Source organism: Ovis canadensis, chromosome 2, assembly GCF_042477335.2.
Source record: "Ovis canadensis isolate MfBH-ARS-UI-01 breed Bighorn chromosome 2, ARS-UI_OviCan_v2, whole genome shotgun sequence".
NCBI lineage: Eukaryota > Metazoa > Chordata > Mammalia > Artiodactyla > Bovidae > Ovis > Ovis canadensis.
Genome location: NC_091246.1, coordinates 43,097,330 through 43,168,332, shown reverse-complemented (window position 1 = coordinate 43,168,332; position 71,003 = coordinate 43,097,330). Strand labels below are relative to the sequence as shown.

General features: G+C 47.3%; 1 protein-coding gene and 1 long non-coding RNA gene across 3 annotated transcripts; one reads left to right on the top strand and one right to left on the bottom strand.

Annotated features, from left to right (window-relative positions):
• Positions 1 to 33,449: 33,449 nt before the first annotated feature.
• LOC138433393 (uncharacterized) lies at positions 33,450 to 38,636 on the bottom strand. Its single transcript, XR_011254288.1, has 2 exons — positions 38,567 to 38,636; positions 33,450 to 33,827 (listed from the first exon to the last, which is right to left on the bottom strand). It is a non-coding gene; the product is annotated as an uncharacterized lncRNA (long non-coding RNA).
• An 11,740-nt stretch (positions 38,637 to 50,376) lies between these two features.
• Positions 50,377 to 70,698, top strand: LOC138433391 (rho-related BTB domain-containing protein 2). Of its 2 annotated transcripts, XR_011254287.1 has the most exons (11): positions 50,377 to 51,029; positions 55,343 to 55,544; positions 56,177 to 56,280; positions 56,828 to 57,013; positions 57,666 to 58,690; positions 58,991 to 59,109; positions 60,636 to 60,786; positions 60,881 to 60,933; positions 65,088 to 65,176; positions 66,162 to 66,267; positions 67,572 to 70,698. XR_011254287.1 is itself a non-coding variant. In XM_069575969.1 (10 exons), exons 2-10 carry the CDS (start codon positions 55,353 to 55,355, stop codon positions 67,787 to 67,789), a joined length of 2,190 nt encoding a protein of 729 aa, XP_069432070.1. In that variant the 5' UTR covers positions 50,414 to 51,029; positions 55,343 to 55,352; the 3' UTR covers positions 67,790 to 70,698. The 2 variants fall into 2 exon arrangements, 1 of the variants encoding a protein (XP_069432070.1); XM_069575969.1 differs by lacking the exon at positions 60,881 to 60,933 and having other exon boundaries at positions 50,414 to 51,029.
• The last annotated feature ends 305 nt before the right edge of the window (positions 70,699 to 71,003 follow it).

The following is a 71,003-nucleotide window of genomic DNA, read 5'->3' as shown; positions in this document are numbered from 1 at the left end:
TTTTCCTCCCCCCAGAGACAGACTCTCATGTTTCCCTTCCCTCCTCAACTTTTCCACCTCTGCCTTCTGGAGTCTCTGTACTGCAGTGACCAAATTCCCCCTCAGTCATTTCTTTCCTTCCTCATTTTTAAAAACATTGAAATATATTCACATACCATAAAATTCACTCGTTTAACATGTGCAGTTCAGTGGGGATTTTAGTATAAAAGTCACTAAAGGATGTGCAGCTATCTTCATTATATAATTCCAGAATATGTCCATCACCCCCCAAAGAAGCCTAGAGAATCCATTAGCAGTGACTCCTTATTCCTTCCTCTCTCAGAACCTGGGAACTACTAATCTTTCTCTCTTCATAGGTGTGCTTATTCTGGACATTTCATACAGGTGGAATTATACTGTATGTGTTGTTTTGTGGGACTTCCCAGGTGCCTCATGGTAAAGAATCCTCCAGCCAATGAAGGAGACATAGGAGATATGTTCGATCCCTGGGTCAGGAAGTTCCCTGGGGGAGGAAATAGCAACCCACTTCAGTATTCTTGCCTGGAGAATTCCAAGGACAGAGGAGCCTGGCGGGCCGAATTAAATTATGAGTAAATACCCATAAAGGGCTTCCCAGGTGGCTCAGCTGGTAAAGAATCCACCTGCAACCTGTGACCAATCCCTGGGTTGGGAAGATCCCCTGGAGAAGGGATCAGATACCCACTCCAGTATTCTGGCCTGGAGAATTCCATGGACTGTATAGTCCGTGGGGTCGCAAAGAGTCAGACATGAATGAGCAACTTTCACTTCACTTCACACCCATAAAGGACAATCTAAAGTCCTAAGCAGAAACTAGGGTGAGACTCTCGGGGAAATTAAGACATTCAAAAGTAGCTGTATAAGTGGAAGAATTGAAAAAGCCATATGCAGGTCCAGACAAGACACATGCTCAGAAAATACCCAAGAAGACTATAACCTTTCACCTTGAATTCTAGTTCTCAGGATCATCCTGAGATCCTTCTTTCTCTGGAAGGGGAAATCAGGACTCCACATAGAAAGGAAACTTCCTGAGTCTGTTACTTCCTTCCTTGGTAAGGCCTGTCTGAACCAAATCAGTAATGCTAATCCCATTAGTAATGCCAATTCTCAGCACAGAACTCCAGCAGTGATATATGTACCCAAGAGCCATTTCTGGGAAAGTTAAAGAAATGTTTGATGCTCAGAAACAAGCATAGAAAAGCCACGAATAACAGCCTCAAATCATACTAGAGTGAAGAAATCGAAGATACCACCCTAAACACGAATTTCCTTAAGGCCTCCAGGCCACAGTTCTTATTCTTGAGGTTTCTCTGCCTCTTTGGCTGATCCTTATGGAAAGTCCTGGCCTCACATCTCATACTCCATGCCAAGGAGTAGAGTCCAGCCACTTACCCAGAGCAGTGTGGGAGCTGTGGGGAGGAGGCTGCAGGGAGATGAGAAATCTTGGCAGGTTTCAGGGCTGGAGAAGGTGGGGAGAAAGTTCCCTCCAGGATGCCCCAGAGTCTGGGCCCTTAAGGCCCGATCAGAGTCTGGCAGTGTTGAGCAACGGAGAGTATAGGGAAGGCTCCTGGAGTTGCCAGCAGAGGAGGCAACGGTTGGTCGTTGGGGAGGCAGTTGGAGAAAGTTCTAGGGAGTTCCAGGGAGGAGCTAATATGTAGAGTGGGTGAGAATAGGAAAGAAGACTGGGTGGGTTTTCTGGCATTCCTCCTTCCAAGGGCTCTACAGAAAGCTGCGGGAATCACATAGGCGATTCTCTTACCTTTATACTATAAAGCCTACTGAAGACGCACTATGAATGTGCGAGAGAGCTGCAGAGGAATGGAGGGAAACCATAGAGACCTGAGTTCCTGAGAGAGACAAATAGCGCCTGACTGCTTTAGAGCAAAAGGCTCATAGACACAGATGGGAGAGAGGTGGGGTCGGGACCCTTGGTTGGGGTGGAGTAAGTGCCCCCTTCCCCAGCAAGCGTGGCCTGGAGCCACAGAAGAACAACACTGGTTCAAGGTCAAGTGCTGCCAGGCCTACCAACTGTGTCCAGCAGGTAATGTTCTACCAAAATGGGCAGTGGATGCTCCTATAACAGGCCAAGTCCCTGGCTTGCAGGACCTGGATTTCTTTCTGTGCTTTAAATGACCACATCTGGGTGGACAGCCTCAGTTTCCTTCTGGAAAATTTCTTCCAGGAAATTCAAGGAATCAGTAGACATTTAAACACTCCAGATGAATTAAGTCAGAATCTTTGAGAGTACATTTTTAAGTGCTGCTTATGGGATTTTAAAGAGCAGCCAGGCACCTGACTGGGGGCAGGTACCCTACAGATGCTAAAGGTACAAAGATGCATGAGATGCAGAGCCTTAACTTGATAAACTCACAGTTGAACAAGGACAATAAACCTCCAAATAAATAACAATCACAAAATTGTCAACAGTGTGATGAATTCAGCCATAGAAGCATCGCTAGGGTAAAGAGGCAGCTATTAATTATATATTTTGTTATAGGCATTTAAAGATGGTTTGACATCTTATCGGTCTTGCTGGCTGAGGAGAGGTGGATTTGAAGTCAGCCTTGTTGACTCTAGGCCTCTGTTCTTTCCCTTCACAAGCTCCTAACCCATTCTTTCCAAACCTAGGGCCTGGGATTTGGTGTTTTTGTTTGTTAGGTTCTCCTAGACAGCATGTGAGGACAGCTGTGCAGAAGTTCATTGCTTCACCTCCCCTGGCTGAGCTCTGTGTCCCACTTTCAAAGTCCCCTCCAGGGACTCCACTCTCCTCTCTGCTGGGAATGTCTTCCCTTCACCCTACTCTCAAATCTGACCTCCCTTTGATGCCCATTGGCCCTTTCCTTCTTTAAGCTTTTCTCAAGTACTCTTTCAGACCTACAAAACTCAAGCTGACATATTTGTTTGATTTTCATTGGTATGATGCCAATGATTTTTTTATGATTTTCATTGGTATGATGCTATAACCAACCTGTCCAGGGGATTTTCCAGGCAAAAAGACTGGAATGGGTTACCATTTCCTACTCCAGAGGATCTCCTCAACTCAGTGATCAAACCCACATCTTTTGTGTCTCCTGAATTGGCAGGTGGGTTCTTTACCACTAGTGCCACCTGGGAAGCCCCTCAGTATCTGCAAAACAGCTCAAAGAGACTGTTGTGTGTATCTGTTGATGGAAAATGCCCCAAGGACCTTGCTCCAAAGCTGCTCTTGACAGTTTCTCCCTGGTCTCGCATCCCCTCCCTTCCCTAATTAGCCACTGCTTGCCCCCACTTTTCTTTGGTACTCCCCAGTCTTAAGAAGAACAGATGTCGGATGAGAAAAGGAAACAACTATTTTGAATAAAGATGTTGATCATAAGCTCAACTCGGCAGATGAATTATGTTAAGCAGAGTCCTGTGGGGCTCCTAGGCACAAAGCCTTTCTGTGCTGCACCACCCCCCCATTTCTTTGATTATAAGAAATAGACTTCCTTTAGCCTCCATGACCTTCCCTGAGTCCCAACGGGCAGATCCAAGCAGTTGCTAATTAGGGAAGAGAGGGGATGTAAGACCAGGGAGAAACAAACAGTCTGGAGCTGCAAGGACCTTGGCTGTTGCACGGGGATTTTCTCTAGCTGCAGAGAGGGGCCGTGTGTGTGTGTGTGTGTGTGTGTGTGTGTGTGTGTGTGTGTGTTGTGGGGGGCGGGGGGTACTTTCTAGTCGCAGTGTGCAGGTGTCTCATTGCGTTGGCTTCTCTTGTTGCAGAGCACAAGCTCTAAGCTGTGCAGGTCTCAGTAGCTGCGGCTTGTGGGCTCTAGAGCTCAGGCTCAATAGTTATGGCACACAGGCTTCGTTGCTCCATGGCACGTGGATCTTTCCAGAACATGGATCGAACCCATGTCCCCTGCATTGCAAGGTGGATTCGTAACTACTAGACCACAGGGAAGCCTGGGAAAACTACGTTTTGAGGGGCTTGGGCTCCCTAGGGAAATACCATTTGGTGATGAGACTGTCTTTGGTCACCAAATTATCTCCTAAATCAAGCAGAGGTGCCAAAGAATTGATGCTTTTAAATTGTGATATTGGAGAAGACTCTTGAGAGTGCCCGGGACTTCAAGGAGCTCAAACCAGTTGATCCTAAAGGAACTCAACCCTGAATATTCATTGGAAGGACTGATGCTGAAGCTTCAATCCTTTGGCCATCTGATGCAAAGATCTGACTCATTGGAAAAGACCATGATGCTAGGAAAAATTGAGGGCAGGAGGAGAAGGGGGTAACAGAGGATAAGATGGTTGGATAGCATCATCAACTCAATGGACATGAATCTGAGCAAGCTCCAGGAGGTAGTGGAGAGCAGAGGAGCCTGATCTGCTGCAGTCCATGGGATCGCAGAGAGCTGGACACGACTGAGTGACTGAACAACAATAAGCAGGTGCTAGATGGTAAACAAAGAGAAGGCAATGGCACCCCACTCCAGTACTTGTGCCTGGAAAATCCCATGGAGGGAGGAGCCTAGTGAGTTATAGTCCATGGGGTTGCTACCAGTCAGACACAACTGAGCGACTTCACTTTGACTTTTCACTTTCATGCATTGGAGAAGGAAATGGCAACCCACTCCAGTGTTCTTGCCTGGAGAATCCCAGGGACGGGGGAGCCTGGTGTGCTGCCATCTCTGGGGTCGCACAGAGTCGGACACGACTGAAGCGACTTAGTAGCAGCAGCAGATAGTAAACAAATGACACCAGGCCTTCCCCAAGGGCCAAGGAAGTAAGTTCCTGGTAGCACAGTCAGTCAGTCACATCCCCAGGAGCCCTCACAGATGACAGGGGTGGAGGTGAGGGGCGGAAAGAACACCAACGCTGCTCTGCCAGCAGGGACCACATGTCCTTGCCCAGAGCGGGAGAGGTACAAGCCCTCACTGTCCCTGCAGCTGGGACAGGAGGCAGCACAACTGGCTTTTTGACCTGCTCAGATCCAAGTCACATCTCTCATGTCCTCTCATGTCATATCTCTTTGTAGAGTTCATGGGTGGGCGGCAGAGGGGGTAAGTTCCACTTTGGATTAGGAAATTAGTTTCAACCCACTGAAAAGACTGTTGCTTCTTGGTTTATTGCGTTAAGACTGAGCATAGCACTTGTGAGAGGAACAGAGTAAAGGAACAAAGTAGGTGATTAAACAATCCCACTGGGGGATTATAAGTAGAAAAAATATGGGAGACCCTTGTAAGTTAATGATCATTTAAGAAAGCAAGTTGGCTTAACCACAAAACCAAGCAGGCCTGCTTAGCGACAAAACCATTCAACAGAAGCATGAGACGTGCCCCCAAACATTAAAACAATAGTGGCCTGAGATCACATCCTGCCCAGTGAGCTCAGTAAGTTAATGATCCCTAGGACATGCTCTCTGCACACATAAAAATAAATCATTTATGCAAAGGTGAATTTCAAAGTAAAGGCCCTCATTGTACTGAGGCCTGAAATAATATTTCCAGAGTGCCGTGACAGTCTTGTCTTGACCATGTAGGGACAAGAAAACTTCTGCCCAATGAAGGAGGAGCTGATGATGGAGGCATAATGTCTACTCAAAAGTGATGGAGAAAGTGGTCTTTCCCCCTGCCCCACTTTTCCTTTGATTATGAAACTTTAGCCCAGTAACTTCTCAGGGGATGGCATCCTCTAGCCCACCCATTTATAAGCCTCACAAATGTCTTAGTCTAATTAATAATTTCTTAGTTATCACTTTTTCTCTCACTGAATTCTCTCTGTGCTGAGGCATAAAGGATTGGAGCGCCTCGGAGTGCCCCCAAAATGCCACCCAACAGTTTCACTGGCAAGTGCTCAGTAAATATTTATTTAGGAATGCATGGGTGATGGAAGCTTCTGGAAACTTCATTATCTTCTGCCTTGTTGAATCAGGCACCTTCATTCCAGATGTTCGGTGTTGATTCTACTATTATTTCAATGTTGGGAAGTTTCCTTGTAAGGCTTATGAGACATCAGAATATGTGTTCTGTTTGGCTTTTTCCCCTAGTCACCCAGAGCACTGTGTGTGTGCTAAGCTGCTTCAGTCCTATCTGGCTCTTTGCGACCCCATGGACTGTAGCCCAGTTTGGGCTCCTCTGTCCATGGGATTTCCCAGGCAGGAGTATTGGAGTAGGTTGTCATTTCCTTCTCCAGGGGATCTTCCCAACCCAGAGATCAAACCCGTATCTCTTCTGTCTCCTGCATTGGCAGGAGGATTCTTTGCCACTAGCACCACCTGGGAAGCCCTACCCAAAGCACTGTCATAAGCAAAAAACATGTCTCTGAACTTAGGGCTGTGATCCTAAAGAAATGGGTCTAAACACTTATTAATTGTATCCTATTGTAACTGCTCACATGGGAAGAGCTTGTATAAGTGAGTAGTTGCTACCTACCAATGGTTTCTCTTTGGGTTTTATTATTATTATTTTCTTTTGGTCTATGAGTGGCTTCTGGGATCTTATTTCCCCAACCATGAACTGAATCCAGGCCCTTGACTGTGAAAGTATGGGGTCCTAACCACTGGACCACCAGGGAATTCCCATCTTTGGGCTTTCATAAAGCTATATATCTTGGATATATAAAGAATACTTTTTTAGAAAAGGAAAACCATCACTCTCACACAGATACAAATACATGTTAAAATTTCTATTTTAACTCATTATTAATAAAGGAGTTGATAAGACCTTATAACCAGTTCAAAGGCAAGCCAAAGAATGGATACATCCATAGGTGAGGAATGCTGAAATGAACATGCAATGGGCAAGGGAAATCAAATGAACTTCCACTATCCAGAATTTATTTCTATGTTTATAGATGAGAATTATTTAGCCTTGTTTTTAGTTATCTACATCATCATCTACAGTTTATGGAGTTCTAAAAATAGCCCAAGTCATGAAAGGGGCAGAATGTCAAAAAACCAAGAGTGTGCTCTAAGAAATCTTCCATGGCAGACACCCAGTAATCTTATTTGCTTATTCAAACATCCTTACATGACAGAAGTGACATTTGGAGTCAATGGAGAAAGAACAGACTATCCAATAAATGCTGCCAGGACAACTGAATTTCCATTTGTAAAAATAAAATTAGATTATGACACTATACTTTACCCAGAACAAAATTCAGGTGGATTAAAAATGAAATTTAAAATAAAAAAGTCTTAAACCTTCAGAAGAAAATACAGGAGACCATCTTTATGATTTAAGATGTGGAAGGAAATAGTACAGAAAAGACACAAACTGTATGAAGAAGATGGATAGACTTGATTATATTTAGAACAAAAAAATCTTTTTTTCATCAAGAGAACCGGATATAAAATATTGCATATACGCAAAAAAGTCTCCTTACTCAGAATTCATAAAGAGCTTCTACAAATCAAATGGGCTTTGCCAGTGGTTCCATGGGTAAAGAATCCATCTGCAGTGCAGGAAACACAGGAGATGTCAGTTCCATTCCTGGGTTGGGAAGATCCCCTGGAGAAGGGAATGGCAACACGTTCCAGTATTCTTGCCTGGAGAATCCCATGGACAAAGGAGGCTATTGGTCTATAGTCCAAACGGTCAGAGTCAGACATGACTGAGCAACTACACACACACACACACACACACACACACACACACACAAACCCAAACAATAAGGTAGCAGAGAGGAGGGGGAAACTACAGGAAGAAACTCGGAGCACAGACCTCTAGGGGGCTGTGCTCCAGTGGCCCCTCTGATGTCTTTCAGATGAGCACTAGCTCCTCCAGCCACCCAAAGGAGCCCAGAGGGACAGCATAACCTGGAGATTCATTCAGAACCAATTGCATTTCACTCTGGCTCCATGCCCGGGTTCCTCAGGACACCAGGCTGACCCACCTGGTCAGTTTCTCTGAAGCGGAGGCCAATTCTGCTTCCATTTCAGATACCAGGATCCCATTCAACTCATTCATTCAACACATCTTTGCGTGCCCTTCTGTGCCAGGTACCCAGAATATGGAGGGAGGCCATCCTCCAGAGCTTCCTGCTCTAGGGCTGGTGAAGGAGCCAAACATTAACCATCAAGGCTAGTGCCCTGCCAGATGGAGACAAATGCAAGGAAGGGCTCTGGGGTCCACCAGTGCTCTCCTTTGAGCAGCCCCTCAACCCACCCCTGTGATTTTGCAGGTTGTTTCTAAGTTGAATTTATACTTACAGAAAAGTTACAAAAGTAATACAGAGAATATACTGTCTACCCCACATCCAGCTTCATCTTGCATGGCTATAGAACACTTATTAAAACTAAGAATTAGGACTTCCTTGGTGGTCTAGTGGTTAAGAACAATCTACCTGCCAATGCAGGGGAGTTGAGGTTCAATCCCTGATCTGGGAACATTCCATATGCCTTGGAGCAATTAAGCCCGTGCGCCTCAACTACTGTGCTTTCACTCAAGAGCCTGGGAGTCACAGCTACTGAACTCCCTAGAGCCTGTGCTCTGCAACAGAGAAGCCACAGCAATGAGAAGCCCAGGCACTGTAACTAGAGAGTAGCCCCTGCTCAGTGCAACTAGAGAAAGTCCACATGCTGCAATGCAGCCAAAATGAAATTAATTTTTTTAACTCTAGGAATTAGCCTTAGTACTATACTCCTAGACAACAGAATGTATCTGGGTTTTATGAGTTCTCACATGAACCCCCTTTTTCTGTTCCAGGGTCCCATGATGTATTTTGTTGTCATATCTCCTTAGCAACTAAGTTACAGTTGAATAATTGTCTCACTCCAAAATTCATATGTTGAAAATTAATCCCTGAAGTATTTGCAGGTGGAGCCTTTGGTAAGGTGATTAGGTCATGAGGCTGAAGCCCTCATAAATGCAATTAGTACCCTTATGGCAGAAAGTGAAGAGGAGCTAAAAAGCCTCTTGATGAAAGTGAAAGTGGAGAGTGAAAAAAAGTTGGCTTAAAGCTCAACACTCAGAAAACGAAGATCATGGCATCCGGTCCCATCACTTCATGGGAAATAGATGGGGAAACAGTGGAAACAGTGTCAGACTTTATTTTTTTGGGCCCCAAAATCACTGCAGATGGTGATTGCAGCCATGAAATTAAAAGACACTTACTCCTTGAAAGGAAAGTTATGACCAACCTAGATAGTATATTCAAAAGCAGAGACATTACTTTGCCGACTAAGGTCCATCTAGTCAAGGCTATGGTTTTTCCAGTGGTCATGTATGGATGTGAGAGTTGGACTGTGAAGAAGGCTAAGGGCTGAAGAATTGATGCTTTTGAACTGTGGTGTTGGAGAAGACTCTTGAGAGTCCCTTGGACTACAAGGAGATCCAACCAGTCCATTCTGAAGGAGATCAACCCTGGGATTTCTTTGGAAGGAATGATGCTAAAGCTGAAACTCCAGTACTTTGGCCCCCTCATGCGAAGAGTTGACTCATTGGAAAAGACTCTGATGCTGGGAGGGATTAGGGGCAGGAGGAGAAGGGGACGACAGAGGATGAGATGGCTGGATGGTATCACTGACTCAATGGCTGTGAGTCTGAGTGAACTCCGGGAGTTGGTGATGGACAGGGAGGCCTGGTGTGCTGTGATTCATGGGGTTGCAAAGAGTCGGACACAACTGAGCAACTGAACTGAACTGAACTGAACCCTTATAAAGGAGGCCCCAGAGAACTCCCTCACCCCTTCCGTCATGTGAAGACACAATGAGAAGGCACTTATCATGAACCAGGAAGTGATTCTCACCAGACACCCAATTTGCTGGCAACTTGCCCTTTGACTTCCCAGACTCCAGAACTGTGAGGAATAAATGTCTGTTGTTTGTAAGTCACCCAGTCTGGTATTCATCAGCCAGAATGGACTAAGACACTTGGTCTTTCCTTGCCTTTCATGATTTTGATATTTTTTTGAAGCCTACAGGTCAGATATTTTGGCGAGCGTCTTCTCGTGGTTAGACTGAGGCCAACACTATTGAAGAGACGGCAGCAGAGCGCCCCTTCTCAGTGCCTCAGACCAGGGGCATGTGATGGATATTGATCTGTAACTGCTGATATTGACCTTGATCACTTGGGTAAGGTGGTCTCTGTCAGGATTCTCTACCATGGTGAGAATAGACTCACTATTTTTCCCTTTGTAATTATTACGTCTTTATGAGGAAATACTTAGGGATTTTGCTTTGGCTCTGTCTCTTCATTATTTCTGGAGTTATTTCTCCACTGATCTCCAGTAGCATATTGGGCACCTACCGACCTGGGGAAATCATCTTTCAGCGTCCTATCTTTTTTTCTTTTCATACTGTTCATGGGGTTCTCAAGGCAAGAATACTGGTTTGCCATTCCCATCTCCAGTAGACCACATTTTGTCAGTGGATCACGTTTTGTCAGCTCCAGGGGATCACGTTTTGGCTTAAAACTCAACATTCAGAAAATGAAGATCATGGCATCTGGTCCCATCACTTCATGGCAAATAGATGGGGAAACAATTGGAAACAGTGAAAGACTTTATTTTGGGGGGCTCCAAAATCACTGCAGAATATTGAGTGACTTGAGCCATGAAATTAAAAGATGCTTGCTCCTTAGAAGAAAAGCTATGACCAACCTAGACAGCATATTAAAAAGTACCATCTAGTCAAAGCTATAGTTTTTCCAGTAGTCATGTATGGATGTGAGAGTTGGACTATGAAGAAAGCTGAATGCCAAAGAGTTGAGGCTTTTGATCTGTGGTGCTAGAGAAGACTCTTGAGAGTCCCTTTCCAACCAGCATATTCTAAAGGAAATCAGTCGTGAATATTCATTGGAAGGACAGATGCTGAAGCTGAAATTCAATACTTTGGCCGCCTGATGCGAAGAATTGACTCATTTGAAAATACCCTGATGCTGGGAAAGATTGAAGGCAGGAGGAGAAGGGGATGACAGAGAATGAGGTGGCTGGATGGCATCACTGACTCAATGGACATAAGTTTAAGTAAACTCCAGGAGTTGGTGATGGACAGGGATGCCTGGCATGCTGCAGTCCATGGGGTTGCAAAGAGTTGGACACGACTGAGCAACTGAACTGAACTGACATAGAGATTATGCAAATATCCTGTTTTTAATTAAGTTTTGCCTGGACTGTTTTTTCAGTGCACACTTGCATTGTCTTCATAAGACTGATAACTTCTGATGGTAAGCATGAGCTCTGCAGGGCAACTCAACTGAGAAAGTACAGTATGTGTTCTTTCCTTTTGTCCACTGCCCACAAGCACAAAGAAGCCAAGCTGTCCTCACCTGGTGCTGCGTGGGTGTCTGCCCCTCACCAAAGGTTGGAGTATCACTGAGGATACTCCAAAGCTCTAGAAAGACAGGCAGCTGGAAACAGAATATATAAAATATGATAAGGACCTGGAAGCAGCTTTAAGTATGAAGATAGCCTGAAGAAGTTAGTCTTCTGTATCTCAGATAAGTGAAAGCTGGGAGGAGGAGAGGATGTATACCAGGGTATATATGAGCTTTTTTGTTTCCTTAAAATGTAGATAAACTGAGGCATAGGGTGGAGAAAGGAGAGTTTGCAACTTGAAGGAGCTCATATGAAAAATCAAAGTAAGGAAGCTGGACTCTCTACCCTGAAATCTGTCACTCAAGAGGCCATATATTTGAAATGCCCATGCTTGGAGGCTACGTTTACATTATCTCATTTTTTTAAATTTAATTTTTTAGAAAACTTTATTTATTTTTTTGGGAGGCTAATTAGTTTACAATATTGTATTGGTTTTCTCACACATTGACAGGAATCTGCCACGGGTGTATATGTGTTCCCCATCTGAAGGATAATTGCTTTACAATATTGTGGTGGTTGAGTTTCCCCGGTGGCTCAGCAGTAAAGAATCTGCCTGCAATGCGGAAGATGCAGGAGGCCCAGGGTTTGATCCCTGGGTGGGGAAGATCCCCTGGAGAAGAGCATGGCCATCCATTCTACTGTCCCTGCCTGGAGAATCCCATAGACAGAGGAGCCTGGCAGGCTACAGTCCATAGGGTCACAAAGAGTCGAACACGACAGAAGCAACTGAGCATGCATGTACCCATTGTATTGGTTTCTGCCATACATCAACATGAATCAGCCATCGGTATACATATGCCCCCTCCCTCTTGAACCTCCCTCTCACCTCTCTCCTCATCCCACCCCTCTAGATTGGATGGGCCCCAGTCGGGAAGGCTAACATCCCACAAACCTGGTAACCACACTGACCAGCAGCTAGTGGGGCGTGGTACACATATGTGTGTCTTGAATGGCCTCAGGGTCCAAGCCAGACCAGCAGTGCTCAGTTTTCCATATGAAGAAAATTGAGACCCCGTCAGGCTTCCAGATTTGGGAATCCACCTTTCATCCTTCTTGAGCCCTGTAGGGGAGACATCCAGGCCACCAAGACATGCTTCCTGGGTCTCCACCCTGTTTGTCCAGCCATAATGTATTCTCCCGCTATGCATGAGTCTCCGTCACATAGCCCACATCTTAGGGCCATTTAAACTTTTTATAGAGCAGAATTAAATTAAGGTTTCTCCTACCAAGAAAATAATTCAGTTCCAGGGTGATGTTTAGTCCAGAATTCTGGTTCTTGTTATTAGCTACCGAATGGTCCTGAACTTTTAGGCAACAGCTTGCAAGGACCACCAAGAGCTAGTGGCACATCTCAGTTCTGCTTTGGTCTCTGCAGTTATGTCAGGCCCTGGTCCCCTGCCTTTAAGACTGTTGGTGACCATGGAAACCAGGAACTCAACGGTCTGTTTTTGTTCTACCTTGTGGAGTAGACGCCATTGAGATGACTCTTACAAAGTGCTTAAAAAGTAGGGTTGAGGGAGAGGGGATACATAATAGGGACTCACTAAGTTCTATGTGTGTCTTTAGAAGTTGTCTTTGAGAGTTCAACCTTAAGTCTATTTCTTCTGTCTTCCCAATTATTCTGTATGCTATGTATCACACTGACATCATTTCCTGTCTGCTTACCCCAGTTAGAAGGACTTTATTTTCTGCATCTGAGCCCTGACAGATGCAGGTCAAAGAGAGAAATGACCAGTTAGTTAAGGAAAGGGATATAATTATACAAAAAGATATTCTTGAAATGAGTAACACATATAAACTGTGTTAATCAATGTGAAAACATTGATAGAACCTATTGCTTTTCAGAATATGTAAGGTGTTCAAATGCACAAAAAATAAAACAAAGAGACAAATAACAATGGAAAAACTGAAAATGTGATCTAAGAATTATCTTTTGGACATATACTAGATCCAGGTGATTTTATGATGAAATGATTTCTAAAATTGCAGGATATTTTATTTAACATTAAGTGATGCATTTTTTCATTAAAAATAGCTCCTGATTTCTCCTACTGGCCCAGATACTCAACATCCATCCTTCACCACTTTATGGGTAGAACAAGAAAGTAGAGTTGCTCAGCTTTTGAGTTTCGGGACAGGTTTTACCTTACTGGAAAGACAGAGCCTGAATGCCAAGTGCACGATTTTCAAGAGTCAGATTTTTGAGAAAGAAGTTACCTTCATTTTGCTTTGTATTCAAGAAAACTTTATGAATCAATGAACATAGATGAAACCATGGAGGACACAAAGTTTATGATCTCATATGGTCAAATGACTTTCAATAAGAGTGCTAAGACAACTGAATTGGGGAAAGGACAGTCTTCTCAACCAATGGTGCTGGGAGAACTGGATATCCACATGCAAAAGAATTGAAGTTGGGCTCGTACATAACACCATATAGAAAAATTAACTAAAAAGGGATCAAAGATTTAAATGTAAGCTCAAAAGCTGCAAAACTCTTAAGAGAAAATATAGGTGCAATTCTTCATGACATTGGATTTGGCAATGATTTCTTAGAAATGATACCAAAGACATAGAAAAATAAAGAAAACATAGACAAAGTGAACTTCCTGGAAATTAAAAAAAAACAACTGTTGTGCACCAAAAGAGACTACAAACAATAAAAAGACAACTCACAGAATGGGATAAAACATTTTCAAATCACAAATCTAATAAAGAATTCACATCCAGAAAATATAAAGAACTCCTATTCCTCAACAACAAACCTGATTCAAAAATGAGTAAAGGACTTAAGTAGACATTTCTCCAGAGGAGATATATCAATGGCCACTAAGCTAAGCTAAGTCACCTCAGTCGTGTCCGACTCTGTGCGACCCCACAGATGGCAGCCCACCAAGCTCCCCCATCCCTGGGATTCTCCAGGCAAGAACACTGGAGTGGGTTGCCATTGCCTTCTCCATGAAAATATTCCATAAATGAATTTCAGTAACTCTTAAACATTCCACTAAGCACATGAAAATATAGTTAACATCACTAGTGCATCAGAGAATTGCACATCAAAACTAGAATGAGATACCAACTCACACCGTTTAGGATGGCTACTACCAAATAATCCAAAAGTAAGTGTTGGTGAAGATGTGGAGAAGCTGGAATCCTAGGGCACTGCTGGTGGGAACATAAAATGGTGCAGCTTTTTATAAAAAACAGTACAGGGCTCCCCAAAAAATTAAAAATAGAATTAACATTTGGTCCAACAACTCCACTTCTGGGTATATGCCCCAAAGAATTGAAAGCAAAACCTTGAAGAGATGTTTGTATACTCATTATTCACAATAGGCAAAAGGTGGAAGCAACCCAGACAGAGTAAATGAATGGATGTCAACAGATAAATGGACAGACAACATACTATACAGATATATATTCTATCATAGGATAGAATATCGTTCAGCCTTAAAAAGGAAGGGAACTCTGACACATGCTACAGCACGAATGAACGTTGAAGAAATTGTACTATGTGAAATAAACCAATCATGAAAGGATAAGCACTGCATAAGTCCACTCATATGAGGTACATAAAATAGTCAAAATCAGTTAGACAGAAAGTAGAAAAGTGGTTGCTGGGGGCTGAGGGGAGGGGAGTATGGGGAACAGAGGTTCCATTTTGCAAAGTGAAAAATGTTCTGGAGATGGGTGATGATAATGGTTGCACGACAGTGTAAATGTACTCAATGGCACAGAACTGTACACTGAAAAATGGCTAAAATGGCAAATTTTATGATACATTATTTTACTACAGTTTAAATAAATTTTTAAAAATTAAAACAACAAAAAAGCACATCAGAGTCAAGGTAAAATAGGAAGCTCTCTCTAAACAAATAAGATCTATTAACTCAAAGATGTATATGGAGAAAATGATAAAATTTTAATATTGAAGAAATGTTCATTAAAGAAAATGGAATCAATGGAGAGATACCTGTATGTCTAGTTGGGACAATTTAATAGTTTAAAAATATCAGTGGTCTTCAAATGAATTTATAGGTATAAAGCAACTCAAATAAAAATTTTTTCATTTTTAATGCAAGTTAAAAAGAAAGTCTAAACTTCATTTGGAAGAATCAGTGTAACTGAATAGGCCAGGAATTCTTTGGAAAGGAAAAGTTAATGGGGTATGGAGGGGAGAAGAGCATGTCCTATTTAATTTTTCCTATAAAACTACTGTAAGTAAAACATTATGGTTCTGTCACAAGAATGTGGCTCCATCACAGCTCAGTAAAACAGAATTGGAAGTCCAGGAACAAATTCAAGTGTGAGTGAAGATTTAATATATGATAAAATTGAGATTTAAGTGAGGAGAGTACAGAGACTAGGACAGTTGATTATTCAGAAAAAAGAAGGCCAGACAATTCAATTAGTTAAATATGAAATGAAAAACTATAAAAGAATGAGAAAATAATATAAAATATTTATACAGTACTGGGGAAAGGCCTTGCTAAGATTAAAAGCAAAGAAAAAATATTAATAAAAAACAAAAAATGCATATTTATTAAGAGATAAAAATCTGAAATTTTTGAATGCACAAGCACAAACATAAAATTATTAAATGCTAACAGACAAGATAAAAGTCAAGCAACAAACTAGGAAATAATATTTATAACAGGTGACAAAAGACCAATATTCACAATTTATAAAGAGCCATTATAAATCAATATAAAAAGTATCATTCCACTGAAAAATGAGTAAAGATCCTGAACAAATAATTCACAAAATAAGAAATAAATATATGATTGAAACAATGTTCTACCTCATTAACAATTGAAGAATGGAAATTGAAACTAGGTGCATTTTAATACATAAAAACTATCAAAGCCTTAAAAATGTTTATGCAGTTTAAACCTGAAATTCTGCTAGGAATTTACCTTATGGAAATGCCCATATATTTGCTGTATTATTTCTAATAGTAATAGTCTGGAAATCATATAAGTCTAACAAGAGAAAATTAGATTTTTTAAAATGATAACATTTTATACAGAGGAAACTACCACTAAAATGTAGGTGGCACACTGTTAAAAATATTGTAAAAATGCTAAGTGACATAGAAAGATGTACACAATCATAGCAGTCAGCATTCCTAGAGGAGCTTGATGGTACACTCAACCTGGGATAAACTTATCGGGAAGCAATAAAAGGGCTACCTACAAAGATGAAGGCAGGATGTAGGGAAAAACATTGTTTCTTGTGGTCGCTAAGCCATGTCCAACTCTTTGCATCCCCATGGACTGTAACCTGCCAGGCTCTTCTGTCCATGGGATTTCCCAGCAAGAATACTCTCTGCCATTTCCTTTTTCAAGGGATCTTCCCGACCCAGGGATCGAATCCATGTCTCCTGCATTGGCAGGTGGGCTCTTTACCACTGACTCACCAAGGAAGCCCAGGGAGAAACATTACAGGTAGTGAAATAACCCAGGACTAAAGTCACAGCAAAATGTCTCTAGACTTCCAGGCATGCAGTACAGGCAGGGCAGAGACTAGGGTGAGATAAGTGAGGGACCTAGATTGAAAAACTTAAGGACCCATTCACTCAGGATTGTGCAAATGAGAGTGAGTGCCTTTATATTTTTGCATTGCAGGCACCTCCCTCCCCATCCTAGCCTTGGCCTTGGGGGAAGAAGCTACTAAGGGAACTTGGAAAGGGAGTCCTACAGAGAAAGCTGTCCGGAGATAGCAGTGACCTTCCATAGGGTACCAGAGGCAGCCCAAGGTGACCCCACAGAAAGACTATCTGAGATAAATGCTCTTTATTCTTTTCCCATCCTCTTATCTCCCACAAGGCTTCCTCTCACCAGACCTACCTGGAAGCCAGAGGGCAAGGCTACTCCACAGTCAGCCCAGCCTCTGGGCCAAACGGCAGGGCAGATAAAGAAAGAGTGAATTTGAAGGGCACAGATCAGACAGGAATGGGGCAGGCCCCAACCTTTAAAGAATGACATAGCTTGAGGATTAGACATAAACTGATTAAAATCAACCAGATCCAAGATGGCAGACGAGTTGACTTCCTTCCAATGGACCTTGACCTTCAGAGTGTGTATGTGTGTTTGTGCTCAGTTGTGTCTGACTCTTTGCGGCCCCATGGACTGTAGCCCATCAGCCTCCTCTGTTCATGGAATTCTCCAGACAAAAATACTGGAGTGAATTGCCATTTCTTTCTCTAGGGGATCTTCCCCACCCAGGGATCAACCTGAGTCCCCTGTGTCTCAGAGGCTGAATGAAGCCTATTTCTTGCAAACAAGAAACAAGGAACATGGCAAAGATTCATGCATGGAGAGCACCACAGGGTCCTGCTCAGTTTCAGTCTCATGACTACTACTGCAGGTTAAGAGTTCTGATGGGGCTTCCCTGGGGGCTTGGTGGTAAAGAATCCACCTGTAATTCAGGAGTTGTGGGTTCAATCCCTGGGTAGGGAAGATCCCCTGGAGAAAGAAATGGCAACCCACTCCAGTATTCTTGCCTGGAGAATCCCATGGACAGCGAGCATGGCAGGCTACAATCCCTGGGGTCATGAAGACTTGGACATGACTGAAGCAACTTAGTGTGCACATCCTCTGAGGCCTTCCCTAAATTCCAATGGACAGATTCATACAGTTGCTAAATAGGGAAAGGAGGGTATGTAGAAACAAAGGAGAAGCAGTCAAGAAACAATAGTGCAGTGATAAAGCAGTATCCTGGCTCCTCTGCAAGGAATACCATAACAATACCTTTGAGTTATTCTGCAGGAATTAAGGCCCCCACATTAACTAACAGTTTGTTGTTGCTTAGTCACTAAGTTGTATCTGACTCTTTTTTGACCCCGTAGACTGTAGCCCACCAGGCTCCTCTGTCCATGGGATTCTCCAGGCAAGAATACTGGAGTAGGTTGCCATTCCTTTCTCCAGGGGATCTTCCTGACCCAGGGATTGAACCCATGTCTCTTGTGTCTTCTGCATTGACAGGTGGATACTTTACCACTACTGAGCTACCAGTGAAGGATGGTAACTTCATATTGAGCACAAGATTCCTTGTTACCTCACCACAAACCAATCAGAGAAAATAATCTGCACAAAGTGGAAGATAAGAAAGACTCTCATGTCCTCCTCACATAATTTTCCCTTAAAAAACTTCTGTGATCAAGCATCTTAGGAGTTGGCTTTTGAACATGAGTTCTCCTTCTCTCCAGGTTGCTGCCTTCTGAAAAAACCAACTTTTCCTTTCCTACTAACGCGTCTCCTGAGTATTGGCTTTTTAACAGTGAGCAACTGAACCTGAGTTTGGTACCAAGATGAGGCAGAAAAATATATGACCTAAATAAACAACGTAGTGTCAACTACAAATTGGCCCCTGCCAAGGGCATTTGCTATATGCTTCTGTGGAGACTGAACCCTGAGCTGCTGCAGCTGTTGACCTTTGACACACCCTGAAGGGAGTCCAGAGTGCAGAGTGAGGCACTCTGTGCTCCAGGTAAGCTGGTGGGACAGGTCTTTAGATAGAGATTTTTCAGGAACTGATTTAATGATCCCAAACCTTGCATCTCCTCGTATCTAGAAAAACTAAATCCTTTCATGGTGACATTAGCTCCTCATGACTAACAGAAAACTTTTTATAAAGTCAGTGCTTGATTGTGTTAAACTCTACCTTCACCCAAACCTTACATATTGACCCTCCCCCACTATCTCTTTGGAACAGTCTCTCAGAGCTATCTAAGGTGCTGTCTCCTGTGCTGCAGTCCTCATTTTGTCCCAAATAAAACTTAATTTTTACTCTCACATTGTGTGTTTCTTTAATCAACAGTACAGACATGGAAGGGGACGGGGGAAAGTCAGTTCCTTGCAGGGCATCACAGCTGACTTCTAAGGGTCTTGTTTCAGCCTCGTGACATTCTGCTCTTTGTGCTCCCCCTTGGAGGCCATGTGCTGACCTTCTCGTCACAATTCCTCATTCCCCAAGGGCTTTGAAACCCAGCTCCCTGTCTTCTCTGCTCAGGTCTTAACTTCCTGTAAGTCAATTTAGCATCACAAGTCTGAGTGATCCAACAAGATGGTTTCTCAATTCTTTGACTATTTTATCTTCTAAGATCTTTAAGTCCATTTTGTTTTTGCTACCTTCTCCCCAGGGCACACTGCTTCAACTTCTTGTTTTCCTCCTTTTCAGAAAGTTTGTTTATTTGTTTTTGACTGCACTCAGTCTTCCTTACTGTGTGCAGGCTTTCTCTAGTTACAGTGACCAGGGGCTACTCTCTCTCTAGTTGTGGTATGTGAGCTTCTCATTGAAGTGGCTTCTCTCATGGCAGCGCACAGGTTCTAGGTGTGTGGGCTGCCGTAGTTGCGGCTCCCAGGCTCCAGAACACAGGCTCAGTAGCTGTGGCTCACCAGCTTCGTTGCCCTGTGGCGCATGGAATTCTCCCGGATCAGGGATCAAAACCGCGTCCTCTGCGTTGGCAGGTGAACTCCCAACCACTGACCACCAGGGAACTCTGCTCCACTTCTGCTATCAGAGATCTCACATCCCTTTTCAGCCCCATGCTTCCAGCTCTCTCGTTCACTGACTTCCTCCCCTTAAAACTATTTCTCAACCACATGAAACCCATCAGTCCCATATAATGATTTTACAGGAAAGCAAACAACCACCAAAAAAGCTATGAGACAAAGACTACCTGAATACCTCTGCTTCCATGTCAGCATAACGGGAAAGGTGTTTCTTGCGAAATCAAAGGCTTATCCCTCTTTCTAGATTTCAGTCTTCTTCCTCTTACCCTCACCCAGCCCATCAGTTGTTCCTTTCCCATTTCTTTAATTCCTCCCCTTCACCTTGATTCTTCCTCCCAGCACCAAAACATGCTTATGTTTCTTCCATCCTTAAAAGATCTCTCTGCAGTAGATGCTGTCGTGCATAACCCAGCTTCCCCTCCTGGACTGAGACATTCATCCTTCCAGCTGCCAGGAGTATTGGCTGCTGACAGCTTACAGCTCAAACCCCCTCTGAGAACTGCCATAGGATACAGTCTTGTCCATAGTGACCCCCATTCTCCAGGACAGGCTACACCCTACGGCTGATTGGCGATGGGGTATTAAAATAAGGGTACTTGGGATTTGTTTTAAGCAGGTATACTAAGACAGGGTTTTCCAGGTGGCTCAGATGGTAAACAACATGACTGCAATTCGGGAGACCTGGGCTCAATCCCTGGGTCAGGAAGATCCTCTGGAGAGGGGAATGGCAACCCACTCCAGTATTCTTGCCTAGAGAATCCCATGGACAGAGGAGCCTGGCAGGCTACAGTCCATTGGGCTGGAAAGAGTCAGACACAACTGAGCAACTACACTACTATTACTACTAAGACACGCAGACCTAGAGATGACTGTCATGAAGCAAGAGGTTTGTGCTCATCAATCCTTAGGAACAGGAGGTATGTCACACCCTGTAGGGACACACCAGGAAGTACCAGCGTTGGTCAGGAGGCAGAGGCAGTGAGGGGAGAATAGGGGAACATGTGAAAACCGTTATAATTTCCACGAGGAAGGCAGTGTAAGCAGGTTTAGGACTGGCCAGTTAGAGCAATTTCATGGGCGCTAGGGTATGTGGCTCTGGTGCCTGACACTTGGATGATTGGGGCAGGTGGCTAGTGACCCAGGTGTAAGATCCTGATAAAGGAGATGGCTGGTGGCGGGTGGGGTGGGGGCTGGGGGTGAATGGACTCTGATTTCCTATTCTGAGTTGCATAGGAAAGTCATGCTTACAGGGGAGTCATTTTCTGTCTCTAGAATTAGCTAGTCCTGGGAGGGGCAGACTCTCCAGAATCAGCAAGGCTCCAGATGTCAAAACATCAGAAAATACAGAAGAGAAAATGGCATTAATACAGGGGGTAAAGGGCCAAGCCCCCTTAACTTGATTCTGGGACAATTCAGAAAGGCCATCCTAGCTCCGCATCTCCCTGAGGGCTCTGCCGAGCCTGGATCCTTGCATCACAGTCCAACCTCTCACTCCACTCCTTCACACGGTGTGCCCCTACCCTCGGGAGTGCTCCTCAAGACACGTCCTGCCTGCAAACCTCCGTCTCAGAATCTGTTTCCCAGGGTCCTGACCCAAGACACTCTGCAAGCCCTGCTAACCATCACCCATCGCTCTCCTTGCCTTCACAGCCAGACTTTCTGGAAGAGCAACCTCTCCTCACTCTCTCCACTGCTGCAAAGACATGCACACCTTTGTCTCTGCTGTTCTCTAACTTCAGGGTGACTCACAATCATGTGAATGTCTTTGTTAAACCACAGATGGAGGGCCTCCAGCTCTGAGCTCCTGATTCTGTAGATCTGAGGCAAGGCCCAACAATCCGCTTTCCAAACTTGCCCACACGTTAAAGAACCCTTGTTTTCACAGTCTCCAGTTCTGTTCGGATGAAGTCTAAGCTTCCTTTCAGGAGCCTCATCTCCCCTTGCACATTTTTTTTTCTTTTGGCTGTTATTTGTTTTTTCTTTTGGCCATGCCACGCAGTTTGCAGGATCTTAGTTCTCTGACCAGGGATCGAACCCAAACCCCCTGAAGTGGAAGCATGGAGTCTTGACCACTGGACCACCAGGGAAGTCGCCCCTTGTGCGTTTCTGAATCTGCCGTCCAGTGACTCTGTGGTTTCTCATGGAAATAGGCTCTCCTCTCCCCTGCGGGCCTTTGCTCGTATTTTGTTTGTGCCTGGACACCCTGCACGTCTTTCCCTTGCTTAGGCAGCCCCCTTTTAACCTGCTGTCTCTTCTCAATTCATTTCTTCAAGAAGTCTTGATCTTCTCCCTGGCTCCCTTCACAGGCAGCTCCAGTATGTGGATGGGGAAGTGAACAATGGGGGAGATGACTCTCTAATCATAGAAATCCCTCCTCCTGGCTGAGGCAAAATAGCAAACGAAGAGGCCCTGAAGGGGTGAATGGGGCACACTGGCAGCTCGTGTGGACAGAGGTGAAGAGGCTGTGTCTACAGAAGGAGGGGCTCTTCCTGTGGCTCTGAACCCATGAAAGCAGCCACCCCCTGGGGCTGGCAGTCTCATCCTGCTCCCCTCAGCCCAGGCAGCAGCGCCCCCCACCACAACCTCTCTCTGTCCCTCCCCCACTTCACAGCTTGGGTCAGATGAGCCCCACATGCTGCACCAGCTCTCCCAGGGGAGTCACCTCCCCACTCCTGGTGAGGTCACATGATTGCTTTGGTATGCGTGACAAGCTACCCCAGAGTGATGCTTTGAGGGGTGACCTTGTCATCCAGGACACAACCAGCTCCTTTGGAATTTGCTGATGTACAGCTGGGCTGCTTCCTGGGCCTGAAGGGGTTGGGGGGAGGGGAAAGGCAGGGGCAGGGGCACACTGGCTTTTTCTCCGGAGCTATTTGGCCCCAGTTTTCAAGCCCAGGTTACGTAACACCTGAGAAGAACCACGCTCTGCTGTCACCCACGCCTTTCCCTTTCTGTGGAGCCTTTCACAAGTGCAGCTGCTTCTCAGAGAAGGTCTATTTTGGGAGCTGTTTCCATTTGACCTATATTAAGCACAGTCACAAGGCAGAGGCAAGTCGTGGAGTGCAGGGTGGCCTGCTTGCTGTTGGTACTTTTTTAGTGTCACGGGTGAGGGGAGCAGACACGCCAGTGCCTTCGGCCTGGGAGCTGAGCTCAAGCGGCCCATGGGCCTCCCCGGGGCAGCAAGCTACAGAAAGCTCTAGACTCAGAGAGCTCACCTGTAACTAGCACTGCCCCACTTCACAATTCTGATTAGCCTCCCCCTGGAGATCCTGCTGACAGAGAATTCCTGAGTCACCGCAGCTCTGGTCAGGGAGGAACTAAGTTCCCTGCAGACCTCGAATCTTCCAGGCCAGGCCAGGCTGAGTCCCTGGGCTGGGCCTGTGAAATGCAGTTAGTAGAGTTTTAATTGGCCATCAATTGCCTCCATAGGGAAATGTTTCCTGAGATATTAATTAAATCACATGACCAGCAGGGGGAGAGAAAGGGCTGCTGGGAGCCACTGGCCCAGGTTGTTGTTCAATCGCTCAGTTGTGTCTGACTCTTTTGTGGCCTCATGGACTGTAGCCCGCAAGGCTCCTCTATCCATGGGATTTTCCAGGCAAGAATACTGGCGTGGGTTGCCATCTCCTCCAGGGAATCTTTCCGACCTAGTGATCAAACCTGAGTACCCTGCTTTGGTAGGTGGACTCTTTACCAGTGAGCCACCTGGGAAGCTCCCCACTGGCCCAGGTACTGTGCATTAACAAGTACTATCCAGAGTTCCCACCACTTAGAAGGCCTGTGGACAGAATGACAACCTGTGGACAAAATGACAAAAGGAGTGATTCACCCATTAAGCACCCCATTTGCCTCTCTTAAGTAGGCTATCTCTAGGATCCGGCTTCCTAGGTGGCTTGGTGGTAAAGGAATCCGCCTCCCAATGCAGGAGACATGGGTTCAATCCCTGGTCCAGGAGTATCCTTTGGAGGTGGAAATGGCAACCCACTGCAGTATTCTTGCCTGGAGAATCCTGTGGAAAAGGAGCCTGGTGGGCTACAGTCTATGGGGTCACAAAGCGTCAGACATGACTGAATATGCATACACACACATACCAAGGCACTGGGTTTGTTCTGCACATCTGATTCCCACCAGAGCTGGCTGGAAGCATCTGGGAGGAGTCTCCCCTGGGAGCATTGATGCTGCTGTGTTGGTGAGGAGAGGGAAGGTTGGAGAGAGCAAAGAGCAGAAGTGAGAGGAGATTTTAAAAACTTGAATTTGGCCTTGAGGAGTGGTTGGAGGAGAGGATGGGTAGTGCATTCTAGGCAGGGACACAGCCCTAAGAAAGCGAGGAGCAGAGTAAGGCAAAGTACCACTGCCACGCAGTACTGTGGTGAAGGGTGGATTAGGAGAAAAAGACGGAACCAGCCTAAGGTGGTCCTTCCAGCTTGGTGGCCCCCTCCCTTTCTTTGTTTCCTGTTCTTCCCACTCTCTTCAGTGTGACGAGTGCTAGCTGCCCATCACCCTGTGGGGACTCTGGGGGTGGGGGCTGTGGAAGCTGTGAAATACTTGAGACAATGTAGATAGGGCTGCGGACAAGACTCTGGGTCTCCTAGCCAATCAGCAAATCCTAGTCTCCCAGGTCCACCTTCTCCCCCTTTCCCCTACCCTCCCCCCGCAGTAAATGCTTGTGAAAGGCCACCTCCGCTTCAGGGGCAGGCCTGCTCTGAGAGTGAGGATGCTGCAACCAGAGGATCAAAGGAAAGGACCACAGAAACGTAGCAAATAGAGGTAACTGAGGGACCTGGGAAGAAAAATCCACTTTGATCATTAAGCGACAAAGAAAAGGCCATATTGTTTTTTGTTAAAGGAAATAGCAAAACAGAAAACAAATTTTTTAAAAAAGGGAGAAATTGCAAAAGGGTGGATATTGTCATTTCCAGTTGGAGCAAATGACCAAAGCATTGTTTCTGTTCTACCCATCATGAACACATTTTGGTGGGGATTAGGGAAGGGAATGACAATAATATGCATATTAAGATGCAAACTCCCATTGTTTGACTCAGTTTCCCTCCCCCTTTTCTGCTAATTTAGAAATGTTCCAATGAGAGAAAAGCATCCTTGTCCACTGATCATATGCTACCCAAAGGCAGGAAAATGACTTTCAACCCATCATTCTGATAGAGACAAAGTAAAAGGACAAAGCGGACTTCCCAGGTGGTACTATGATAAAGAACCTGCTTGCCAATGCAGGAGTTCAGTTCAGTTCAGTTCAGTCGCTCAGTTGTGTCTGACTCTTTGTGACCCCCTGAACTGCAGCACGCCAGGCCTCCCTGTCCATCACCAACTCCCGGAGTTCACTCAAACTCACGTCCATTGAGTCAGTGATGCCATCCAGCCATCTCATCCTCTGTCATCCCCTTCTCCTCCTGCCCTCAATCCCTCTCAGCATCAAAGTCTTTTCCAATGAGTCAACTCTTCACATGAGGTGGCCAAAGTATTGGAGTTTCAGCTTTAGTATCATTTCTTCCAAACAACACCCAGGGCTGATCTCCTTCAGAATGGACTGGTTGGATCTCCTTGCAGTCCAAGGGACTCTCAAGAGTCTTCTCCAACATCACAGTTCAAAGCATCAATTCTTTGGCGCTCAGCTTTCTTCATAGTCCAACTGTCACATCCATACATGACTCCTGGAAAAACCATAGCCTTGACTAGATGGACCTTTGTTGGCAAAGTAATATCTCTGCTTTTGAATATGCTGTCTAGGTTGGTCATAACTTTCCTTCCAAGGAGTAAGCGTCTTTTAATTTCATGGCTGCAATCACCATCTACAGTGATTTTGGAGCCCCCCCCCCCAAAAAAAAGTCTGACTCTGTTTCCACTGTTTCCCCATCTGCAAGAGACCAGGGTTCAATCCCTGGGTCAGGAAGATCCCCTGGAGGAGGGCATGGAAACCCACTCCAGTATTCTTGCCTGGAAAATCCCATGGACAGAGGAGCCTGGCAGGCTATAGTCCATAGGGTCATAAAGAGTTGGACATGACTGAAGCAAATTAGCACACACACATGCAAAGGGACAAAGTATGTGATTAAATAGTTAATCCCACTATGGGATTGCAAGTAAATAAAAATGTAATGGAGACCCCTATAAGTTAATAATCATTCAAAAAAAAAAAAAAAAGAAAAAAAGCAGGTTTGCTTAACCATGAAACCAAGCAGCCCTGTTTAGCAAAAAACCATTCAACAAAAGCATGAGACATGCCCCCAAATGCCTGAGACCACACCCTACCTGGTGAGCTCACTAAGTTCATGACTCCTAGGACATGCTCTCTGCACACTTAAAAAACAACCATTTATGCAAAGGTGACATTTCAAAGTAAAGACCCTCTTGTACCGAGACCTGAAATAATTTTTCCATAGCGCCATGACAGTCTTAGCCTGACCATGTAGGGATAAGAAAACTCTCTGCCCATCCTGAAGGAGGAGCTGATGATGGAAGTTTGATGGGTACCTAAGAATGAGGATGAAAGTGGTCTTTTTCTCCCTCCCCACTTTTCCTTTGATTATAAAACTGTGCCTCACTAAGTTCTCAGGAAGTTCTCAGGAAGTTCTCTGGTCCACCTGACTGTAAGCCGTCAAGCAACCTATTCTAACAAATCACTTCTTACCTATCACTTTGCCGCTTACTGAATTCTTTCGGTGCTGAGACATGAGACCAGAGTTCCCCAGAGTCCCCAAGATGCCACTTTGTGACTTTAATTCCAGCATTTAGCACTTTGCTGTGCATGGTAGGTACTCAATAAGGGAGTGAAGTGAAAGCCGCTCAGTAGTATCCGACTCTTTGCGACCCCATGCTCTACACAGTCCATGGAATTCTCCAGGCCAGAATACTGGAGTGGGCAGCCTTTCCCTTCTCCAGGGGTCTTCCCAGCCTAGCAATCGAACCCAGGTCTCCCGCGTTGCTGGCAGATTCTTTACCAGCTGAGCCACAAGGGAAACCAATAGGTATTCAATAAACACTTATTCAAAGAACAACTTTGCAAAGAAAGAAGCTCCTTGATAACTGCAGTTCAACTCTAGAAGAAATAGTGAATTTCATCCTGTGATGGTAATATTAGGAAACTGTTCAAAGATCTGAATAAGAAAATAAGTATAAAAGATATTGGAAACAATTTGGGAAATATGATAACAACTAGGTAGTATGTGATATTAGGAAACTTTTATTAATTTACTTAAGGGTGACGATGCTTTTGTGGTTGTGAAAAAAAATGTCCTTCTTGAGGGAATGCATTTAAAATTATTTAGGAGTAAAGAGCCATAACATCTACAAGTAATTTTGAAAACTTTTAGTGGAAAAGAAAAGCATACAAGAAGAATGTTAACAATTGTTAAGTCTAGGTAATGAGATTATGAGATTATTATTTCACTATTTAAAAAAATTTTTTCTGTGTGTTTGCAAGTATTTATATGTTGCAAGTATTTGTTAAAAAGTTTAAAAACATAATGGATACCATACAACATGAGGCTAGAAGAAAGATAAGAAAATGTAATATCTTTTATGATTGGTAAATAAAAAAGCAAAAAACGTATAAAAATGTATAGCATGGAGATAAAGAACTGAAAATAATTGCCAGTCTGATGTTGAAATCATGGAAGAAGACAGTTTAAAAGCTATTTACAATAAGCAATTCACTGCTTAACTTTGTAATCTTTTGTGCATTTTTATGATATATACACATATATGTATGTATCTTTACCTTATTAGAGTCTTTTATGCCAAATTGTTTAACATACCAAATTTCAACTCTATGTTTCAACTTGAGTTACATTACATTTTCTTTTATCACTGACCTATGGGATGCAATAAAACAATGAAAATACTAATTGTACCTTAAGGAAAAAAATTCACTCAAATTTATTGCTTTAGTGACATTTTAAAATTGAAAAAAAAAAAAAGACCTGGCAAAACATTTCCTTTCTTGTTTCTTTCCTTCCTTTCAAATTAAATTATTATCTTGGTAAATAATTACCTTTTGTGCTTCTCTTCCCTCCATCCCCCATCAAAAGATATCACATATGTTAAAAATCTAGAAGGTATTAAAATAAACAGAAAGAAAATTTTAAGACCTTTATCTTCAACATTTAGAAAAAAACCAGCTTACATTTTGTGATATTTCTTAATCTTTTATCTCATGTGTGAGTTTTTCTCAATTGAGGTCATACTGATAAGCAATCATGTATTATGTGTGTGTGTGAGAGAGAGAGAGAGAAAGAGAGAGCATGCTACATACGTTCCATCTTACGGATACACCAGCATGTATTTAAACCTTCCACTATTGTTGGACACTTGGTGCAATAGACTGAATGTCTGAAACCTAATCCCCAATGTGATGGTGTGTGAAGGTGGGGTGTTTGGATGGTGATTAGGTCATGAGGATGGAGCCTCCTTGAACAAGATTAGTATCCTTATAGAAGAGATCTCAGAGGTTTCCACTCTTTTTGCCATATGAGGACACAGGAAAAGACAGTTGTCTATAAACTAGGATATAGGCTCTCACCAGGTATTGAATATGCCAGTACCTTGATCTCCCAGTCTCCAGACTGTCAGAAATATTTTTCTGTTGCTTATAAGCCATCTAGTTTATGATGTTCTGTTATAGCAACCTGAATAGACAAAGATACTTAGTGTTTTTTTCTTCATTTCTCCCCTATTTCCAGTGTCGTGAACATCCTATATGTATATCTTTTCCTGACTCTTTTTGCCCTTATATTTTCTTGGATCAAAGTATATTAATCCTTCTTTCCTCTTGGTATATATGTAGGTTCATTAAATGGTAAAAGTTAAAGGGTTATGTACCTAACTTAGTAGGGGACAGGAAGAGAGGAGTCAAATATTTCTATGGGAAGAATAAATAGGCTTCTTTTGGGTAGGATAAATGGATTTTCAGAACAAACAAGAGATAAAGTTTGTGATGATATTTGTCTATACAGGTAGATGAAAATTCAATTAACTATCAAGAAGGAAAAAAAGGGAATTTTGTTTGAGCCATACTGAAGATTAGAACCCAGGGAGCAGATTCTTAGAAAGCTCTGAGAGTTGTTGTGCCTGTCAGAAGTCAAAGGTATAGTCATATATATTTTTGAGACAAAGAATCATACATCAAAATGATATACCGGTACTTTACATGAAGTTCACCAAGGATAGGTAAACAGGTACCAAGTGAACAGTAAGTCACCATGATCCCCTACAAAGCCCGAAAAGAACAGTCTTTTTTTCCCTAATTGGAATATAATTGCTTTACAATGTTGTGTTACTTTCTGCCGTACAACATCATGAATCGGCCATATGTATACATATATCCCCTCCCTCTTGACCCTCCCACTCCCCTATTGTACCCCTCCAGGTCATCACAGGGCACTCGGCTGAGCTTCCGGTGCTATCACAGCAGGTTCTCACCAACAACCATCTCACACGCGGCAGCGTATGCATGTCAATGCTACTCTCTTAAGAAGTTCCATTGGTAGCCTCAGAAGAAAGAAAAAAAATTATCCTTATGGAAGAAATATCAATAACCTCAGATATGCAGATGACACCACCCTTATGGCAGAAAGTGAAGAGGAACTAAAAAGCCTCTTGATGAAAGCGAAAGTGGAGAGTGAAAAAGTTGGCTTAAAGCTCAACATTCAGAAAATGAAGATCATGGCATCCAGTCCCATCACTTCATGGCAGATAGATGGGGAAACAGTGGAAACAGTGGCAGACTTTATTTTGGGGGGCTCCAAAATCACTGCAGATGGTGACTGCAGCCATGAAATTAAAAGACGCTTACTCCTTGGAAGGAAAGTTATGACCAACCTAGATAGCATATTCAAAAGCAGAGATATTACTTTGCTGACTAAGATCTGTCTAGTCAAGGCTATGGTTTTTCCTGTGGTCATGTATGGATATGAGAGTTGGACTGTGAAGAAGGCTGGCGCCGAAGAATCGATGCTTTTGAACTGTGGTGTTGGAGAAGACTCTTGAGAGTCCCTTGGACTGCAAGGAGATCCAACCAGTCCATTCTGAAGGAAATCAACCCTGAGATTTCTTTGGAAGGAATGATGCTAAAGCTGAAACTCCAATACTTTGGCCACCTCATGTGAAGAGTTGACCCATTGGAAAAGACGCTGATGCTGGGAGGGATTGGGGGCAGGAGGAGAAGGGGATGACCCAGGATGAGATGGCTGGATGGCATCACTGACTTGATGGCCGTGAGTCTGAGTGAACTCCGGGAGTTGGTGATGGACAGGGAGGCCTGGCGTGCTGCGATTCATGGGGTCACAAAGAGCTGGACACAACTGAGCGACTGAACTGAACTGATGGTTGAGCAGGCACTGCCATCTTCGAGGAGCTCTGGTTAATGTGTAATGCAGGCGTGTTAGGGAGAGAAAGAGGAGGCCCAAACAACATGCAGGGAGAATTTTATGTTCAGTTTTTCTTGTCCTGCCTTAAAATATAAATTTTATTTCATCAGATGTATTTCTGTTTCCTTCAAGGCCATACAGATTCCCCAGAAAAGGGATTTGGGGTAAGTTTTATTATTTGATCTCTTTGGGGAATAAGTCTACCTTGAAGAAATAATTTATGGTAGACTTATTTCCCAGAAATCTCTGCTTTTAGTCAGATCAGGGATCTCCAAGAGGCTTCTTTCTACATCTGTTGCATTTTAAATGCCTTCAGCTTAAAATAATTTTTATATCAACTCCTGGATTCTGAATGGGTCCTCATGTGTATTATCTGATTATTTTCCAGGACTCTTTTACTAATTTATGCTTTTACAAAGCAAACAGAGTCAAATATTAAAATTTTTAGAAATCGTTACTGATTTGATAAGTTAAAATTGGTCTAATTTTCAATTTTTTAAAATCACTGAGCTTAAGTCTTTGAAAAAATTGGTTGCTTCCCTATTTATTTCCTTTTTGAATGAATTATATTTGCATGCTCTTTTACCTACTTTTATTTGCTAAAAAATTTACTAATGCATTAAAATCCTTCAGATCTTAAATACTCAGTTGTGACATTAGAATATTTATGTGAGTGGACTGAAAAAATTGTGCGTTTATCTTACCAGCATGAAGAGAAATAAGAATTCATTTAATCATCAAATTCCTTATTAATTTTGAAAAACAGAAGGGTCAGGTTATTTAATCAGGACAATTTTGATTGTTATCCTAGATATCTTCAAAGTGAAAGTCTGGACTGAAGTCTAACACCAAGTTTTTTTAAAAAACAAACTCTGTGGGCATTTAAAATTAATGCTCCAAATTCCATGGAGGCTAATCTTCCAATGACTTTGTGTGGTGTCTCAAATACCTCAGCAATCCCAAATTACAACTTTGTGTTTTCACTTGATTACACTAAGTGCACTTCATTCCATAGCTATGACTCCAAAATAATGTTTTCTAATTTGGTCAAATCTCCTATATTTAACTTTCCTGTTTAGCCATAGCCAATCAAAAGAAAACACTGTACCACTCTAAGCTGCTTCTTTCAAGGGTGATCCATTGTCTGTTTGTAGAGATTAAAGCAGAAGAACTTGGTCACAATTTTTCCAATTCTAAACCACCTACCGACCTTCCTCTAAGATTTATAAATGTGTTTTCCGGAATTCTACTGCAGTATCTATAAAAGCAGGTCTGCTTGTCAGAATATATTTTTTTCCTTACAATCTCATTTCCTATCTTAAAGGCAAATTGTCAGTGCTTGGCACAGTGCCTGCTATAACTAGTTCCATAAATGTTTGATCATGTTGACTGGAACCGACTCAACCATTGGTAAAAGTAAAATGTCTCTGTAACTTGGTTGGCGGAGATGATTGTTTTCAAAATTATGCTGAATTATATCACTGACAGAAACAAAGGGATCTTCGGACAAACCTGGTGGCGCTACCTGCTGCTTTCCCGGTAGCGTCCTCCTGAGCTGTAGTGGCCACTCTTCCCCCGCCTTCACGCCTTACTTTGTTGGGGCCACGAGACGCTCTCCTAGGGTTGACCCCTTGAGATGATTCCATGTAGGCTAGGACTTCCCAGGTTCCACGCTAGTGGTAAAGAACCCACCAGCCAATGAAGGAGACTTGAGAGACTCAGGTTTGATCCCTGGGTTGGGAAGATCCCCTGGAGGAAGGCAGGGCGACCCACTCCAGTATTCTTGCCTGGAGAATCCCATGGACACAGGAGCCTGGAGGGCTGCAGCCCATAGGGTCACAAAGAGTCAGACATGACTAAAGCAACTTAGCATGCATGCATGCAGTCTGGTTGTGAGATCTGAGCTTTGAGAATAAGCTGCCACATCCCTGCCAGGAATTCACAGCTGGCACAGCAGGTTCTTCCTCTCAAATTGGGGTGGGGGTGAGGGGCGATAAGGGTGAAAGGCGACAGAAGAGATGTACCCTCTGCAGACCTTTCCTCCTCCTATCTGCCCCTGAAGCAACACCATCTGTCTTCCAAGGGGTACAAAATGAGCAGTGAGCGCCTCTTGCCAGAATGTCCTTACAGGGCAATGCTGGCTTCTGCAGGGGAGTGTAGGGCCTAAACTTGGCCTCCAGCCCAGTCAGCTGAGCTCCACTGCAGTGGCACCATGCTGCTCAGCCCCGGAGGCCGCAGAGCCAGACCACTTCACACTCAGGTGCAGCTAGCCCCTTCCCCCACACCCCAACCCCAAGCCTCCCCACCGGGATCTCAGGCCCCAGTCTATAAAAGGTGATGTCTGTCTCTCGGCTAAAGCACCAGGATCTGCCCAGACATTTCCAGCAGAACTAGAAGGGAGAAACCTTCCACTGCCCCTAGCTCTGTCCTCTCACCGTTCCACCCAACCTACCTGCAGGAAAAATGTGAGGCCACAGCCTGGAGGCAGCCTGTTTCCATCATGCATGCCTAGGGCAGGCTTCCCTGGTGGCTCAGCGGCAAAGAAGTTGCCTTCAATGCAGGAGATCCAGGTTTGACCCCTGGGTTGGGAAGATCCCCTGGAGGAGGGAGTGGCAACCCACTCCACTTCAGTATTCTTGCCTGGGAAATTCCAGACTGGAGCCTGGTGGGCTGCAGTCCATGGGGTGGCAGAGTCAGACACTACTGAAGGGACTAGGCAGAGGCACCAGCAGCAGTAGGTCTAGAGCAACATCTAGACAAATGGCGACCTCTGTTTGGAACCACCCCAGTCTCCTGGCCTTTCCATCTGCCAGGGAGGGCTCTGCTCTCCTCCGAGCTGCCTGCTGCTTCCTCCTTCTCTTTCTTGAGTCTTTCTAGTGTACCAAAGTGGAACTACCTAGCAAACCAGACTTCAGATTTTGGGGCCAAGTACAAGCCATGGTTAAAGGGAGTCTTTCTTGTGGATTGCAAGGCACTTTCTGGCCTCATGGTTGGTGCATGGCTGATTAGCTGCTCTGCCTGCCACAAGCCTAGGTGGGAATAAAGCTGACACATAGCATTTTGAACCATTATGGACACTACTTTGTATACCAGTCCAGTGAAATCGAGTTCAAAGGGCTAAACATGGCTGAAAGTCCAAGGCTGAGACTTTTGGCCATAATAAAGCATGAGTAAAAGGTGGTGGTGGGAAAAATACTTGGTTTTGGGGGTGTTGATCATAATCCATGTTTTTATTTTCTACCTTAAGGAAAAAGACATGTTTTTGGTAGAGGCCTGACTTATTTATTATTTAAATAACTGATTTCACATACTTTGGATGGTTTCATTAGATATTCAAAAGTACAGTTTGTTTTTGTGGAATTTGAGTGGGCCCATTTCAAATTATGTTGGGTTGCTGATGGTCCCCCTCACAATATGCTTGTTCCGGGAGCTGCACATGAGTCTCTTCCTGATGAAGGATGAGGCTAGAAAGTCTGTTCATGTGGGAGTGATGGCCATGATCTGGAATCTTCTCACCAGTGGAGAACTCTGCTGCTGAATAACCAGTCGGGATGTTGAGAGGCACATCAAATATTTTCAAAGTGGGGGAAACACGTACTAGTTTTTCCTCTATTTATTTTCTACTTTTTAAATGAACCTGTATGATTAGAAAACATAAGACATAAAAAGTAATATAATGCTATATACCTAGAGTTATACTTTCTATAGTTATATCTACTGGTAGTTTAAATTTTAGTGGCTTTACATTTTTCATGTTTTCCAAGTTTTCTGAAATTATTATGTATTCATGAGAATTTGTTAATTATAGAACCAGGAATTTTTAAATAAAATTTCTTTCTTAACAAAACAAGCAAAAAAATCCATTTGACAAAAATGAATTACAGATGGATATGCAAAAAGGAAACGAAGTTTAACATGTTTGAGAAAAAAAATACAGATGACTTTATTCATTACCTTAAGCTAGGGAAGTGCTTCTAAATCAAGACATAATGTACACTAGCTGTGAAAGTAAACTTGATAACTTCCACTGCAATGTAATTAAGAATGCATGTTCACCCAAAGCCACCATAAAAAGACTCATAGAATAAGAAATATTTCTGGAAAAAATAATTGTCACATATACAGCTGAAAAAGTTGTTAGAAATATTTTTTTCTACATTGAAGATATATACTACTGTATGATATATAATGTTTATATTACTAAAAATATTAATTCCAGAATCTATAAATAACTCAAACAAATCACTCATGATAAAAAAAAAATGATGGGGGGGGGGGCTTCTCTGGTGGCTCAGTGGTGAAGAGTCTGCCTGCTAACGCAGGGGACTCTGGTTAGATTCCTGGTCCATACAGGAAGATCCCACATGCCTAACAGCAACCAAGCCCGTTTTCCACAACTATTAAGCCTGTGCTCTAAAGCCTGGAAACTGCAACAACTGAAGCCTAAGAGCCTAGAGCCTGTGATCCGCAAGAGGAGAGACCACTGTAAGGAGAAGTCCAAGCACCCCAGCTAGAGAAAAGCCCATGCAGCAGCAAAGACCCAGCACAGCCAAAAAAATAAACAAAAAAAAATGTTAATGATGGTGTCCCCCAAATGGGCAAAGGACATGACTGGGCACCTCAGAGAAGAAAGATAAACATACCGAAATGTTTGAAGATAACTGCTCAACTTCGTTAGTAATCAGAGCAACACAGAGATACCATCATGCATCCAACAAAGAAGAGCTGAAGGTCAAGTCTGAAAAGGCAAGTGGTGATGAGAACGTGAGTTACTAAGAACTTTCCTACACTGCTGGTGTTTCAGCCACTTGGGAAAACACTTGGTGTGATCTTGTCAAGTTCAGCGTGTGCATACACTATAAGCCAGCAATTCCAATTCTACTTATCTACCCAATGAGAAGTGCTCAAACGTGTGAATGAAATAACAAGTGCAAGAATACTCAGAGGTAGTTTTTATAATAGCGAGAAATTAGACAGGAGAAAAATATGCTGTAGCCCTGGAAATGACGCTGCAGTGAAAAAGGTGGAACCCAGCTACACACACACCAGTATGGCTATGTCTTAGTAACATAAGTAAAAGTGAAGTCGCTCGGTCATGTCCGACTCTTTGCGATCCCATGGACTGTAGTCTACCAGGCTTCTCTGTCCATGGGATTTTCTAGGCAAGAGTACTGGAGTGGGTTGCCATTTCCTTCTCCAAGGGATCTTCCCAACCCAGGGGTGGAACCCAGGTCTCCTGCATTGCAGGCAGACGCTTTACCCTCTAAGCCACCAGGGAAGCCCCTTAGTAACATAATGCGGAGAAAAACACCAGCCCAACAAGACGATATATGCACAATATAACACCACTTCCCAAAGTTTTGAAACAAGCAAACCCGAGCAGCATATTATTTAGGAATGCCCACACAATACGATAGAAAATTTTTAAAATCATCCAGAAAATGACAAACACAAAATGGATATTAGGGGTACTCTGTTGAAAAGACAGGTAGTGGGACTGGGGAGTTACACATCTGTAGCTTCAACCATGCAATGTATTGGTTGTATTATAGTCTTTAACTTTGGTAAGGGGTTCACAGTTGTCTTGGTCCTTACTGTATCTTATAACTTGGCTATATGTACCATTTTGTTCTGCTATTGTTGTTTAGTCACTATGTCATGTCTGACTCTTTTGTGACCCCAAGGACTGTAGCCTGCCATGCTCCCTGTCCATGGGATTCTCCAGGCAAGAATACTGGAGTAGGTTGCCATTTCCTTCTCCAGGGGATCTTCCCCACACAGGAATCAAACGCGTGTCTCCTGCATTGGCAGACAGGTTCTTTACCACTGAACCACCAGGGAAGCCATGTAACATTTCAATATATTGTATATTACATCATTTAAAAATATCGCAACTATAGAAGGAAACATGTAGCATGTCCAAAGCCTCTAAGTGGAACTCCTTTGATACGAATTGAGTTTTGACTCAGGATTTCAAACTTATTTTTTGGCTGTGCTGGGTCTTTATTGTGGTGCACAAGCTCTTAGTTGCTGCAAGTGGGCTTTCTCCAGTTGTGGCACTTGATGGCTTCTTTAGCTGTGGAGCTCAGGCTTCCCTTATTGCAGAGTACAGGCTCTAGAGTCATCAGGCTCAGCAGGTAGGGCTTGCGGGCTTAGTTGCCAAGTGGGAGTTTAGTTCCCCAACCAAGGACCTAACCTGCATCCCCTGCCTCTTGGAAGATGGATTCTCAACCACTGGACCACCAGGGGAAGTCCCTGGGATCACAAACTCTTAGATCCGTCTGGTCATGATGTATTGTTGTCTTATTAAAGGTGCTTTTAATTTGAAAAAAGAAAAAAAAATCCTGGTTATAATCAATGGTATGGGGATTGAGGCGCAGATTTATTTCCTTATTCCCTCTCTCTGCTCCTTAGCATCTTCCCAAATGATCATGTCCCTGAGGGTGGTTAAGAGGGAGGAGGTGGAATGAGAGTTGATGGCCTGCTTTTTTAGGGCTCCCTGCAGACCAGACCTACCCTACCACAGTAGGGTATTGGACAGACCTCTGGGCATCCCAGGTGGCACTACTGGTAAAAAACCCACCTGCCAGTGCAGGAGACTTAAGAGACATGGGTTCAATCCCTGGGTGGGGAAGATCCCCTGGAGGAGGACATGGCAACCCACTCCAATATTTTTGCCTGGAGAATCCCATAGAGGAGCCTGGTGGGCTACAGTTCACGGGTTGCACAGAGTCGGACACGACTGAAGCAACTTCGCACGCATGCACTGGGTATCATTTTCACTGACAGGGCAACCCTCTGAACCTGAAGTCATTCTTTGAGGGTGAACAACAGGGTGAGGGCTTTGTTTCCTGAGTATACTGAGGACCTCCTCTGGCCTTGCACTCCTCCCAGGGGTCAGGTTATTAGACTGACACACAATCCTTTACTTCTCAGCAGAACTGCTGGAAGAGCCAGGGTGGCAAAGTGATTCCTGGGGCAGTGAGGGGAGATTGGAGGTCAGGGCAGTCTAGTGAGGGGATGGGAAAAGCAAGTGCCTTATGGAGGAGTGGAGGTAAGAGAGATACACAAAATCAAGGGGTCACTGTGAGCTCCTGCCACACACAAGAGGGACTCCCAGGAGGGGAGTGCTGTCACCATGGGAATCCTCTCCTTTTTCCCTCATGGGGTGATGGCTGACCTGGAAATGAATCCAGATCTTCAGTTTCCAGCCCAGGGCACTGTCATGACAACCTTTCCTTTTCTTCTCTGCAATCCCACCCACAGACAACCTTTTACATAGTATTCAAAGTGGGGGAGGTAAGGGAGTTCAAGCTGTCGGGAGTCACATGGACCTTCCATCAAAGAAGTAACCAGGCTGTTGTGCTTAGCATTTAAAGTCAGGGGCTGTCAAACCTTTCTGGCAGCGGTTTAGTTGCTCAGTCGTGTCCAACGTTTTGAGATCCCATGAACGGTAACCGGCCAGGCTCCTCTGTCCATGGGATTTTCCAGGCAAGAATACTGGAGTGGGTTGCCATTTCCTTCTCCAGGGGATCTTCCTGACCCAGTGATCGAACCCATGGCTCCTGCATCTCATTGCAGGCAGATTCTTTACCACTAAGCCACCAGAGAAGCTCAAACCTTTAAGACTCACAAAAGTGTAAACTGAGATCCAGAAATCCAAAAGGGTTTCCCAGGTGGCACTAGTGGGTAAAGAACCCACCTGCTAATGAAGAAGACATAAAAGTTCAATCCCTGGGTTGGGAAGATCCCCTGGAGGAGAGCATGGCAACCCACTCCAGTATTCTTGCCTAGAGAATCCCATGTAGCCTGGTGGGCTACAGTCCATGAGGTCTCACAGAGTCAGACACTAGTGAAGCAATTTCGGATGTATGCAGAAATCTAAAAAGCACAGAGGTCAGTCCAGGTTTTAAACTTTCTTACTCCATCTTCTTGAGTTTCCTGGCTGCCCAGCTGGGTATGTCTGAACATGACAAGCCCACAGCTTTCCTGCTGTTTGTGTTCTACCTGTATGCAGATGAGCAGAAACAGGAAGAAAGCCTTTCTGTTTAGCAGCAACACTGCCCCCCGCCCCCAAATCTCCCCTTCCCCACCCTGCTTCTCCAGCCTGGCTTCCCTTACCACAAATCTATATAGCCTTTAGCTCAAGGAGCCAACATTAATCACCAGTGGGGTTGGAGCAATAGTGTTGTTCCTTGGCTCCAAGCCAGACTCCCAGGATGTGCGTCAGAAAAAGCCAGTGAGTGAAATTCCAAAGCAGTGTGAGTCACCGTGGGGGAGAAGGAGAGACCAGAGAGAAATCAGAATGACAGTCTGAGGGCAGACCCACACAGAGCCCTGGGGTCAGGGGCTGGGTGAGGGATCTGGAATGCTCACCTGCCCAAAGATGGGATCATGCATTCCTGGCCAAGTAGCTTCTCTCTGAAGTCTGGGCAGGGCGGGAACTGACCAGGAGGCCTGCCAGTAAGTCCCACCCCTGGATACAGTGACCATGCCCCTCACCTGGTTCCCCATAGGCTGGCCTTTGGATCCCAGCCCTGAAAAATCCCTCTGGTTGTTTCTTCACTCATTCCCTCCCTCCCACTGACCTGGCCCAGGACACTGCTTCCAGACGGGGAATAGTGACAAGCCAGCCAGGCCCCAGAGAAGAGGCGGCAGGTAAGTCCATCACTCACATCTCACTGGCCTCGAGACCATCCTGGGCATCTTTCTCTGTGCTTGGGGGAAAAGACAAGAGTTGTGTCAAGCCCCATCTTTCCCTATCTGTGCTCACCTGTCCCAATCTCAGGACAATGTGGGGTTCTCACGATGCGATCTTGCGGAAGAGCTGTGAAGGCAGCTCGAAGGGCAGGTGGGTTAGGAATCTTACCCATTAAGGCGCAGTAGCCCCTTGACTGTGTGTGGCCCAAAAACCTGAGGCAGCCAGTGTCAGGGCAGGAAGTGGGGGGAATGTCTGCAGGTGGCCTGGATCCTACTCTCTCCTTGTGAACCTAGCCAGGAGGGAAAGGGAAGCAGGGAAGGCAAGCCCCCGCAACAGCCCATTTCATGCTTATCAATCAAAGCGGCCACTGGCCAGTATGGCTATAACAGCCTATGATTCTGGGGCCACTGTGGCCCTTAGGCTTACTCTGTCTCTGCCCCTCTCCTACCTGAAAGGTCGCTGCTGATACCAGAAACGCCTCCAGTTACACTGAGCCTGGCCTTTCCTTCCATCTCAGCCCAGTCCCTCTGTGACCCCTTCATGGCCTCCTCCCCACTCCAGGAGCACTCCAGTTTTTTAGGCAGTGGGATCCATTTCTCCAAAAACAAACCAAACACATCCCTAACCCCATTTTCATCCTCTCAGACTTCTACCTCACCCAATTTGGCTCTTTTTTTCTAGTTGCCCATGAATAAGAAATCTCAGGCTTGCTCTAGGAATTGCTTCAGGGCAGCAGAGATCCCTGGGCTAACCTGCTGTTGCTTCCTTGCAAAGGAGCAGAAGAGTGAGGGAGACCTTTTGTCTTAGGAACCAGCCTAAGACCATGGGTGTGTGGGCTGTGGTGACTCAGGCAAGGGGCTAGGTCTTCCATGGGTGGCCATGAGCCTTGGTAAGCTGGAAAGGTGGAGGTGAGCACAGCTTGGGTTTCCCTGGTGGCTTAGCAGTAAAGAACCTGCCTGCCAATGCAGGAGATGCAGGTTCCACCCTTGGGTTGGGAAGATCCCCTGGAGAAAGAAATGGCAACCCACTCCAGAATTTTTGCCTGAGAAATCCCATGGACAGAGGAAACTGGCAGGCTACAGTCCAAGGGGTCACAAAGAGTCAGACTCGACTGAGCACGTATGAGCACAGCTTGGCTAAGAGGAGCTATGTGAGGTAACCATTCAAGGATTCAGCTGATCATCTTTAGAGTTAACCTTTGTCCGAGGTTCTAAGGCATAGTAATTTTAGGTCTTCTCTGTGTTACCAGACCTTTAGGCTTCAGGGCATACTTACTCATCTCTAGCTGTTAAAACCTGTCAGTTCTGCTGTTGGAGATTATATACATATATATATTTATACACATACATGTGCATCCCATCAGCTGAGTTAAAAACCCATGCCTTGAGGCATGAAAATGTCTCCATATTGTTGACACCCTATAGGGCAATCTGGGATAAGTATGGGCTGGAGGAGGACTTTGAGACAAGTTTCAGCTGGCCCATTCCTGCTTCTCTGCTTTCTGTCTCCCTAAAAACATCATGTGATAACAAAACACAGAGTTTCCAAACTGGGGAACCTCATCTCACAGCCCCAACTAGTCTCCCGCAAAGGAGGAGACTGAAGCCCAGAGATGAAAGCATGGTGCAGGGGCCAGAGCCTGGTGTGGCCACAAGCTCTCTGGGTGACTTTCCTGGGCTGTTTTCTGCTCTGGGCCTCAGTTTTCACATCTGTAAGTGAGGAGGATTATTTGTAAGTGAAAGAAGAATGTGTTAATGCTCTAATATCAGGGAATGAGGGGACTTCCCTGGTGGTCCAGTGGCTAAGACTTTCTGATCCCAATGCGGGGGGCCTGGGTTCGATCTCTGGTCAGGGAACTAGATCCCTCATGCCACAACTAAGAGCTGGTGTGGGCAAATAAATAAATATGAAAGTAAAATAAAATCAGGGCATGAGGTTGTCAGGGGCTCAGGGGCTGTGCCATCTCCTCTCAGAGGCCCCAAGCTAGCTTCCAGAATAGAATTCTTGTTCTGTGCTGCCCTGACAATTCACGTCACTCCTTGATGCTTTAATGTCCTCATCTACCAAGTGGGGATAATAATAGTACCTCCTTACAGGATGGTTTTGAAGTTTAAATGAAGTAGCAGATGTAGCCCAATAGTGGGCATGTAATAAACTCTCCATAAATTATTATTGGGACTTCCCTGGTGACCCAGTGGTTAGGAGTCCCAGCTTACATTGCAGGGGCCACTGGTTCAATCCCTGGTTGAGAAACTAAGATCCTATATGCTGTGTGGTATGGCCAATAAACAAAATTTTAAAAATAAATTATTATTATTAATCATTATAATTAAACTTAAATCCCTTGATGGCATCACTATCATTTTATAATCCTCACAATTTCTAGCAATGTCTGGCACTATGTGTGAGTGCTCAGTTGCTCTGACTCTGTAGCCCTCCAGGCTCCTCTGTCCATAGAATTTTCCAGGCAAGAATACTAGAGTGGGTTGCCATTTCCTTCTCCAGGGGATCTCCCTGATCTGGAATTGAACCCTCATCTCCTGCATTGCAGGCAGACCTTCCACCACTGAGTCACCAGAACCCCAACGGCATGGGAATCCAGCTTTGGCCTCCACCCGATTCTCTTTCTTGCCTTGTGGGAGTCTGAGCGCCAAGAAGACTCCAGGGCCGGGGCAAAAGATGCAGGGTGCCTCTGGAGGAAACTCAGGGTGCAAAGGAGGACTAGGTCAGTCCCTTCCTGAATAGCCCTGCACAATCCTTTAACCTTGGTCAAGAGCAGCTCCAACCCCAGACTCAAGTCTGGCTACCAACATGCAGCAATGGCCAAGGCAGATTACAAGTTTAGGCTAAACTGACCTTGAGGAGAAGAAGGGGACGACAGAGGATGAGATGGTTAGATGGCATCACTGACTCAATGGACATGAGTTTGAGTAAACTCTGGGAGTTGGTGATGGACAGGCAGGCCTGGCACACTGCAGTCCATGGGGTCGCAAAGTGTCAGACAAGACTGAGCGACTGAACTAAACTGAAATGCCCTTGAGGAGAACACTGAGCCTTCAGAGTGTTTACTAAACAAACCCTGTACTCTGAGTGTGTGTTAGTTGCTCAGTCGTGTCCAACTCTGTGGACAGACACAGACTACGCCGGGAACTGTAGCCCACCAATTTCCTCATGGAAATCTCTAGGCAAGAGTACTGGAGTGGGTTGCCATTCCCTTCTCCAATGGTGCTCTGAGTAGGGCAGCCAAATTTAACCCAGCTTTATTGCCACACGATTATGTTTTCAAGACGCTCCATTCTGTGCCATGTGTTCCTTTATCTGGAGGCAGTAATACACGCTCACAGTGGACCACTCCTGAGGGGCAATAGAAAACGTTTCCATCCCTACCATCAGTTATTATCTCTGTAAGCTCTAGCACAACAAGATACCGAGGGAGAAAACTGGGTCAGAAGATAGGAGATTGGGGCCCTCTGGATGCACACTTTCCATGCCCTCTCTCCCTCTCTCAAATACCGCAGCCACATGGAAACTCATGGGGGAACAGTTGGGGCTTTTTATAATTTTATTTGTTAACAGTTGGGGCTATTTTTTATGTGTGTGCTGCAATGCCTCATGAAAAAGTTGTGAAAAAAACAAGTCTATTTTGGGGTGATCAGCCTCCTCAGAGCTTCTCACTTGCAGCTCCACAGGCTCCAGGAATGGGCCAGCCCTCTCTCAGAAGTACTGTAGCTTACCTAAAGTGTGGAATTCTGGGCCCAGATGCACTGGCTAGGGGATGCATTTATATATGTGTGTGTGTGCATGCATGCTAAGCTGCTTTAGTTATGTCGCTTTAGTCATGTCTGAGTCTTTGCAACACCATGGACTTCAGCTTACCAGGCTCCTCTGTCCATGGGGATTCTCCAGGTAAGAATATTGGAGTGGGTTGCCATTTCCTCCTCCAGGGGACCTTCCTGATGCAGGGATCGAACCTGTGTCTCTTATGTCTCCTGCATTGGCAGGCAGCTTCTTTACCACTAATGCCACATGGGAAGCCCCATATTTATATTTATATGCACATGTTTATATATTTGTTTTTGGCTGTGGTGGGTTTCATCCTTGCAGCATGCAGGATCTTTCATCGTGATGCTCAGGTTCCATAGTATATGGACTCAATAGTTGCCCCATGGCACATGGGATCCTAGTTCCCTGAGCAGGGATTGAACCTGCATCCCCTGCATTGGAAGGTGGATTCTTAACCACTGGACCACCAAAGAAGTCTGTAGGGGATGCATCTTTGTACTCTTCTTGTCACTTTTTTGCCTAGAAAGCAGGGCAGAAGTAACACCATCTAGTTTCTTTCTGCTTCTGGCTGTTCTAGCAGTGACTTCCAGTACACTGTCCTGAGAAATAAACATCCCAGAATACTCAGCGTAGATCATTGCATTCATGCTGATGGTCCTTGCAGCTCTTTGAAAACTTAAACCTATGAGTGCTCAAGTTTCCCTACTGAATGAAGAACCATTTCAAAGCTGCAGTGTATGTTTTGTAGTGGCCTCAGCCAGCTGTGGTTGTGCAGGAGACAGGGTTTGGGTAGGGGGCTTGGGTGGATGGGCAGAGAGGTCTGCATGCTCAGATGTCCACCAACAAAGCTGTAGCCTAGCCTGACCCAAAAGGGAGGGGACTCTAGTTCCTGCTGGATGCAGCCCTGCCACTCCACAGTGTGGCTGTAGGAAAGCTGCAAGAGCTGTCTGGGCTTGGAGGATCCTGGGCAGAATTCACTACTCACCTACTTTGTTCATTTTCTCATGATCTTCCTGTGCATCCTCCCAATCCCCGCTTCCCCCCACTCCCATGGGCCACCAGGCGCTGGGCTATGGTAGACTTGAAATTTTCCAACTCTGGTAGGTCAGATTATCAGAATTCCAGCCCCCAACCCCCACTCCGCCACCCCCGCCCATCCAAACCTCATGCTCCTGTGCTGTCTGCACTCTATAGGCAGCCCGGGGCATATGGGTGTACATGTGACTGCCCCTCCTTTCCAGCATAGGGCCGTGATGGGGAGCAGGCAAAAGTGGAGGAAGAGTTAGAGGGGTCACACAGTCTCTGATCTCAGCCCAGGAAGACGAGATCATCTAGCAACCCCTTGACTTTGGGCAAGAAACATTGTTGTCCTCGATGGGAGATCAGAGAGATATGTTCCTTGCTCAAAGTCACACAGCCATGATGGAGGGGCTACCAGAACTGAGTTCAGCTCCTTCTCTGTTTTGGTTTCATTCACTCTGGGCTCTTGGGGATGCTGTGGTCCACATATCTGCCCTCAGTGGGCTTTGTGGGGGGCCCTCCTCTTCCCTTGGCTTCTTCTGTCTTGACACCCCTGCCCCTGGGGAGTCATCCCAGAGATGCCCTTCCATTATCCTTTAAAGACACTTCCGGAGGTCTATGGCTGGCCTCTCCAAACCACCTCCTCCTCACGCCCGACTTTTTTTCTTTTCTTTTAAAAAATTTTTACTTATTTATTTATTTTTGGCTGTGTTGGGTCTTCATTGCTTTTGCATGGGCTTTCTCTAGTTGTGGTGAGCAGGGATGACTCTCTAGTTGTGGAGCATGGGCTTCTCAATGCGGTGGTTTCTCTTGCTGCTGAGCACCAGCTCTCAGGTGCTCAGGCTTCAGTAGTTGGTGGCTCCTGGGCTCTAGAGCACAGCTCAATAGTTGTGGTGCATGGGCTTAGTTGCCCTGCAGCATGTGAGATCTGCCCAGACCAGGGATTGAATCCATGTCTCCTGCACTGGCAGGCAGACCCTTTACTGCTGAGCCAACCAGGAAGGCCTTCCAACCCCTTTTCTCATCATTCCCTATTTCTCCAGAAGTTCTCAAATTTTCTTTGACTGAACTGGCTCCAGATGATGACAGCTCATTTAAAAAAAGCTGCAAGTGGGGATGATGGCAGAATGGGGTTCTCTCTCTGCCTCTTACCATGTGTCTAATTCCTCTGCCCTCCTCTTCAAAAAGCTTCCTTCCGTACTTGGCCTTGGCAGCCATCAACTAATATTTTACTGAGTCCCAATTTGGGTCAGGAGCTGCTCCAGTGAAAAGAACAGCTAATAAAATATAGGCCGTCCATGCTAGGAACTCATATCAGATGTCAGTGCTGGAATGAGCGTCGAAGGCCACCTGATCCAATCCCTGTACAAGAGGAAGCTGAATCTCAGAGAGGCCCAGGAACTGTCTGTCACACGGCTGCGTAGGAACAGATTCCAGGCCTCTGGATGGCCAGTGGATCCCTCTTTCCAAATCACCAAACTAGAACGTGCAGATGCCCGCAGCATGGGGGGGATGGCCCATGACCCCAGTACTTGCCCTTCAAGTAGCCCCTTGACTCTCTGAGATGGCCTCTCTCTTGGCCCTGGGGCTGAGTGTCTAAGCCTACTGGGCTTGGGCAACAGAAGCCACGCTGTGGCCCTGAGAAGGATCCTCTGGGCTGACTGACCTGGTGGTGCCTCTTTGCTTTCCTCACTGTGTGCTCATTCCTTTCCCCTCTCTTTCCCCCTTCCCATCCAGCCCAACTGTGAGCTTGGAGCAAGCACCCAGCAATGGCAGCTGGAAGAAAAGGCCAGTATGACCTGAGGAGGTCCTCTATGGACAGCCTGTGAGTAGCCACTGGGTGATGTCAACTCCTTCCCCATTGTTTTCCTCACCCTAAGCATTTATTTACCTGTCAAGGATTTATAGAGTATCTTGAGTATCTGTTGCCTGGTGCTAGATGAGCATGACGGGTCCTCTTTTGATTAGGCACAGTTAAAGACCCTGATGCTGGGAAAGATTGAGGGCAAGAGGAAAAGGGGGTGACTGAGGATGAGATGGTTGGATGGCATCACCAACTCAATGGACATGAGTTTGAGCAAACTCTGGGGATGGTGATGGACAGGGAAGCCTAGCATGCTGCAGTCCATGGAGTCGCAAAGAGTCTGACATAACTGAGAGACTGAACAACAACTTCCCGTAAGAGTCCTCAGTACTGTGAGGGACAGAGAGAACCAATGATACAGCAGGGTGACTGATATTATTAGGGGAGTCTAGAGGAAGGGTTGGGAATGTAGATTTTGTAGGGGATACTCACTGAAGACTTCCTGGAGGAAGTGACATCAAAGCTGAGACTGGAAGGATGAGTGAGTAATATCCAAATGAAGAGGGTGGAAAGAGAAAGGGTGCTCAGGCTTAGGGAATCCCTTGAGCAAAGGCCCAGAAGATTCCTGTTTCCTAGTGGGGACCTGGAGGTACCTCCTGAGCCTTGGGCAAGAAGACTGAGAGACTCCAGGCTTCCGGATTCAGCTCCTTCACCCTGCAGGGGCTCTGCATCTTGAGAAGCCTGTTTTTGCTCTCCTACAGAGACATTACTTTGCCAACAAAGGTCCATCTAGTCAAGGCTATGGTTTTTACTGTGGTCGTGTATGGATGTGAGAGTTGGACTGTGAAGAAAGCTGAGTGCCGAAGAATTGATGCTTTTGAACTGTGGTGTTGGAGAAGACTCTTGAGAGTCCTTTGGACTGCAAGGAGATCCAACCAGTCCATTCTGAAGGAGATCAGCCCTGGTTGTTCTTTGGAAGCAATGATGCTAAAGCTGAAACTCCAGTACTTTGGCCACCTCGTGCAAAGAGTTGACTCACTGGAAAAGACTCTGATGCTGGGAGGGATTGGGGGCAGGAGGAGAAGGGGATGACAGAGGATGAGACGGCTGGATGGCATCACTGACTCGATAGACGTGAGTTTGAGTGAGTTGGCAGTTGGTGATGGACAGGGAGGCCTGGCGTGCAGTGATTCATGGGGTCACAAAGAGTCAGACACGACTGAGCGACTGAACTGAACTGAACTGAACAGGGTGGCAATGGCACAGGCCCACTGAACACTGCTGGGGAGAGAGTCATACTATGCTTAGAAGGTTCAGTTGTGTCCAACTCTTTGCAGCCCCATAGACTGCAGCCTACCAGGCTCCTCTGTCCATGAGATTTTCCAGGCGAGAGTACTGGAGGGGGCTGCATTTCCTTCTCCAGGGGATCTTCCCAACCCAGGAATCGAACCCAGGTCTCCCACATTGCAGACAGGCGCTTTACCATTTGAGCCACCAGGAAAGCTCCAAGAATACTTGGAGTGGGTTGCAATTCCCTTCTCCAATGGATCTTCCTGACCCAGGGATCAAACCCACATCTCTTCATCTCCTGCATGGAGAAGCAGGTTCTTTACCACTAGCGCCACTTGGGAAGCCCGGGAAGAGAGTCATCCCAAGTCAAAAAGTCTGTGAGGTGGGCCTCACAAAGGCTTGAGTGTTCCAGGCGAGGGCTGAAGAGAAGCAAGGCTAGTAGCCAGCAAGCAGTTGAAGGGCTGAAGCTGCCTGGGAAGCAAATGGAACATGCAAGCTGGAGAAGGGCACAGTGGGTGGGGTCTGCCTAGCTTGGGCTGGCACAGGGGAGGGACCTTCAGAGCCACAGGGAGAGGAGGGTTTGGTGCTTCAGGGGTGCCTACCTGAGAAGTGATGGAGAGTTCTCTCCCCAGACCAGCCTCCTGCTGCTGAGCTTCAGGAAAACAGCAGAGCAGGGTGTCCTGGAGGAGGGTGGTTAAAGAGATAGATGGTGGAGGGTGACTTTGGGGGACAAGTTCAAGGGGTTTATGTCACCAGGCAGGAGGAATCACAAGGGGGCTGTGGTAAGGGAAGAGACGATGGCGAGGCAGGAAGCTAGAATGGAACCTACCTCCAAGCTGCTAGCAGCCCCTCAGGCTGTGGCCAGGCGGTGTCCCCACAGGGTGAGTAAGCCCAGTGATGCACGTCCTTGCTTGGGCCACCAGCAGAAAGGCAGTGCTGACATGCAGCCAGCCAGTGATGTAGGGCAGTCAACAGCCCATTCTGAAGTGCTCTGAAGAGACAAACAGTGGTTCCAAGCTGCAGGAACTAGGCAGAGGGGGGCAGTGTGTATGTGTAACAGAAGAAAGGAAAAGGCAGAGAGAAAAAAAGGCCAGGAACCTTAGCAGAAAAACTTCCCACTCAGGCTTGACTCGAAAAATACCACTGACCCTTTAACAACAAGAGCTTCAACTGTGCAGGTCCACTTAAAGGCAGATTTTTTCCCCCAATAAATATGTACACAGTTGGGGCTCCCTACTCACGGGTTTCTGCATCCGTGTGCATGCATGCATGTTAAGTCGCTTTAGTCATGTTAGACTCTTTGCAACCCTATGAACTGTAGCCCACCAGGCTCCTCTGTCCATGGAATTCCCCAGGCAAGAACACTGCAGGGAAACCTGAGAACAGGAAGGAACAACTGTATTCATTGAACTTCATCATTTTATATAAGAGACTTCAGCATCTGAGGGTTTTGCTCTTCCAGGGGGGCTCCCAAAACCAATCTCTGGTGGATCCAAAGGAATGATTGTAATCCGAAGTCAGGAAAATGGTCTATCTAGGGCTAGGGTGGGCAGGATGCAAGGGGAGGGGGAGGGGAAGGGGGAGGCGGCCTGTGTATGAAATACTGCCAAGGGCCAGGAGCTGGGGCCTGGGACAGGGCTCAAAGTAAGCCGCTGACAACTCCTTGGTTGCTGGCGAGGGGACCCAGCCTCAGGGAATGGCTCTGTTTTCCAGGATTCTGGCATTGGCAGGCTGTGTAAAGATGAAGCAAACTTGGTAGCCAGACCCTTGGCCTGGGAACCAACATCTCGAGGCTGTCTTGAGTAGCTGCGAGGTGTGAACTGAGGGCCAGGGTTGGGTGGGAAGATCTGGCATTGGCCAGTTAAGGCAGAGGCTGAAGGCCGGGACTTGGTAGTGAACTACCTCTCAAGCTGAGAATCTTCAACTGCCCTGATGAGGAGAAGAAGCTGGGATCTGGTGCCTCTTTCTCCAAAAAGGGAAAGGGCATTGGTTCTATAGCTGCTGGCCCTGTAGCACCTTGACTTTGAGTAGAGGTCAGTTCTGTTTTCCTGCTCTGTGCTGCACTGGGGCTGTCCCTGCTGCCGGGATGTGTGAAACGTGAAGCCAACAGGCTGGTGCTCTGAAATGGCTGCTCTGAAAGGGACTAGGGTGTCAGATACCCTGCTTCCCACCCCCTACATGGCACCCATACTGAGATCCCATGCTTTGCTCTTTTGTGATAGTGACCTCTGACACAGCACCCTCGATCATCCTTAATCTCTAATCCAGCTCTAAGTGAAAGTCGCTCAGTCGTTACCAACTCTTTGCGACCCCATGGACTATATAGTCCATGAAATTCTCCAGGCAAGAATACTGGAGTGGGTAGCCTTTCCCCTCTCCAGGGGATCTTCCAATCCAGGGACTGAACCCAGGTCTCCCACATTGCAAGCGGATTCTTTACCAGATGAGCCACAAGGGCAATCCACCTCTAGGTAGATTCAGAGGAGGGGTAGACTAACGCATTTACTGAACATGGACTAGGCCAGAAAGCAGGAACATCTTGGTGGGCACCTTCTAATTATAAGCATTCATGGATGGGAAGCATGCTTTAGGCAATAAAAGATTAATTTTTTCTTTGCCTTTATTTTTTGGCAATTATATGTTGCAGAAACTATTATAAAGCATATGTGCATTTTGAGAGGATAAGTTGGAGGTGTGATGGAATGGGATTAAGTGGGAGACATGTCAGTCTGGGCTTTTAAAAAATTGTCCAGAGGTAATCCACAAAATGGATAAAACCAGATTGAGCTGACTATTGTAATCACTCGCAGTCAAGATCCTCATAATTAAGGATGAGGATCCTTGAACACGGGAAACTTCCTTTAAGGACGACTCATATTACAGATGTCATCCCTTGTAATCTGTTATTTTCCAGAATTTTGAGAAGAGGGCCCAAAGGAGCCATAGATAACGCCACCATGGCTAGTGTCTTCGTGGCATTTCTTTAAGAGGGCATTAGATACAGGTGAAAGCCAGGTGGCAATAGATTGAATATGGGATGGAAGAGGAGCCTGCTGGACAAAAGGGAGAGGGGAGAAGGCCTACATGGTAAACACGTGCAGGTGATACAGGGACCCACCCTGAAACTCATAATTGGAGACATAGTCTGTAGCTGCAGGGGCGGTGATGGAGGGAGGAAGGCCCCCAAACACCAGAAAAAAGCGTCCCTTTTGGCAGAGGAAACGCTGTCTTCCTCTTCCCCTGGGCAAGCGGTGGAGGCGCGGGGTTAAGGGACAAAGCAAAAATGTCGAAATCCCCTTCCCTAACTCGCATCCCTTCCAGGGCTGACTAGGATTTTGTAGTTCTTTCTCAGCCTCCCGGAGAAAGGAGGGTGACCCTGAGTGAGTTTAGTGAGGTTTTGGAGCTTCGCCAGGTAGAGGGACGCAACCCCGGCCCCCGTAGGCGAGCCTAGAGCCTCTCTCTACTCGGCGTCCCTCTGGGTGAAGGCGAGGTAAGCGAAAGCGGAGAGGAAACAAGCGACATCGCGAGGCGGGGCCTCGGGGACACCCAATCCCCTTCTTTCCCCGCCCCTTCCCCGCCCCCTCAACTGATTTCGACCAACGGAACGCCGCGAAGGGCGGTACCTGTCACGGCTGGCGTTCTGGGTGAGATTTTGCCCCCACCTTTTTTCCCTCCCTCCCTTCTTCTTTTTTTTCAATCCCCTTTCTCTTTTTTTGTGAATGAAAAAAGGAGGTCGCGAGCGGTCCCTGGGACTGCAGCGCTAGGCGTCTTGGTGGCCGCGCCTTCGGAGCGGGCCCAGGCGCGTAGCACCGGCGGCCTCGCCCCTCTCGCCCACTCCTGATCGCCGCCTCCGGCCTCCTCAGCCAGAGAGGACCGTTGGCGGCGGCGCGGCCCAGCCGCGGAGGTCTGAGCGGCCTCCCGCTGCCCGGCTCCGGCGCGCCTCCGTGACATTGGGCGCCGGGAGATGCTGATCCGGAAGAGGCAGTGGCCGCAGTGCCGCGCTCGCGGCCGCTCCCGGCCCGCCGTCCGGCCTGGGCTGCTCTGTCAGAGTTTCTGATGTAACGCGACCCGGGCCCGGAGCCTGAGCGGCGGCAGCAGCAGCAGCAGCAGCAGCGCGGAGGCACCGGTATCGTCCTAACTTGCACCCGCGGAGTGACCCCAGCCATTTCACTAAAATGAGCGTGCTTAGCAGGAAGAGATGTGTTCCTTACACTAGAAATCACCCCGTCACATGTAGCGGTGTAAGTAAATGATTAATTTGTATTATGGCCGGGTTGCGAGCAGCCTCTGGAAACGCGCCTCTTCCCCGTTCTGCGTCCTCCCGGGGGCCGTGTCTGCCCCCGTCCTGATTTCCCTCGGGGGCGTCCTCTCGTCCCTGGACTAGAGCTTCGGCTGCTGGGGTCTTAGCGGTCGGGGGACTAACCTTTTCTGGGTTTATCTAGGGAAAGGAAAAGGAAAAGAACTTGATTGCCGTGGCATGCAGTGGCCTTCCCCTTCCCCCATTTAAATAAAAAAATTTATTTTGTATGTGTGTGCAGAACAGCATGTCAAGAGAAAAGGTCCAGAGTAGTGGAAATATTTCCGTTAAAAATATTTAATGGAATGTGGGGTTTTTGTTTGTTTCTGCCATTCTGGATATGTTACTTTCAACCCGTTCCATTGCAGTCTGTGCATCTGAGTTCTGGCAAACTAAGGGGAGAAATCCTTAAGGTTGTTTGTTGATGTTTGAAGAGGCTTATTCTGTGTTTAGGCTTGCATTTTTGTTTAACATGACTATTCAGCATCTTTTTGGGCCTTGATGCCCATCGGATCTGTGGAGGGATTCATCTCTCTGCTCCCCCCAACCCCAGTGTTACAGTGTCAGTGACCCAGTGGGAGCCTCCTTTAATTGGAAGGGTCTTCTCTTCCTCATCCTGCCAATCCTCCTTGATCTTTACCTTCATTTTCAAGACATTCTTCCCTTTTGTATTTTGTAAGATGCAGGATGTGGGATATTGGTTGCTAGGAGACAAAGCAGGCTCCCAGGGAGATTCTGTTGTTTCCTTGACAACCAGACTAGGGCAGCTACAGATGAGCAAGCCTCCTATCGGCTGTGGGAGGGAAATGGGGGGCTTTTCTGGGCTTTGCAAAGAGTGTGTGTAGGGGTATGGAGGTGGGTCTGGGAACCTATAAGGGTTGTAGCTAATTTGAGCACACGCCTTTTGTTCTGACCTGGCCTGAGTACAAAGACCTGGGACGTTGGTGGGCAGGAGGCTGTCTTTGGAGAAGGGGACAGGGATTGTGGGATGGAGTATGAAGGGAGCATCTGGGTGACTCTGGAATCATTGAGGAAGAGGAGTGGCCTGGGGGTCTTGATAGCCAGTGCAAGGTGGCAAGGAAACCATAGTGTGTGGAAGTTAATCAGGAGGCTCAGAAGGAATGGGGATGAGGCAATTGTGTGGAAAAGTCTAGAGTCATTGAAGGTGAGAGTGCCAGAAGGAAAGGGGAAGTTGAGAGGCTTATTGAGGGGGTTGTGCCATTGTATACCAGCACCATTATTGTGAAGTAGCAATATTCTAGAGCAAAAATTACATTACTGTTGACAATGGCATCATATCTCCAGGACAGGATCCTTCTAAAAACAGGCCTGATTAGACTAAGAGTTCTGCTCGCTTAATTGGGCCAGTGTGTATCTTAAAAGAGAGGTATAATTACACATAGAGATATGTAATCTGGCATTATATAATACCACGTTACATAAGAAGGCAAATACCTCCTTTTGGCCCAGGCTGTCTTGGCACAGATTCATCAAGATTCAAGATTTGCGTCTGATGCCCTCATACCCATTTTCCAGAAGAGTAGACCATGGCACAGAGAAATGAAGTGATTTGCCCTTTCCCAGATTAGATGGTGAATGAAGTTTGCCAGTCAGGCAGTTGGGATGGGGGTGGAGTGGGTAAGAATGATCAAAATTGGGAGGAAGTCAAAGGACAAGTAAGAGAAGACTGCAGGGGAGCTGGGGAAATGGATGGGGAGGGGCCGCTCAGCCAGAGGAACACCCAACAGGTCTGCTGTCTAAACTCCCAGCGGAGTGTCGCTCTTCTGCTTGTTGGTTGGCTGTCCCCTGCTTAAGCCTAGAGGTGCATAGGGTGTGCACTGAGTGTTTGAATTGTAGACTCAGCAATCTTGGACCAGCACTGAACCACTCTGCTGGTGTTCTGACATCCTCCTCACCATCCAGCTGCTCCTGGGTGTGAGAGCTGACGTGTCGCCTCAATTTCTCATCCCCTCTTCTGTCTACACAGCTCCATGGTGCTAGGACCTCAATTTGAGAAAGAAGCTCTGTTGGCTAGTAGGTTTCTTTCTTTCTCCTACATCTGTGTATATTTGTATTGGGGATTCTATCTGTTTTGTTCCTCAACTAATAAAACAGAAATCACAACTCAGATGCCTCCCAGTGCGAACACATCCTTCCCGCTGTCTGCCTTGAGACGAGGAACTGTCAGAGTGGGGCTCCCGCTCTTCATCAGGAGAGTGAACTTGGGGGGAGGCAAGATGGTGGGCAGAATAATGGTTGCTTGCTGGAGAGGGTGAGAAGGGGCAGAGGAAGGAGAAGGAATGAGGCAGACGATTGCACTGGAAACGAGGGAGGGACCTGCACAGAGACCCCTGGTTGTTTAGATCCTGTAAAATTCCAAGAAAGAGGAGGCGGGTGTCTCATTGGAAAGTCCTTGCTGTAATTTTTGCTAAGGTGGCTGAGATGCAGATGCATCCACTTGAGCAAAATCCCAGTTGCCATCGTTGGATATTTCAGGTCTGCATTCCTGCATGCTGGCATCTAGTTACAGCCCTGCAGGAGCTGAGCTCCTCTGTTGCTGCTGGTGGCCAGGCTCTTGGGCTGGATGGCTCAGCAGTGAGAGCTCCTGGGAAGCCTCCAGGACTCCTCTGGGCTCAGCCTTCCTTGGCCTAGGAAGGAGTCCTTCAAATTGCTCCAACCCCCAGCTGACTTCAGGCACTCGGGGAATGTGAGCAGGGGCAGGTCAGTGACCCTGGTGAAACCAAGCTTGCTAATAATGCCTGCACTACCCCTACCTTCTCTCTTCAACCCTTCCAGAGGGGAGTGGATGCCAACTGTGAGGCTGTCAGCAAAAACCCCTAAAAGCCCAGGGCCCCCTCCTGGAGATAGCTTTTTAAACACTGACATGACATTTTCACTACAGAAGGACCTTCTGTTTGTTCATTTGAGCCATCCCTCTCTGTGGGTGGATGAGCTGCTTCTCTACCTAACACAGAAGGAAACTGAGGCAAACATTTGTTCAGAAATTCAGGCCCGAGTTTCTGACTCTCTGCTTTCCCATTACCGGTGCAGCCAGTTTAATGAGCATCCTTCCAGGAGTGCTGGTATCTGGGGGCTTCCAGCTTGAGACTCCTCCTCCCTAGGAAGGAGAAATGTGGAAGGGAGTGTATCTCATTTTCCCTGAAACTGGATGCAGGATACTTGGAGGGCAGGCCTGCGTAGGGGATGGGAAGGCTCACTGGCCATGGGATGTATTGTCCCAGATTTCCCAGGTGGCTCAGTGGTAAAAAATCCACCTGTCAGTGCAGGAGACATGAGTTGGATCCCTGGGTCAGGAAGATCCCCTGCAACCCACTCCAGTATTCTTGCCTGGAGATGGACTACAGTCCATGGGGTCGCAAAGAATTGGATACGATTGAGTGACTGAGTGTGTGCACACACACGTATTGCCCCAGGCCACTGCTTACCCCCACTACCACCATCTCAATACTGAGTGAGCCCCTTAGGCAATGGGACGATCCCACAAGAGGAGAGGAGAGGCCTGTGGACTGCTCAGGTGCACCCAGAAGTCGCCTCAGCTTGGAGAATCTGGGACAAAAAACTTCAGCGTCTCTGTAATGGGGCTGGGGTTGAAGGACAGCCACAGGCAGGCCGGGGTTTGGAAATGGACAGCCAGAGAAGCAGAGAGGCAAAGGTCGCGGCCAGGAGGGCCACTGCCCAGTCTGACAAGTCCATTAAATCTTAATTTAATTTTTTCATTTAAATTTTTAAGTTTTAATTTAATTTCATCTTAATTTTCTCAGCGGCCCTGCCCTCAGGCATGCTGGGAAGAAGGGGTGGGGACCTGGCGCTGACTCCCTCCTCTCACTGTTTGTTCTGCTCTCACAGCCCTGCGGGCTGGAGGAGGAGAGCAGATGATAAATGAACTTCCTAGGCAGACACCTCTCTTCCCAGGAGAGTGGGGACCAGCCCCCGAGCAGACTCCGCCTTGGGATCTCTCTCTGGCATTCCCCAACCAGAAGCCCTGCTGCTGGAGGATGGAGACAACAGGAGGAAGACCAGAGATTTACCCAGTGGAGCTGTGCCTCTCAGCCTGAAGGGACTCCTGTCTCCTCGGGCCCCTGTGGAGTCTGTGCCCGGAAAGCTACCCACTCCCTTGTCCTTCTCTCTGCTCAGATGCTCAGAGAGGCCACAGCCCCGGCAGAGAAGAGCTGCTGGCCCTGGCCCTCAGGGGCTGGTGTGTGAAGTTGTCTTGACTGCTTCTCTTCTCTCCCTCAGGTCCCAATTAATGGATTCTGACATGGATTATGAAAGGCCAAACGTAGAGACCATCAAGTGCGTGGTGGTGGGGGACAACGCTGTGGGCAAGACCAGGCTTATCTGTGCCCGGGCCTGCAATGCCACCCTCACCCAGTACCAGTTGCTTGCCACCCATGTGCCCACGGTTTGGGCCATTGACCAGTACCGGGTATGCCAAGAGGTAAGGTTGCAAATCTATGGCCTCACTTATCTGGGCTTCTTCCCCAGGAATCTCTCCAGAGGGGGCCTATGCTGAGCTCACGGAAGCCCTTTAAAGGTTGAGTAGGGGCAGCTGAAGAGCACAGATCCCTGGGAGAGGCCTGAGGGGAGCCCACCCCAGGGGAGGGGTCCCCAGCCCTTTTTGTTTGTCTGAGCAGAAGCCTGGGGCATTTGTATAACATAGCCCCCAGTAATGGGAAGCCCTGGAGCTGGGAAAGGGGTGGTGCTTTGGAGAGATGAGAGCTGCTGGGAGAAAAGGAATTGCTGGCTAATGATACCAGAAGACCCAAGGCTGGGAAACATCTGATTGGCAGGTACAGCTGGGAACAAGGACGGGCTCCTTGGGAGATCGCATCACTCCCATGACTATCTGCTCTCTGGAGTCTCTTCTGTCCTGGCCAGCTCTTGTTAGGGGACTCAGGTGTTCTAGGACACGCAGAGGGAGACACTAGTTGTCCCTCCAGCCCCAATGCTGTGGCACCCAGGTGTGAGCTGACCCCACCCCGAGTTGGCATGCAGGGCCCCCAGGAACCATTGTCTTTGCTTCCCTCCTCTCTCCCTGTCCCACCCCGTCTCCTCCCTACCCCCTGCCAGGTGCTAGAACGTTCCCGAGACGTGGTAGATGATGTGAGCGTTTCTCTCCGCCTCTGGGACACCTTTGGAGACCACCACAAAGACCGTCGCTTTGCTTATGGGAGGTAGGGAAGGCCCCTGCTGCCTGCAGGGAGCCAAGTGGATGGGGTTTTTCCCTGAGGTATGAGGACATTCTGTGAAACTGAGTAGAAGGAGTTTCACTCTGTGAAACTGGGAGGAAGGAATGGAGAAAACTACCGTGGGAGACCCTTGATGGGAAGGAAGCCCGGGCTGGGCAGGGAGCTGGCTTTGCAGTTGGGAGGCCTAATTTCAGTTCTCCCCTGTTAACCAGTAATGCTGGGACTTTGAGCAATTAGGAAGGCCATTCTGAGATGAGTTTTTTCAGATGAGATGGTAAAAGTGGTCATGTCTAAATCACAAGAGAACTGTGAGGTCAACCCAAGAGTCTTCAAAAGCTCTCAAGTGCTAACTTGGGGGTACAGAAATAGGAGGTGCTGTGATTAAATGTTTTGGGTGAGATCATGTGAGCTGATATGACAGTCGTGGGACTGCAGTGTAGGGGTGCCGTTGGGTATGTGTCCTCCCTTGTTCCAGCAGCAGGGAACATCACTAGCTTTTACTGCCTATAACCTCACTCTTTCCCACCCCCAGATCTGATGTGGTGGTTCTGTGCTTCTCCATTGCCAACCCCAACTCCCTCCACCATGTCAAGACCATGTGGTACCCAGAAATCAAGCACTTCTGCCCCCGAGCACCTGTCATCTTGGTGGGCTGCCAGCTGGACCTGCGTTACGCCGACCTGGATGCTGTCAATAGGGCCAGGAGACCCTTGGCTAGGTAGGGAGTCCTGGTGCCTAGGGAGGGGAAGGTGGCAGATGGGGAAAGGGAAGAAGGGGTGGGGGGAAGTTGTGTGTCTCTCAACTCCCTGCTCAGCCCTGAGAGAATGCACAGGGCCTCACTTCTCTCCCTCCATTTGAACCAGACTCACATAGGGGGCCAGTAAGAATAGTCATTCTTTTATCCATCCATCCATCCATACATTACACACTGAGTGGGCAATACTGGGCTAAGCATCATGAGGAGAGAAGGAGAAGGAGAGGTCATCTTTGTATGAAAGGAGCTTATAATCTTGCTGGGAGATGAACTGGAGAGGTGAATATGTTAAAAACCAGCATACTAATTGCCAGAGAGGTAGTCGGCCCTCCCACTACTTTGAGCCGGGGAGATCACCCAGGCCTACCATAGATAATGGAGGGCTTCCTGGAAGAAGAAGGGATTAGAAGTGAGCCTTGAAAGAATGGTAGGATCTGGCCAAACAGAGGAGAAAGGGAGTGGAAATGAGCAGGGCAGGAACAGGGCTTAGCCCCAGATTCTCAGCGGGGACTCCCCCAGTCAGGTGAAAAACACACAGGATCGGGGGAATGCATCTCCCTGCCCCCCGCCCTTCCACCACTGACATGAATTTGGCTTCCCTTCTTGAACGTGCCAGGCCCATCAAGCCCAATGAGATCCTTCCCCCGGAGAAGGGCCGAGAGGTGGCCAAGGAGCTGGGTATCCCCTACTACGAGACGAGCGTGGTGGCGCAGTTCGGTATTAAGGATGTCTTCGACAACGCAATCCGGGCAGCGCTCATCTCCCGCCGGCACCTGCAGTTCTGGAAGTCCCACCTCCGCAATGTGCAGCGGCCCCTATTGCAGGCGCCTTTCCTGCCCCCCAAGCCGCCGCCCCCGCTCATTGTGGTGCCCGACCCCCCCTCCAGCAGCGAGGAGTGCCCTGCCCACCTCCTGGAGGACCCGCTGTGTGCAGACGTCATCCTTGTGCTTCAGGAGCGGGTGCGCATCTTCGCCCACAAGATCTACCTCTCCACGTCCTCCTCCAAGTTCTACGACCTGTTCCTCATGGACCTGAGTGAGGGGGAGCTGGGGGGACCCTCGGGGTCAGGGGGCCCCCGCTCAGAGGACCACCGGGGTCACCCTGATCAACACCACCACCATCACCACCACCACCACCACCACGGCCGGGATTTCCTGCTCCGGGCAGCCAGCTTTGACGTGTGTGAGAGCGTGGAGGAGGGCGGGGGCTCTGGGCCTGTTGGGCTCCGGGCATCCACCAGCGATGGGATCTTACGAGGCAATGGGACAGGGTACCTGCCTGGGCGGGGTCGAGTGCTGTCTTCCTGGAGCCGAGCTTTTGTGAGCATCCAGGAAGAGATGACAGAAGACCCACTGACTTACAAATCCCGGCTGATGGTGGTGGTGAAAATGGACAACTCCATCCAGCCAGGGCCCTTCCGGGCTGTTCTCAAGTACCTGTACACAGGGGAGCTGGACGAGAATGAGCGAGACCTCATGCACATCGCCCACATCGCTGAGCTGCTTGAGGTCTTTGATCTGCGCATGATGGTGGCCAACATCCTCAACAACGAGGGCTTCATGAACCAGGAGATCACCAAGGCCTTCCATGTCCGCCGGACCAACCGGGTTAAGGAGTGCTTGGCCAAAGGCACCTTCTCAGGTATGAAACAGGCTTAGGAGCTGGTGTCCCAAAGGCAGGGGAGTTCCCTTCAGGAGCCTTCTGCAGAATCTGGGTCTGTCTGAGAAGCATTCTGAGTCATCTCAGCCACCGATGTCCTGGAGATACCGTGGCTCTGCTCCTGAAACCTAGAGCCCCCAGCCTGAGATTGTGGTCATGTGGTGCTCACAGACTGTGGCTTCAGGAGGAAGCAGTCATCTGGGAGCAGTGTCGACCTGTGGGTTGGTTGTCCCATATTCTTTCACCCCATCCTCATGTGATGCATCTTCTCTCACCCAACAGATGTGACCTTCATCCTGGATGATGGCACCATCAGCGCCCACAAGCCCCTGTTGATTTCTAGCTGTGACTGGATGGCTGCCATGTTTGGGGGGCCATTTGTGGAGAGTTCCACCAGGGAGGTAAGGCTAGGATGGAAATGGCTGGGAGGGAGAGAGGTTTACTCCCTTTCCATCCGAGGCATCTGTCTCTTCACGGTACTTCCTTCAGCCTTGACTCTGTCCAAACCACCAAGTGATGGGCCCAAGAGACGTTTATGAGATGGCTCCTGTAGCCAAGGACTTTGCAATATACCAAGATGGGGAATTATGGTCACATCCTAGCTCTATAGTTTAGAAAAAAACTTTTTTCTTAAAGCAGTAAGAACAGATTTTTATTCAGAAACTATTGCAATAGGGGAAAAGAGATCTCAGTATAGAACTGGTTTTAATTCTTAATTGAGCATGATCAAGTGGGGTTTATAGTCAAGGTGTAGGGTGGGAGTCAGTGGGTAGAAAATTACTAAGAGTAAACATCAGGAGTCAGTTGGAGTTCTAGCCAAATCAAGACTGGAGTTCAAGTCTGACCTCCTTTCTACCCTTCTCTGAACTGTGACACTGACTGTCCATCCCTCAGCCTTGTAGTTAACAGTGTCCTCCTTTGTGAATCTGCTTAAAGTTCCAAGGGTCCACACCAAGTTTCCCCAGCTAATCTGAGGTTTCCCTTGAGTATGGGGATGAGGTCTTTTATTTCTGCTGAGTACCCTTCTCAGCTCTGGGCCCTTAGTCAGTGCTCAGCAAACACTTGAATGAAAGGCTGAACAAAGAATGTTAGAGCATAGCATCCTCTAACCCAGAGAAGGGATTTCCTACGATTTCTGGGTCAGGAAGATCCTTTGGAGGAGAGAAGGGCACCCCTCTCCAGTATTCTTCCCTGGAGAATCCCATGGACAGAGGAGCCTGGCGGGCTACAGTCCATAGGGTCGCACAGAGTCGGACATGACTTACGTGACTTAGCACACACTAGAAAGGGAGTCCTTCTGGGAGGTGAAGAGGAGAGTTTGAGATTTGAGTTGCCTCTGCTCCCTGAAGCATGAGTGGGTTGAGATGTGCAGAGTGTGAGATGGGAACTCTCCAGAGCCACAGAAGCAGCTGTAAAGTTCCAGCCAATTCCCAGTGCAGCCTAGAGAGGCTGGCGGCTGATGAGAAAGCAGTTTTTGTGTTGGTCTTGCTCTGGAGAGATCCCAGAGGCCCAGAGCTGTAGCTTCGAGCAGCCCAGAGAGACCAGCTGGTGTTTGCTCCGTTCATCCACATCCCACTTGGCACTGCTCCCTGAAGGATAGAGTGGGGCCAGGTGCAGGTGACCGGAAGGACTCCTTCATGCTTCCTCCAAACCAGAAGGATGCTAATGGGAGTCCAGGTCCTTGTAAAAGCTGTTAGAGCCCTGCTCACAGGTGCTCAGCGGATGGGTTCATTGCAGGCTGTTGGTGTGGGAGATTAGCCTTTGGGGAAGGAGGGGTTCTGAGCAGGTCCAGGGACTGCAGAGGGGTGGTGGCCTGTCTATGGGAGACCAACTGTCCAGGCCAGAGCCTTCTGAGTTCTTCAGAACTGCTGCTCTTTCCCGAAAGCTGGACCTTGCTGCAGCCTGCTCCATTCCTTCCCACCCACAGGTGGTATTTCCTTACACAAGCAAGAGCTGCATGCGGGCCGTGCTGGAGTACCTGTACACTGGCATGTTCACCTCCAGCCCCGACCTGGACGACATGAAACTCATCATCCTGGCCAACCGCCTCTGCCTGCCGCACTTGGTCGCCCTCACAGGTAGCTAAGCCCAGGGGAGGGTTCTCCAGGGAGGAGGAGGAGTCAGGGGACCCCCTGGGAGACGTGATTTCTTCTCTCACCTGTCTCCTCCTAGGGGACAGGCCGCCAGCACCAAGGGGATACGTTTACATAGCGTGAGATACGTCGGTGCGTATTGGGGTTGCGGTGAGGATGTGGATGTAAAGAAATGTGTGAGAGGGGTGCTTGGTGGGGTCACCTTATAGGTCTCTCTAGAGGTTATTGCAGCACAGTAAGTGGGCACCAGTAGATGCCAGGGCTCGAGGTTCTCAGCTTGGCCACGCTCAGGCAAGCTGAAGAAGTCAGAAAGAACAGAACACCGTTCCTCACTCCTACCCTTGCATCTCCTCCTTCCTCTCCTTTTTCTTCCCCTTTCTCATTTCCTTCTTCTCTTCCACCTTCACTTTCTCTTTCTTCTTCTAGAAACACAGTAAACATTGACTTAATTGTTGGTCACTCCTAATTCTTTGATTCCTGGAAGATCCTACGAGCTAGAGGTCAGGTTTCAGGATGGACCAACCCCAGAGGCTTGGGTGGAGCAGGGACTGGGGCAGGAGGGAGACCAAGGAGCAGCGCTTGGGGTCCCAGGGCAGGAGGAGAGCTGGTGTAGTGCAGATGAGAAGTCGTCTGGAGCCGGTCGTGCCCGCCGACAGGTGGCGCTCCTGAGCTGGGGTCAGCATGTGCGTTCCATTGATGTTGGTGTTGGTACCTGTACTGGCATTGATGTCCAGATTAATGTCCTTGGGTGGGTTGGCGGCAGAGAGCAAGGCCTCAGATACTGAGTTGAGGTTCAGGGAAGGACCTGGTGTTAGAGATGCTGTGGCCCTCGGCAGATGATCAAGATTGGGACTTGCTATGAGGGAAGCAGCGATCCTATGATGAGAAATGAGTTGAAAGGTGGCGCTTGGTCCCTGGAAGAGGTGGAAATGATTGACCAGAATCAAATGTTAAGAGCTGAGCCTGCAGAGGCAGGCCAGGGGACACTGAGGGCTTTAGGGCAGAGAGTAAGAGGCTTCTAAAGATTTCAACTGCAGAATTCCCTGGTGGTCTGGTGGTAAAGTCTGTGCTTCCACTGCAGGGGCCAGGGTTCAATCCCTGGTCAGGGAACTAAGATCCCTGAGAGGTGGGACCAGTAAATAAATAAATGATAAATAAGACCACAGCTGCAACAATTTGAAAAAGTGGTGCAGCATTCCCAGAACACAGAAAACAGTCCAAACTCTTAGACTAAATAACTTTTGAAAGACTTGCTACAAAGAAATGGCCCAAATGAAAAAAAAAATGTATTCAGGTGTTTCTTTAAGTTTGTTTCATGATAGCAAGCAATCAGAAACAAGTCAAACAGGCACCCTGGTTAAGCACGCGTGGATGGATTTTGCAAGGTAGCCATTAAAAATGTTACCTCTCACTGCTGCATAGAAAGGCTTATAGAATATAACACTGAATGGCCTTTCCTGTGAAATGCTTCATAATTGCTAAAAAACACATTTAAAAAATATGTTTCTATGTACCTTGTTAAGGAACAGTGGAAAATGCCAAGTGTTGCATAATAAGTGACATGTTTTGTGATATAAGCTTACTATGAAGTTATTAATTTAAGCTTAATTTAAAAAATGTTAAATATTGCACAAGAACATGTAATATGTGTTCATCTTAATAAATTATTACAAACCAAAGTGGCCCTTGCTTGCCACACCAGAGCCCCCAGTCTGTCCCTCTCAACAACAGGCTCTCCCCACCCCAAAAGTAACCATTCTGCCTATTGCTCTAAGATTTTATGATCGCTCTTCCTTACTCTTCCTCATAGTTTTATCATCCAAGTGTTCATCCTGAAACACTATAGCATGATTTTATTTTTTATATATCTTTTAAGGTTTTTGTAATCTGTAAGTACCTTGTCTGTTAAAAACAAAAACAAAACTTTCCCTTGCGATATGTTGGAACAATCCTCTGATCTAGGGAACCTAGATTTTTCTACTGATTGCCTTTCTGTAGTATAACATATTTCCTTCCTATCAACTGGCCTTCAGGTCTAGAGGCGAGATTAGATCCAGTCTTCTTTTGGTGAGACTACATTTTGTAGGTTGTTTCTGCTTTTCATCAAGAAGCATAGATCATCTGCTTTTCTCTCTTTTTGTGGTGTTAGCAGCCATTGAGTTTTATTGCCATTCATTTATTAAGTGTTGTGAAATGGTAATATTCCAGTTCAGTCTATTTTTTTTTTTAATCTGTTGGAATACTTTCAAAAGGAGAGAAACTTGCCCTCACCTATGGTTTGTTTTCCCAGTGGAATAGTTCATGTAGGAAAGGCAGGTGAATAAGTGGTATTTTAATTTACCAGTTGTTTTCCTTTCTCGTATATTTAGGTACTTATTTGGCTGCAGTGGAGTCTTAGTGGTGGCATGAAGGCTCTTTAGTTGCAGCATGTGGGATCTAGCTGCCTTCCCAGGGGTTGGTCCTGGGTCCCCTGCATTGGAAGTGTAGAGTTTTAGCCACTGGACCACCAGGGAAGTCCCGATTTACCAGGTTTCAAGATACACATTGGTTTCCTATCATCCTTTGAGAGTGATCAGTTGATTTTTTGTTATTAATATTACATGTGATTATGAATTTTTGGACTTGAACATACTCTATTGGTTTTTAGTTCAGTTCAGTTGCTCAGTCGTGTTCGACTCTTTGCGACCCCATGGACTGCAGCATGCCAGGCATCCCTGTCCATCACCAACTCCTAGAGCTTACTCAAACTCATGTCCATCGCGTCAGTGATGCCATCCACCCATCTCAACCTCTGTTGTCCCCTTCTCCTCCTGCCTTCAATCTTTCTCAGCATCAGGATCTTTTCAAATGAGTTGGTTCTTCACATCAAGGGGCCAAAGTATTGGAGTCTCAGGTTCAGCATCCATCCTTCCAAAGAATATTCAGAACTTATTTCCTTTAAGATTGACTGGTTTGATCTCCTTGCAGTCCAAGGGACTCTCAAGAGTCTTCGACACCATAGTTCAAAAGCGTCAATTCTTTAGCACTCAGCCTTCTTTATAGTTCAACTCTCACATCCATACATGACTACTGGAAAAACCGTAGCTTTGACTAGATGGACCTTTGTTGGTAAAGTAATGTCTCTGCTTTTTAATATGCTGTCTAGGTTGGTCATAGCTTTTCTTCCAAGGAGCAAGCATCTTTTAATTTCACAGCATCAGTCACCATCTGCAGTGATTTTGGAGCCCCCCAAAATAAAGTCTCTCAGTATTTCCATTGTTTCCCCAACTGTTTGCCATGAAGTGATGGGACCAGATGCCACGATCTTAGTTTTCAGAATGTTGAGTTTTAAGCCAACTTGTTCACTCTCCTCTTTCACTTTCATCAAGAGGTTCTTTAGTTCTTCTTCGCTTTCTGCCATAATGGTGGTGCCATCTGCGTATCTGAGGTTATTGATGTTTCTCCGGCAATCTTGATTCCAGCTATTGGTTTTAAATAATTGCAATTAGCTTTATGGAAACTCAGATACTCTACTGTTCCTTTAACCTGTAGAAGTCTCTTCAAGTTGGCTGCGGAGTCTCTAGAGGAGCTTTCTGATGCTCTGGAATGACAAGATGTGCCCGGTTCATCATGTACACTTCTTGCCCCATACCTGGAATCAGCCATTTCTCTGAGAAGTCTTGGCTTCCTGTAGTTGGAAATGGGATTTCAAGGCCACAGTATCTGCATTAGCAATGCTTTTGCTATTGGGATGGCTGTTGTTTCTAGGTCTTTTTCCATGAACTCAGCTGAGACATATTACTTTTAAAGATAAAATACTTTATCAGTTTATACTGATACAGTTAAAATTCAGAACTAAAAGTATTTACTTCTTCCCTAGAAAGGTCTTAACATGAAATGCAAAGTTAGTACACAATTTGTTACAAAATTTAAGTTAATACGAACGACTTGATTTAATCCTTAGTTCTAATCCATAGTTCTCAGCAAATTTGAGATTTAATACCCTCTCCCATCAGTATCAATGGCTGATTCTCAGGGGTGGGGACTTTCACCCCACCTGTGTAACTCCTTGCTGCAACATATGTAGCTTAAAAAACTTCATAGGTTATTCCAGTCCCCTCCTTCCTGGTTTCCTCACTGGTGGGAGCAGACTTAAATCTCCTGTGGCCTTTCCTGGTCTGTTGGGACTTGCCCCGGAGCTCTCTTTGCCCTGCTGTGGGCCCCTGCTGGGGTCGGGGAGGGGATGAACAAGAGCCTGTCCACTCCTGTGGTTCTTCAGCCCCTTCCTGGCTGTGTGTGTGTCACAGAGCAGTACACAGTGACTGGGCTGATGGAAGCAACTCAGATGATGGTGGACATCGATGGGGACGTCCTTGTGTTCCTGGAACTGGCTCAGGTAGGATGACAGGGAAGGAGTCTCTCCAACATTCTCAGCTCTGGGCTCTGCCTGTTGGCAGCAAATGGGAGGGTTCGGGAGGTGGCGGGTAGGAAGGAAACCCACTGACAGACTTGTTCCCCCAGTGGGCAGACCCGTCTCATCCTCCAGCCAGAGGATGCACCTCAGCATGCCGAGAGGAGAGGCTGGCTGTGGCAGGAAGGGACGGAGACTTCAGGCAGCCGTTGGGCAGGGGAGGGAAGCCCAGAGCCCTGCATAGACGCGGTTGCTGCCTGCTGAGGTCATTTAAGGCACACTGGGGACTCTCCATCTAAGATGAACTTCCTGCCTGCATTTTCCCAAGTGATAGTGTTAGGTGCTCAGTCATGTCTGGCTCTCAGTGACCCCATGCACTTTAGCCTGCCGGGCTCCTCTGTCTACGGGATTCTCCAGGCAAGAATACTGAAGTGGGTTGCCATTTCCTCCTCAAGGGGATCCTGCTGACCCAGGGATCAAACCCAGGTGTCCTGCATTGCGGGCAGATTCTTTACTGTCTAAGCCACCCAAAACAGGCAAGCAAAATCTCCCCTACCAGCCCTCAGGGTGCCAAAAATTCTAAAGATTAGTTTATGAAGCTAAAATATGCCTGGGAGGTCAGCTCTCTAAGCCCGCTTGTCAGCAGCTTAGTGCAGGCTGCTCAGGTCCAGCATGGAGGATGAGGGGTCATTCTGAGGAGGGCAGACCCAGTAAGAGGCTACCTCATAGGATTGTGGGTTTCTGGGGCTGTTGGGGGCAGGTCACAGGTGAGGTGGGGATGGTGCCAAGGAGCAAATGCATGTCATTCCGTCATGGTTTTGTGTGGCCTTGCCTCTCGAGGTGGGTTCTTTGTGACTCAGGGCCTTTGCCCAGCTGCAGCAAAGCTCTGGCTCTGAAGGCAAAAGTAGACATCTGTGTGCAGACCTTGGCCCAGGGGTCCCAGCACAGACATGCTCCTGTCTGTTCCCAGTTCCACTGTGCGTACCAGTTGGCTGACTGGTGTCTTCACCACATCTGCACCAACTACAACAATGTGTGTCGCAAGTTCCCCCGAGACATGAAGGCCATGTCCCCAGGTGAGCATTCCCAGCGGCATTTGTCGCCTCCCTCTCCTTGGGTCCAAGCCTCTGACCTGACCCCAGGGTGCCCAGAGGCTGCCAAAGACCCCTGTGGGTGGGGAGTAGCCTGCAAACATGCACCCAGCCCAGCGGAGGGGGTCCTGGAAAAGGCGCTGGTGTGGAGGGCAGCCCCCTGTCCCGGCCCACCAGAGACCTTGGGCAATTCATTCTGCCCCTCTGAGCTTCTGCTTTTCACAGGTACAGACTAGAGGTGGTATTTTTTTAGATGTTTGTGGACCAAACTCCACAATAAGAAATACACTTTTGTTTGTTAATTTTTATAGTGTTGGTTGGTTTCTGCCAAACAACAATACAAATCAGCTGCAATTATACATATATCCCCTCCCTCTTGAGTCTCCCTCCAATCCATCCCTCTAGGTTATCAAGAATTACATTTTATCTTGTGACCTAGTCCACATATTGAAAAAGTTATCAATTGTTTTTAATACTGTTCATGACTCATGACATTAAGTTCATAACCTAGGAATGGCACAAGTCACAGCTTGGACAACACAGATCTGGGTATCCTCTGGGGTCCCTGCAGCTTGGTCTCTGCTTAATTGATGTCTCAGGTCCTGGGGCCTGACAGGAGTCCAGGGATCCGGGACTCATGGGATCCAGGGAGAGGTGTGGCTGGCCTCCCCTGCTTGGCCTTCACTGGGCACCGTCTGCGTTGCTGTGACCCTCCTCCCACCAGTGCTCCACCAGTTCTCCCACTCCTGCTCTCTCCTCGTCACTCTTCTAGCATTTTCTTTCTAAAGCACAGTTCCAACTGCCTCACTTCCCTGGTGCCAAACTTCCGTGGAGCCCACACACCTTCTAGAATAAGTCCAAAGCCCTCAGCCTAGCCTTCCCTCCCATCTGACCTCCTGCACACCCCCACCCCCGCACCTCCCCTCTCAGAACCTCAGCTTTGCCAGCTGCATCTGCTGTCCTCCCAGCCAGGCCGAGCATCTTCTTGCCCACAGCTCTTCTCTCCATTTCTCCCTCATCCCTTGTTGCAGCCTGCTTTATTCTCTGAGCCTTGATAGGATCTTCCCTCTGACTTGAAGAAAAACACAAGTGGAAATGCCTTTCCCCAGTGTGGACCGTCGGCTCCACTCCCTAGGCAACTGACTCTCTTTGGGGGCTCAGTGAAGGCAGGGCTTCTGTTTCTGGTCCCAGGACCAGAGGCATGTTCCAGGGCAGCGGGGCAGGGGTGGGAGTCCCTCTGCCCTCCTCCTGCATCTTCCTCACCCAGCCCTACTGCCGTTCTGCCCCAGAAAACCAGCAGTATTTCGAGAAACACCGGTGGCCACCCGTCTGGTACCTGAAGGAGGAAGACCACTACCAGCGGGCCCGGAAGGAGCGCGAGAAGGAGGACTATCTGCACCTGAAGCGGCAGCCCAAGCGGCGCTGGCTGTTCTGGAATAGTCCGTCCTCGGCGTCCTCTTCGGCCGCCTCCTCGGCGTCCCCATCCTCCTCCTCGGCTGTGGTCTGAGATGCTGCCACCCTCTTCTGACCCTGCTGCTGTTGTCCCCACTTGTCTTTGCCCCTCTGCTCCTCCGCATAGTCCCCTCCACCTCCCAGGGACAGAGGACTCGCATAACCAGGACCCTTTGGGTGGAGCTGCTCTCACCAGCCAACATAGCTCGGCACAGAGAGGAGGGAGCCTGGCCTCGTGGACCAGAGCAGTGGCCCTGTGCAGAGGTCCTGATTCCATGGCCGGCCGGGAGACAACTCCTGGAAGGCGGGCATCGGGGAGAGAGCTGAGGACCGTGACATCTTGTCTGTGGGTCAGAGAACCTTAACATCAAAGGGGAAACTCTCCTGCGGAGCAGCTGTGTGTCCTGGTCTGCGCAAGCAGCCCCCTCCCAGGGAGCAGCAGTGGGCCGGCAGGGTCCTACCTCTGTTGGCCCCACGTCTCCATCTATGGACTTGAAGGGTTACAGAGGCTTTGTGGGCCTTTCCACGTGGGGCCTGCTCAAATCCTCACTGGAAAAGTCAGGGTAGAAATTAAGCCTTCAGAGCCCAACTCCAGGCCTCCACCCCTGTGCTGCAGCTGCCAGAAGCCGCAAGTGGAAGGCTTGCCCTCTGCCGGCATTGCTTCCGGGGCTGTGGGCAACCAGGCCTGAGAAGGTGGCAGAGGTTTTTCAGAGCTGCAGCCCTGGAAGCAGTGCTTCTTGGTGCAATGAGAAACTTCTCTTCCCCCTGATCCTTTACCGCTCAGGTTTGGAGATGGAAACCCAAGGAAACACTGGAACAGGGGGAGAGAGAGTAGAGGGTGATGGGACCAGAGTACAGCAATCCCATGCTCCTTTGGGCTCCTCCCCCAGCTGCTGGCAGCACAGCGTCTTATGGGGAGAGGGTAAATTTTGCAAAAAAATGCAGACAATAATGAACAAAATCACCACCGACAAAAACATTGTGGCCTCTATCCCCTCAAAGGAAGAAAAGCAGAAAAAGACCCTGGATGGCTCTCATTTTTATAAAGCCAAGCAGGGGTCCGATGTGGATGAGGAAATGGTCGAGGTGGTAGAATTGACTCCGATGCTTTTCAGGAAAGCAGTGTCACAGGCTGTGACCGAGGACGTCCTGGCCCCACTGACTGACTCTGGAGGGCACAGTGCGCGCCTTCAGCATGCTGGGGATGAGGTTGCAGGGGTGGGGAGGGTGGGCTCGGGAATCATCATGGTGTTGGACCCGTCATGAGAATCAGACTGTTCTCAACTTCAGCAGGTAACTCCATAGGATATGACCGTGTTGAAGGGGTGGGATGTGGTAGGGGTCAAAGGTCAGGGAAAAGGGCACTGACATGGAGAATAGGAGTCCTTGTCAAGAAGGATCGTAATGAAGCACATGACCTTACTCAGTGCTGGTTGGTGATAACAGGGAAGAATGGGGGAATTGAACAGGAGCAAAACCAAGGTCAGTCCAGAGAAGAGGAGGGAGGAGCCTGGAGGATGGTGGCGGATTAAGACAGCATCTTGCAGCCCCATGGGGGAAAGCTGGGCCACAACTGACCCTCTCCCCCTTTTCTAATTCTGATTTGTATCTCACTCCACACACCCTTGTTAGAGTCAGAACACAGGGTCCCTCTGAAGAAGCTGGAGCCAGAGAGACTGAGCTCCTGTCCTCAGCACTCAGGACTCATCTCATCTAAGAAAGACTGGGTTTTGGTCCCAGGGCCCGGTGTGGGGGCTCCACCCCCAATAATCTGGCATAGAGCAAACCCCGCAAAAATGGAACCTCTGCATCCATTTTGTGGTGCTAAGACCTAGAGATTTGAGGTCAAGGCCTTGTCAAGAGAAGGAGCAGGAGGTGGCAGGTCAAGTGCATCTTGAGTGGCTGTGAGCCATGGTGTCCGAGCCCTAGACTTCAAGGCCATGGCTGCCTCCCCTCCAAGTCCTCCAGGTGGCAGGCTTGGAAACCGGACATGTGCTGCCCTCTCCTGGCTGGTCAGCTCACTTCTGCTGAGCTCAGGGTGAGGGTGAGGTGAAGGGGAGCCTCCGAGGTAGGGTGTGCTGCTCTGCACCAGCACCTTCACTCTGGGAAGAGTGTAGGAGGGGCCATGGGGGCCTCCCAAGAATTCTAGGGGGATGGGAGAGCCAGGACCTGAAATCCAAATGCAGGGGAATTAGGTCTCCATGAGGTTGCAGGCCTGAGTCATCTGGCCCACTGATGAGGATGCAGAAAGGCCAGCAGGGACAGAAAAGGAGGGTGGCTCAGCAGTGGCAGGAGGCTCACATTTGAGAGGCCACAGAAGGATCCCAGCAAGCGGGGTCTCACCACCCCTTCCCAATAGCTCTGTCAGAGCCAGTCCATACCTCCAGGGAGCCCAGCAAGCCCAGGTGGGACTTAGATATCACCTGGGGAGGCTATGGGGGACCTGGGCCATCCCAGTCAGGGAGGAGAGGGATGGAGGAGGGGCTGAATTCCAGTCCCCCAGGAACCTGGTGCCCAGAAATTGAGTCAGAGCAGGAGACACAGTCACGCAGGGCAAGCTTGAGCCTGAGGCATAAAAGCGAGAAGGAAGGAGTGGGTCACACAGCAAGAACACACACTCCTGCACCCATGTCACTCAGAACTACTCTAGAGGAGAGTGGGAGGATGGGGGAGAAAACACACACATGCCTCTCTTTATATAAAATTGCATATTTAATTTGGTCATGAATTCATAAACACATGAGTATTTTGTACCTAATGGCCTTTCTTGTACTGTTTGATGTTTCCAACTCTTCTAAGGTGAGAACTTCCAATGGAGAGAAGAGTGAAAAGATAAACAGCCACTAGTGAAACACTTAATCAAGTGCCTATCGTGGGTCAGGTGCTCTTTGGATTGGACATAAAACAAGGCAACTTCATGCTCTCATCAAGCTTACCTTAAATAAACATGATGAACACTGACAAGGCTAATACTTTAGGTGGGCACTAAGGAAGTCCTCTGAGAAAGGGATAAGTGACCTGACACTTGACTGACAAGAATTCATTTCTATCTTCCTCTGAAGATGAAGGCAGACTGTCCTCCACAAAAGAAACAGCAAAAGCAAGAAACAGGTGACTTCCAGGGAACAGAGGGGCAGTAGGGCAGGACCTCTGAAAGGGAAGAGGAAAGGGCTATTGCACCAAGGCCACTGAGGTAGGACCCCTACCAAACTCCATTGGAGCACCATACCCTGAAGGTCCCTAAATACTCAGCCAATTCTAGTTTGGGT

Bases quoted from the DNA above. Each gene is read 5' to 3' on its own strand.
- LOC138433391 (XM_069575969.1), top strand. From the start codon at position 55,353: ATGGATTCTGACATGGATTATGAAAGGCCAAACGTAGAGACCATCAAG. The intron at 57,014-57,665 runs GTAGGGAGTCCT...TGAACGTGCCAG, and splicing joins GCCAGGAGACCCTTGGCTAG to GCCCATCAAGCCCAATGAGA. The intron at 60,787-65,087 runs GTAGCTAAGCCC...TGTGTGTCACAG, and splicing joins GCACTTGGTCGCCCTCACAG to AGCAGTACACAGTGACTGGG.